Source organism: Apium graveolens, chromosome 5, assembly GCF_009905375.1.
Source record: "Apium graveolens cultivar Ventura chromosome 5, ASM990537v1, whole genome shotgun sequence".
Classification (NCBI taxonomy): domain Eukaryota; kingdom Viridiplantae; phylum Streptophyta; class Magnoliopsida; order Apiales; family Apiaceae; genus Apium; species Apium graveolens.
Window position 1 is genome coordinate 28165056 of NC_133651.1, and position 71849 is coordinate 28236904.

A 71849-nucleotide genomic window follows, 5' to 3' on the forward strand; every position below is an offset into this window, starting at 1 on the left:
AATCAAATCCTAACTATAATATTTTCAGCGGCTCTATTTTCAACATTTCTATTTTCAGCGGCTATATTTTCAACGGCTCTATTTTAACAGCTATTTTGCAACGGCTACATTTTCATATCATATATATATAACACAATTTGTAAAAATTGTAAATAAGATTCATTCCAAAGTATAATTCCTATATATCACTATGTTAAATATTATTCGATTGATGCGTGAAATGATGAGGGCGGAAGAAGAAGAAGCTGAAGAAATGTTAACCATAAACACTGCTGTTCAACAATATCGACAACATCAAAATGAAAGTTCAGTTTCACAACATGGTGGGTCTACAGTGAATCACCGTGTTATCAATCGCAATAGGGAAGAAGGTCACGCTCGACTTTATCGTGACTATTTTTCTGATACCCCTGTTTATCCAGAAATAATGTTTTGTAGAAGATTTCGGATGCGTCGCTTGATAAGTGGCATTTTATACCACTTAGAATGTCTTAAAATGGCTTAAAATGGTGTCTTGAAATCAAGTATTTTGTGTATTTGATGCGTTTTTCTAGTGTTTATGCATTTCAAGGTATAAGTTGCATTTCGGGGGAGGAATCATCAAGAATAAGCCTTGGCATGTGTTCACCATTGCGAGAGGAAAGGAATGGGCAGATTACGGCGAAGAAACGGAGCAAAACTGGATTTTTTCCAGTAGAGGCCTGCGCGCCCGCGCAGCAATGCTGAGCGGCCGCGCAGCAATCTGCGCGCCCGCGCAGCTATGCTGAGCGGCCGCGCAGGGTCGGGGGAAAAGATAAATTATTTTAGACTTCTACTTCTGTTCGGCTTCCAACTTCTATGTAATCTGAGTTTTATGGGACTATTATATAGGTAGATTTGAGACGTTTTCACAGAGAGTATCAAGGGGATTATGTTTTAGATTGTGTTTTACGCAAGAAGCGAAGGAGATAAGGAAGAAGACCGATTTAGCACACCGCAACGAAGAGGGAGCATATTTTCTCGTGATTCTTGTTTCGTTGTAATGTTGGATGCTAGTTTTCTTGCTTTGACTTATTTACTCTTGTGACGTACTCTGTTTTAATATAAGTAGTTTAGATATTATTTTCTTGTGTTTGTTTATCATGATTTCATATGAACCCATGATGGCGATAAGTTCTATTATGGGCTAATCGTGATCATGGGGTTGCAACGGATTTATTATGGAATTCTTTAGTTAATTGTTTAATACTTTAGTGTGTGATGATTGCTTGATATCTAGTATTGGTTGTGCGTATTCGTCTTATGTGCGTCGCGAACATATAAGATATGGTGTTAATCTCTTGTGAAGCGACGGTGGATCTTGAGATTTAGAACTTGCCATGCTAGCATAGGTTCATGTACGTTGAGCATGATTAGTGGGTAACTCTAACAGTTTTATTTGCCCTATATAATCAAAAGGAATAACTTGTGCTTAAATCGTTGTGTTGTCAATTTCTGTAGACATATAGGAACTCAACATAATTGATGACTATTCAACTTCTATCTTAATTGTGGATGCTTGGTAGAATGGTATTAGTACAATGAAAGTTGGCTTTTATCAGTTTTGTGTTATTCGATTAATATCATCACTGTCACATGCTAAAGGTAATAACAATGGCTATAGAAGGAAGTAATAATGAAGTTGTGATCTCATGAGTGTTTTATTATTGATAAATTGAAGTGTTAGTTAAGTGGTTAATTAAGTAGTTAATTATAGTTAATATTTAATCAACAATTTTAAGTGTTATTATCTTAACATTGAGAAGTAATCATACATTGGTGAGTGAGTCTAATTAGACAATAATTTAGTCTGAGTCTCTGAGGGAACGAACTAGAAAGTATTCTATATTACTTGCGAACGCGTATACTTGCGTGAATATTAGCGCGTGTTTTCGCCCTAAGAAGTTTTTGGCACCGCTGCCGGGGACTCGGCGTATTTGTTTAGTTTATGTACTTACCATCATTGGTCATTAGGACTCAGTGATTAGGACGTAGTAGTTATTTACTCTTTTCGGTTGTGTTTCAGGTACTTTAGCAAGCATTTATGCAAACTCGTTCTCGTGCTCGCAAGAGGACTTTAGATACAGCTGAGGAGACAGACGAAGTTCTTGATATTCCGTAGAAGTTAGATTTTGAGGATTCGGATTCAGGAACTGAGCAGAAAGAACCAGTAAACATGGGAGATCGTATTGTTCAAGCTGATCCAGCTCTTATGGATTTTTCTCAGCCTAAAATTGATGACATACAGTCAAGCATCCTTCATCCGGCTATTCAAGCTAACACCTTTGAAATCAAGCCGGGCACTATTCAGATGGTGCAGAATTCTGTTTCTTTTGGAGGAGCGGCAACTGAAGACCCCAACATGCACATAAGGAATTTTGTCGAGATCTGCAGCACTTTTAAGTATAATGGCGTGACTGATGAGGCTATCAAGTTGAGGCTTTTCCCATTCTCACTGAGGGATAAGGCTAAAGACTGGTTACATTCTGAACCAGCTGGGTCCATCACTACGTGGCAAGATCTTGCGCAAAAGTTTCTGGTAAAGTTTTATCCAATGGCAAAGACTGCTGCTATGAGGAGTGCTCTTACTTAGTTTGCGCAGCAACCTACAGAATCTATGTGCGAGGCTTGGGAACACTACAAGGAGATGTTGAGAAAATGTCCACATCATGGAATGCCGAATTGGATGGTGATCACTGGTTTCTATAATGGTTTGGGGGCCCAATCTCGGCCCATGCTCGATGCAGCAGCTGGAGGAGCCTTATGGGCTAAAAGCTATACTGAGGCGTATAATCTTATAGAGACGATGGCTGCAAATGAGCATCAAAACCCAACTCAGAGGATGACGTCAGGCAAGGTAGCAGGTATTCTGGAAGTTGATGCAGCCACCGCTATTGCAGCCCAGCTCCAAGCGCTATCAATGAAGGTTGATTCTCTGGCTACGTATGGAGTTAATCAAATAGCTATGGTTTGTGAGCTTTGTGCAGGTTCTCATGCTACGGATCAGTGTTCTCTTGTCAATGAATCTGTTCAGTATGTGAATAATTATCAGCGACAACAGCAGCCTGTGCCAGCGACCTATCATCCTAATAACAGAAATCATCCAAATTTCAGCTGGGGGAATAATCAGAATGCTATTCAGCCACCATATCAGCAAGGAGTGAGTAAACAGTTTAACCCACCTGGATTCCAGCAACCACAACAGTATGCTACAAGGAAATCATATCCTCAACAGGGAAGTGCAGCTGCACCTACTAGTGCGGATTTTGAGGAACTTAAGCTGTTGTGCAAGAGTCAGGCGGTTTCTATCAAGACCTTGGAAAATCAAATCGGTCAATTAGCCAATGCAGTGCTCAATCGTCAACCTGGCACTCTTCCCAGTGACACGGAAGTACCAGGCAGGAAGGAAGCTAAAGAGCAAGTCAAGGCTATTACCTTAATGTCTGGAAAAGTGGCTGATGCTGAAAAGGCAAAGGAAGTCGAAGCTGAAGTTAGAGATGAAGAATCTAAGCAAAAGGAGAAAGTGGCGGAACCAAGGAAGACTACTGTTGAACACACTCTGCCTGAGGCTAATACAGGGGAGAAACACCTCTATCCTCCACCACCTTTTCCTAAGAGATTGCAGCAACAAAAGCTGGATAGACAGTTCGGGAAGTTTCTGGAGGTGTTCAAGAAACTTCACATCAATATACCTTTCGCTGAGGCTCTGGAACAAATGCCTAGTTATGCGAAGTTTATGAAGACTATTCTTTCAAGGAAGGTGAAACTGGATGACCTTGAAACCGTTGCTCTCACGGAAGAATGCAGCGTTGTTCTGTAACAAAAGTTACCACCAAAACTGAAAGATCCAGGGAGCTTCACCATTCCTTGCACCATTGGCAATCTAACTTTTGACAAGTGCCTTTGCGATTTGAGAGCAAGCATTAATCTGATGCCGTTGTCGATCTTTAAAAAATTGGATCTGCCTGATCCAAAACCCACATACATGTCACTACAATTGGCTGACCGTTCCATTACTTACCCAAGGGGCATAGTTGAGGATGTCCTCGTCAAGGTGGATAAGCTCTTCTTTCCTGCAGATTTTGTTATTCTGGATTTTGAGGAAGATAAGAAGATTCCCATAATCTTGGGAAGGCCTTTCTTGGCTACTGGCCGTACCTTGATAGATGTGCAAAAAGGTGAACTTACTATGCGGGTCCAAGATCAGGATGTGACCTTCAACGTATTCAAGGCAATGAAATTCCCTACAGAAGATGAGGAGTGCTTAAAAGTGGATGTGATTGATTATGCGGTTACTTCGGAACTCGATCACATGCTAATGTCTGATGCATTGGAAAAGGCCTTAGTGGGGGATTTTGACAGCGATGATGAAGATAGCAACGAGCAATTACAATATCTGAACGCTTCTCCATGGAAGCGAAAGCTGGACATACCATTTGAATCTCTTGGTACTTCTGATCTCAAGAACGCTGAAGGGAAGCTCAAACCATCAATAGAGGAAGCACCTACCTTGGAGCTCAAACCATTACCTGAACACTTGAGGTATGCTTTTTTAGGTGATTCATCTACGTTACCTGTTATTATTTCATCTGACCTTTCAGGTAGTGAGGAAGACAAGCTCTTAAGGATTTTGAGAGAATTCAAATCGGCTATAGGATGGACCATAGCAGACATCAAGGGGATAAGTCCTTCATATTGTATGCATAAAATTCTGCTAGAGGGAGGTAGTAAGCCAGCTGTGGAACAGCAGCGAAGACTGAATCCCATCATGAAGGAGGTGGTGAAGAAAGAAATTCTGAAATGGCTAGATGCAGGCATCATTTATCCTATTTCTGACAGCTCGTGGGTGAGCCCCGTACAATGTGTACCTAAAAAGGGAGGTATCACTGTGGTCGCAAATGAAAAGAATGAGCTCATCCCTACTCGAACAGTTACAGGATGGAGAGTATGCATGGATTATAGAAAATTGAACAAAGCCACAAGGAAGGATTACTTCCCTCTTCCATTTATTGATCAAATACTTGACAGATTGGCGGGTCATGAGTATTTTTGTCTTCTGGATGGTTATTCCGGGTATAATCAGATTTGTATTGCACCAGAGGATCAGGAAAAGACTACCTTCACTTGTCTATTTGGCACATTTGCTTTTCGCAGAGTTTCATTTGGGTTATGTGGCGCCCCGGCCACTTTTCAGAGATGTATGATGGCTATATTCTCTGACATGATTGGAAATAACGTCGAAGTGTTCATGGATGACTTCTCCGTCTTTGGACACTCATTTGATGAATGTTTGAATAATCTGCGCGCCGTACTCAAAAGATGCGTGGAAACTAATTTGGTGCTTAATTGGGAGAAATGTCATTTTATGGTGCGTGAAGGCATTATCCTTGGGCATAAGGTCTCTAGCAAGGGTCTGGAGGTGGACAAGGCCAAGGTGGGAGTCATTGAAAATCTTCCCCCACCTAATTCTGTGAAAGGAATCCGTAGTTTTCTTAGTCATGCGGGTTTTTATCGGCGATTCATCAAGGACTTTTCAAAGATATCTAAGCCGTTGTGCAATTTGCTTGAGAAAGATGTGCATTTCAAATTTGATGATGAATGTTTGGCAGCATTCGAGACTCTCAAGGAGAGTTTGATCACGACACCAGTCATTACAGCACCAGATTGGACAGAACCATTTGAGATGATGTGTGATGCGAGTGATTATGCGGTAGGTGCAGTTCTGGGACAGCGCAAGAAAAATCTCTTCCATGTGGTCTACTATGCGAGTAAGACTTTAAATGGTGCCCAATTGAACTACACCACTACTGAGAAGGAGCTTTTGGCTATAGTCTTTGGCTTTGAGAAATTTCGATCTTATCTGCTTGGTACGAAAGTAACGGTATTCACTGATCATGCAGCTATTCGCTATCTGGTTTCTAAGAAGGATTCGAAGCCGAGACTCATTCGTTGGGTGCTTTTACTTCAGGAATTTGAGTTAGAGATCAAAGATAGAAAAGGTACTGAGAATCAAGTAGCTGACCATCTCTCTAGGTTGGAGAATCCCGATTCTACTTCACAAGATAGGACGTTAATCAATGAATCTTTTCCGGATGAGCAGTTGTTTGCAATTCAGGAGGAAGAACCATGGTTTGCAGATATTGTAAACTATCTCGTCAGCAACATAATGCCTCCTAATTTAACATCCGCCCAAAAGAAGAAGTTTCTGCATGAGGTAAGGTGGTATATGTGGGATGAACTATATTTGTTTAGACAGGGAGCTGACCAGATCATCAGGAGATGTATCCCGTTCTGTGAGACGGAGGGGATATTACGAGACTGCCATTCCACGGTTTATGGTGGACACTATGGAGGTGAGAAGACGGCAGCTCGTATTCTGCAAGCAGGTTTTTTCTGGCCTACTTTGTTCAAGGATGCTCATCAGTTTGTTTTAAGGTGTGATCGTTGCCAAAGAGTGGGAAATTTGTCAAGGAAGGATGAGATGCCATTAAATGTGATGCTTGAAGTCGAGGTCTTTGATGTATGGGGAATCGATTTCATGGGGCCTTTTATCGCGTCTTGCAATAATCAGTACATCTTGTTGGCAGTCGATTATATCTCAAAATGGGTCGAAGTTAAAGCTTTACCGACAAATGATGCAAAGGCAGTGCTAAATTTTCTTCATAAGCAAATTTTCACAAGGTTTGGAACACCTCGGGTAATCATAAGTGATGAAGGATCGCATTTTTGCAACCGTAAGTTCACTTCTATGATGCAGCGTTATAATGTGAATCATCGAGTAGCTACTGCCTATCATCCGCAAACAAATGGTCAAGCGGAAGTGTCTAACAGAGAGATAAAGCGTATTCTAGAGAAGGTTGTTTGTCCGTCAAGGAAGGATTGGTCTTTAAAGCTCGATGAAGCTGTTTGGGCTTACAGAACAGCATACAAAACTCAACTTGGGATCTCACCGTTTCAGTTGGTGTACGGTAAGGGATGTCATCTACCGGCGGAGCTTGAGCATAAGGCCTACTGGGCATTGAAGAAATTGAACCTGGATTTAGATGCAACTGGTAAGAAAAGAATGCTTCAGCTTAATGAACTTGATGAATTTCGACTTCAAGCGTACGAGAATAACAAAATGTATAAGAAAAAGGTGAAGAGGTGGCACGATAGGAAGCTACATCCTAAGTTATTTGTGCCAGGGCAACGAGTTCTTTTATTCAACTCTCGGCTCCGACTTTTTCCTGGGAAGTTGAAATCAAGGTGGTCTGGACCTTTTATTGTCAAAACTGTGTTTCCACATGGAGCGGTGGAAATTTTTGAGAATGATTCGGACCAAGCATTCAAGGTTAACGGTCAGCGGTTGAAGCACTACTATGGGGACATGGCAAACCGAGAGGTGGTTAGTGTCATTTTGTTGACTACTTGAGAAAGGTACGGAACGTCAAGCTAATGACGAAAAAGAAGCGCTGCGTGGGAGGCAACCCATGATTTGTTGTTACAGGAATCCTTGGAAGTTAATAACCTATCCAAAAACACAAAAAAATCAGAAAACAGGGGCTGAATTTTTTTTTTTCCAGAGACCCTCTGCGCGCCCGCGCAGCTATGCTGAGCGGCCGCGCAGGGGTCGAGTTCCAGAAATTTTTTTACAGTTCAGAAAAAAAAACAACAAACAAAAACACAAAAACAGTTTTAGCCCATAAACCCATGAATTGTTCCCACTACCCCATCATTTTATCCCTTAATTCCCAAACCCTAATCTAATCCACACCCTATATATACATACACCTATCCTACATATCTCCCACAAAACTTCCTACACTTAAACCCTCTCACAAACATCAAATATCAGTTCTTACACACTTTTATTCACGAATCAATGGCACCCAAGAGAGCACGCACTATTGACAGCAGCAGCACAGTTCCTACTGCTGATTCATCGAGGGATACTGCTGCAAGGCCTCGGTTAACTGACAGAGCTGCGGAGGAGGAGTACACTAGGCTGTTGGGGAAGCCGATTCTGAAGGAGAGGGGGTTTTTACCATCAGGGAGGGATGGTGAGTTGTTGCCCATGATTGCAGAGAAGGGGTGGATAGCTTTTTGTGAGTCACCCGAAGCAGTACCGATGAACGTTGTTCGCGAGTTCTACGCGAACGCGAAGGCTGAAAAGAATGGGTTTTCTGTAGTCCGTGGGCTAACAGTTGATTATCATCCTGCGGCGATTCGCCGTGTGATTGGACAGCGAGAGAGGAAGCCCGAGGAGGAGAACTGGAATGAAAAGACTGCTGAGGATTTTGACTTGGATTTGATTTGTGCGACTCTCTGTCGACCAGGCACAGTTTGGAACCGCAGTCCAGCCAATAATGAGTATCGTCACTTTCCGACAATCGCCATGAACAGGTATGCCCGTGCATGGAATGCATTTATATGTGCTAATATTTTGCCTTCTTCACATGCACACGAGGTCACAGTTGAGAGAGCACAGTTGTTGTGGGGAATTCTGCATGATGAGTATTATGTGGACCTTGGTGAGTTTATCTACCAAGGAATTCTGAAGTTTTTGAGGGGAGCAAAACATATGAACATCCCTTATGCATCCACGGTTACGAAGCTATGCCGAGCAGTGGGAGTGAACTGGCCGGCTCATGAGCAGTTACAGTTGCCAGCAGCTCCGATTGATTCTGGCACTCTGAATGGGATGCAGGAGTGGACCGGTGGTGAGCCTGAAGAGCATGGGCTGGGTTATCGTCTTCCAGGAGGGTGTCCAGCACGAGGTGCTACTATGGCTAGGCCAGGGCATGGTGAGGATGGTTCTTCGAGAGCTCAGGAGGGTGCTGGGATGGGTGATGCCCAGTATAGGAGGCTTTCACGGCGGATGGATGCCATATATGAGACGCAGGACAGGTTTGCTCAGGAGCTCACCCTTGCGTTAGGGACTGCTTTTCGAGGCCTTGAAGCTGATATCCAGTGGCCAGTTTTTGGTGAGGACTCTGCATACCCACCGCCTGATACTCCACCCACTGAGGGTGATGATGATGATGACTCCGAGTAGGTATACCCTGTGTTCCTTTCTACTACTTTTACTGAGGACAGTGAAGATTTTTAGTTTGGGGGTGGTAGTTAAGGAATATTGTATGTGTGTCATTTAGTTGCATATTCATGATAGTTTAGTTCATATAGTTGCATAATTTATGCCATATAGTCTTTTTTATGAATGTCATGTAGCTCATGCATTTACCATGATCCCTTTTGCAATGATTTATCGACTGAATTGTGATATTGATGCGAGTGTAGTGATAGCATTAAAGTGATATTAAGTTGTGTAGGTTGATATGCATGCTAGAAACAATTGTAAGTCCACTAAGTCTTAAAGAATGCATAAGGGCTAGATTGTTGTTATGATTTGGTTGTTTTCAAGGTCAATCTACTTATTATGCTTAGAATTCGATTATAGGTTCTTAGTGATAAAGACATGAAAAAAGAAAAAAAAATTGGAGAAAAAAGTATGGAAGTTGTTGCTAGTTGTGGCTAGGCGTCAAATGGCTAGTAGCCGGCTCGCATATGTTGCGAGTAGTCTAGGGTTGAGCAAGATGGAGCGAAACACACTTGCTCAGAAGTTATTAAAAAAAAAAAAAAAAACAAAATTTGCATAATTGATCAAGAGTGGGCTCTTTGGTATTCGAGTTATTAAGTTCTTAGGGGACTTTGTGCCTAGTGACCTAAGGCTTTTAGAGTCTGGGATCCGCTAACCTAACGCTCGTTACATGGATACCATTGTATAAGTCTTTTGTGGACCTCACTCATTGCACGGTCAAATAAGCATTTGAGTTGTAAATAAAAAGCACGATTGCGTAGTAAGCTCCAGAGTTCTTGTAGTGTTGTATATCACTTTGTGCCTAGAATTTTTATTCTTTGTATAATTGTAGGATTGCCTTGAGGATAGTCTAGTCATAGTAATTGGTCTAGTTCCGAAGCATATCTGTTAAGCATTTGCACACACCACGTTTCTGGCTGTATGTCCGTTTGCATGAGTTTATTGATCTTTAGTTGTCTAACTGCATTCGTTGAGATGTGACAATTTGGTTGGTTAATTGTAGTAAGGGGGATCGTTGCATTTTCATATAGATTACATTCATGCATATTTTTATTTGTGTTTTAGTCTGTGACGCTTGAGGACAAGCATCGATTTAAGTTTGGGGGTGTGATAAGTGGCATTTTATACCACTTAGAACGTCTTAAAATGGCTTAAATTGGTGTCTTGAAATCAAGTATTTTGTGTATTTGATGTGTTTTTCTAGTGTTTATGCATTTCAGGGTATTAGTTGCATTTCGGGGGAGGAATCATCAAGAATAAGCCTTGGCATGTGTTCACCATTGCGAGAGGAAAGGAATGGGCAGATTACGGCGAAGAAACGGAGCAAAACTGGATTTTTTCCAGTAGAGGCCTGCGCGCCCGCGCAGCAATGCTGAGCGGCCGCGCAGCAATCTGCGCGCCCGCGCAGCTATGCTGAGCGGCCGCGCAGGGTCGGGGGAAAAGATAAATTATTTTAGACTTCTACTTCTGTTTGGCTTCCAACTTCTATGTAATCTGAGTTTTATGGGACTATTATATAGGTAGATTTGAGACGTTTTCACAGAGAGTATTAAGGGGATTATGTTTTAGATTGTGTTTTACGCAAGAAGCGAAGGAGATAAGGAAGAAGACCGATTTAGCACACCGCAACGAAGAGGGAGCATATTTTCTCGTGATTCTTGTTTCGTTGTAACGTTGGATGCTAGTTTTCTTGCTTTGACTTATTTACTCTTGTGACGTACTCTGTTTTAATATAAGTAGTTTATATATTATTTTCTTGTATTTGGTTATCATGATTTCATATGAACCCATGATGGCGATAAGTTCTATTATGGGCTAATCGTGATCATGGGGTTGCAACGGATTTATTATGGAATTCTTTAGTTAATTGTTTAATACTTTAGTGTGTGATGATTGCTTGATATCTAGTATTGGTTGTGCGTATTCATCTTATGTGCGTCGCGAACATATAAGATAGGGTGTTAATCTCTTGTGAAGCGAAGGTGGATCTTGAGATTTAGAACTTGCCATGCTAGCATAGGTTCATGTACGTTGAGCATGATTAGTGGGTAACTCTAACAGTTTTATTTGCCCTATGTAATCAAAAGGAATAACTTGTGCTTAAATCGTTGTGTTGTCAATTTCTGTAGACATATAGGAACTCAACATAATTGATGACTATTCAACTTCTATCTTAATTGTGGATACTTGGTAGAATGGTATTAGTACAATGAAAGTTGGCTTTTATCAGTTTTGTGTTATTCGATTAATATCATCACTGTCACATGCTAAAGGTAATAACAATGGCTATAGAAGGAAGTAATAATGAAGTTGTGATCTCATGAGTATTTTATTATTGATAAATTGAAGTGTTAGTTAAGTGGTTAATTAAGTAGTTAATTATAGTTAATATTTAATCAACAATTTTAAGTGTTATTATCTTAACATTGAGAAGTAATCATACATTGGTGAGTGAGTTTAATTAGACAATAATTTAGTCTGAGTCTCTGAGGGAACGAACTAGAAAGTATTCTATATTACTTGTGAACGCGTATACTTGCGTGAATATTAGCGCGTGTTTTCGCCCTAACATCGCTCACTATTCCTAAGGATTGAAGGAGCAATTACAGCTCATGATAATTATTTTACTCAAAAAGTTGATGCGTCGTCGATGGTATATATCCTTCTTGGCCAACATTTGTTAAAACTATTTCAGCTCCTCAAGGTAACAAAAGAAAGTATTTTGCTGCTACACAAGAAGCTGTTAGGAAAGATGTTGAGCGAGCATTTGGAGTGTTGCAATCTCGATTTGCAATAATACGTGGACCTTCACGTTTTTGGGATATCGACACAATGAAATATATAATGACGTCTTGTATAATTTTGCACAACATGATTGTTGAACACGAAAGGGAATTACATATAATAGATTATAATTATGACATGGATACCGACACACCAAGCATTTCTATGAATATTGGTTGTAGAAGAGACATCAAAGAATTTATTGAGATACATCGACAAATTCGAGATAAGCAGGCTCATATTCAGCTACAGAATGATCTTATCGAGCATCTTTGGCAAATTCACGGAGGTGATATATAATAATGTCGTATTCTTATTATATTTTTCTTTCAATATATATTTTAAATGTTGCATCCGTGTTATATTATAATTATGATAATGGAGGTGGTTGCGAACTCATTTCGTCATTATCATTATATACACCATCATTTAGCAATTGAGTGAAAAATGATTTCATTTTCTACAACAAAATCAAAGTGTTTAAGAAAGGCAGCAAGCAAACATAGGGGAAGCAACCTTTTATACAAATCAAACACTACACCATCCTTGCAGGTAGCATTATGACACATCATTCGTTTTTTGTTACGAAGTACAATTACAACTTCTGGACATATCAAATGGTACTACTTACAGCCAACAAACAAATCAAAACTTAATGTTCAACAAGTAAGATTAAAACAAGAATTCAACAATTACATATCCAATTGCAGGAATAAAAAAAGAAAATCAAAACAAGGAATATCCCTATTTTCCCTTTTTTATGCACAAACATTGAATTAATTTGTAGTAGACATACCATGATGTTAAATTTCTAAACCAAATAAGAACTGATGTGAATTGGTAAAAAGATATTGGTCTTCAAGAAGGGACAGGAAGTTTTGCCGGGAATTGGGAAAAATCAGAGGGCGGGAGTTTAGAAAAGGCGGGAGTCTACGTGGAGAGATTATAGAGAATGAGTTTGACTAGTGAATTTGGAGAAGCCATATACAGAATTGTAAAAATTTAGAGAAGGGGGGAGCAGCGTTAGAGTGACCTAATTTTGTATATATACATGGCCACGTCAATTATACAAAAGGGGTGAGTGCCCTTGGAGATGCTCTAACTATATAAATGAAGTGCGTTTCTATTTCATCCTCTACTTGGTGCAGATTTCTCACCACCAAACTGTATTCCAGACTGTATGTAGCTTCTGCGTAATCTGTGGGGCATTAGGATTCTTGCGCTATACATGAGATCCGGATTGATGCCAAAGGAAACAGTTTACTTGACACAAAAGGATGCCAAAACATGAACACGAGTATGGAAAGACACAGGTAATGTGTAGCTCATTGAAAAAATCAACCTTAGAGGTACCGCTAGGCTATGTTTGTCTTTTTACTGATTTAGTGTGTCCCTTTTGAGTCCCCATACCAGTTGAATAATCCGTATCTCAGTGGTTTATACGATGTTCAATCCCCCTCTTATAAAAGGAGGGTAAAACCTATGTTATTCGGACTCTTCATTTTACCTTCGAGTACCCGTGTCGGACACTCGACACTTGGACATAAACACCTGGACTTGGACGCTTATTTTAGGCAAAAAACATGTATATTTTTCAAGAACTTGCCGAGTCCGATACTTGGACACGTATCCATGTCGGACCCTTCTAACTGAGTCCGAGTAACATAGGGTAAAACATGAAAAACGAGTAGATAGAAAAGACTTGGGCATGTATTACCTCGTAACAAAATCAACCTTTTTTAGTTTGAGTATCTATTTGAGTCTGGATAGATCTGTCTTACTTGTTGCAAGTTCTGCACCAGTGGCATAAATTTATTGCAATCTGCATATTCAGTACAAACATTACACTACTGAATTTGTTCGCTAATTGACCTATTTAGTTTTTTGTTTCTTCTCTTTTTTCTCAGACATTTCTGCATATTTGTACTCATGCAGTGTACCGGTGTCTCATCACATTATTAGATAAAATGGATAGGTTTTATAAGCAAGTTCTTTCTAGTTTGTGGAGAGAAGTAATTATTTTCCTTGATATAACTACTAATTGCCTAGTTAGCATAGATTCATGTTATTTGCAGCCGAGGCATCTGGTATCATGTATATCTTCTTTGTAGATTGGAATTAAGTTGCCTGCTTTTGTCGATCATCTGTTGCAGACACTTTTTGAGTTCATAAATTTTCCAAGATGAGTGACATTTTCTATGTTTTATTTACTGATCATGCTTTATATTTAGATTTATAATCTGAATCATCTTAAAAGATATGATGGCAGTAGAATTTATCATGCACTTTTGTGCTACTCTGTTCATATAATTTCACACATCTAATGATTTACTGCGAGTACAGATGTTGTCTAGCTAAGCACCGTCCATAACTAGTATCTAGATGTTGCATGGGGATGATTTAATGACCGAGTAGAGGCAGTATTATTTACAATTTTCCTAAACTATAGCTGGTTTAGGTAAAATTATAGTAATTTTTATGTATATTCTGCAGTGATCTCATGTTAATTGTGCATTGTACCTAGAGCAAACTGAGATTTATAACATAGTGTCATTGTGTTATATAACTCATATATATATAACAAATACTATTTTTTGGATTTGAATTGATTAAAAATCTCCAATAATATAATATGCCAGGCAATAAAATTCAAATATCATGATAGATTCACATTTTTAAATTAATTTTTCTTGTGAGAGTTCGAATGTGATACTTGTGTGCTTAACCTAACTCCGGCCTTGCTGTAAGTACAACCCTGGTCATAAACACCACATGTCATTTTCTAAAATTTTTTTTATGCATTATACAATTATAATGTTTTTAGTTATTTTCTTATTTGTAAATGTTGTACAGTATGTAACGTATATCAAATACAATCAAATATCAAATATAAGTTGATTGTTTATCAATATTTATTATTTTCATATAAGACATTACCAAATTACACAACGTTTCTAATATAGCTCTTTAAGCGACATATATATATATATGTATATATATATTCTTATTTGTATTGTATAATTTGTATTTAATGAATCAATATAAAAATGATAGTCAGTGTACGTTTAAAAGAAACGATTAAACTTAATCTGTAGAATATCGTTAGTATGTTTACAAAAAAAATTAACATATACGTTGAATACAGAGTTGATCAAAAAATTTAAATTTTATTTAAATAAACTATATGTATTGGTCTATATTATTACCGAGTTCACTACTAACTTACAATTAACTTACACAATTTAAAAAGATAAAAAATACATAATTGAAGTCATAATGACTTGCAATTATAATATGCAATAATATAAATTTTACACTATTGTTAATATAAAAGTTGATTTTAATGAAAAATGTTAGTTTTTGAAATTCAATGTATGTATGTATGTATGGAAAAATGTTAGTTTTTTATTTACATTAATGTTAACAAAGTAAGATTAGGTTGTATGTTAAGTTGTATATGTGTGTGTCAGCATGTAAATTAATTATTGTATGTTACATTTCTTAGTAAATTACGATTCAATTTTTTATATGCTAAATATTTGATATATTTGATTTATGTACATGTATAATCATTATTAACATCTAATAAGACAATTAATTACTTAAATAACATGCATCTATAATTATTCAAAAATTAAAATATGTAATAAATAAATTGCGATAATTTATATATGGTATTCACATTATCACTAACAAACAATTCATATTTATTTTTTACACAATCGGTTATCAATCATGGTTGTAAAATAAAAATAAATTATATATTGTAAAGACTTATTATTGATATTCTTGTTTTTTTTCAATAATTCGAAGAAAAAATTGTAATTATATCATTATTTAAACCACGTTTAAATTTCTTTCATTACGACTCTAATATTTCTTCATATAATAATTTGATAACACTGTATACTATTCTTCTAAAATTAAATATTTTTCAATTCGATAAAGTTTTATAAATACCTGGATAATTTCTTCAAATTATTGAATAATATATATATTTTTTCAAATAATATAAAATGTATTGAATCAAATGCTAGATTATAGTATAGATATAACTTTTATTTGAATAATTCAAAATATTAAAATAATTCAAAATATTTGTACAATATTATATTGATCAATGAATATTACTTATCTCGAATAATTCTTTTGAAAAGCTAGTTTTTTAAAGTGAAAAATAAAAAATAAATCGATTTAATATATCATCGTAGTTTTAACAAATCTCGTGAGATCTCGTATTAACTTTAGAATATTTTTAAAATCGGGACAAATCCCAAAAACAATAATGCACTACCAGTGAAATTAGTAATTTTAATATAAATAATTAATCGACTTGATCCTATAAAGATCTCAAACACATTAATTTATATTAACATAAGATATTAAAAAATTTCACATTATTGGTAATATATTCTCGCCGAACTTTTAATTTAAATTTACTAAACGTAGAATGTGACGATATTTTTTTGAGTATTTTTGAATAATGAGCCAAGTTCTAATTTCAAATTCGAAATAAACTAAAATGAATTGACTTATTATAATTCGAACTTATCTAAATATGTAATATCAATATAGATTATTTATATATAAGTGATTCTATTTTCAATATTTTCTTTAAAAATTATATATGTACATTTTAATTATTTTTTATAATAAAAAATATGTTAAAAATATATGAGATATATTTTCAAACTAAAAAATGATTAATAAATAAGATAATAATCCATTTATATACTATGCCTAACTTTATATCTAAAATTCAATTATTTAAAATTAACTATACAAATATTCAAGTAACTATCTTTTTGTAACTATCTTGAAAGTTAAATAAAATATTAATTTAGCACACGTAATGTATGATAAAAAACACATGGTGTAGCGGTACGAGGTTGTACATGTGAAATATTTCAAGTTCGATTATCTTGTTCTCCTATTATATATAAAATAGATTATATCTTCATTTTAATCACTACAATGACTCTATTAGCTAAAATTATATCTTTCAAATTTATTGATCATCTCCCTTTACCAATATCAATTTCACGTATCTCCAGTGCTTTAGAGTTTTAGAGTTAAAATGGCCACCATAGCTTGTCTGTGTGTATATGTATTTATTATTTTTAATAATTATTTTTAAAAATTTTTATTTACTTAATTTTAGGTAATGTTTACTGTAAAAATATTTATCAAAAAATTATAAAAACCGAATTTATAAATTACTTAAATAATTATTTTAATATAACACAATATAAAATACTAATAAAATAATATGATGAATAAAATTTAGTTAAATGTTTTATAAAATATAAAATTAATATTTTTAACCAACTTTTATCAGGTTTAAAGTATTACAATAACATCATTAATATGTTTTTATTAAATATATTTTTTATTTTCACTTAAATTAAATAAAAAAATATTTAACTTTTCTTAGAATTTCTTTCCTAACTTTTTCACTAAAAATAACCGTTGAAATTTAAAAATAATAGTTTTTTTAAATATAGTTAATCATTATAGTTAATACAAAAGTACAATTCCTTACAAGTTTTGTAAATTAAGTTTTGTAAATTTTAGATAATATCTATTTTGTAACCAGCTACTTCCCGAGATAAGGTTTTTATTAGGGCTTAGAGCATCTCTAGTGTAGTGTTAGCTAAAATATGATTAGGTTAAATTTTGTTGAAACTTGTATTAGCTATAATTATTAGTTATATTTAAAATCTCATTTTTAATTAATTTAATATATATATATATATATATATTAGAGAAAATAAAATAATAAAATTTAATAATAATGTTATAACATTTTTATATTTATATCTATATTTTAAATTAAACATTATAAAAATAAAAATAAATAATTTTTATGATTACTGAAAGTATGATAACATATTTAAAAATAAATGAAATAAATAGATTTACAAACATTACTTACATATTAAATAATATATATAACTAAAAACATATCTTATATTAAAATTTTTATAAATTTAGCTAACAATAAAATAATATTTTTACACTTACCATTATATTAAATATTTTAAGTTAAATATTGAAAAAAAATAATTTAATGTAATAAGTTCATGTTATAATTAAATAATATAATTAAGAATGGGCTAAAATTAGGTTAATTATAGAGATTTCAAAAAAAAAAGTATATAATTATAGATGATGGTAAATAATTCCTCTAAAATTATACCTAACAAATATATTTAGTAATACATATTTTACCTATTTTTGCTTGATATGCTTTAGTCGGTCAATTTTTGTTGATATTAAACTAGAGATATAATGATATCATGTGACCTTAGACATGACTCCTACTATTACTATTGCTTAACAAAAAAAGGTTCTCGCAAAAAAAAACAAAAAAACCAAAAAAAAGTAATATAAAAACATTGATATTTAAGTAACTAATTATTTAAAATAATGAAATAGTAATATATTAAATATGATATTTAAGTAAAGGTTAAACATGTCACTTAAAAATGTGAAATAATAAAATTAACTATAATTAACTCAAAAAAGTCAAAAAAATTGAAAATGATACATATGGGCATGGTTGTAAAAATCGATAATCGGACTAATCGGTTTAGCTACCGATTAGGGATTAATCGGCAAATCGGAGATTAATCGGAGGGATTAATCGGACAAAAATCGGATATATTTAAATATTTTAATAATATTTAATATATTTACCTTATTTATTATGAAATATATAATTCAAAAATAATTTATAAATATTAATCGGATTTCAAAAAATAGATCGGCCAAATATTTTTTAAGAATTAATCGGGGATTATTTTTAAAATCGAGAATTTTTAGAACACTACATATGGGTTTTTAAACTAGGACATATTTATAAAAAATTCTTAAACAAAATTAAATCAAATTAAATATAATTAGTTGGATTTTATTAGTATAATGGGTCTTGAGATAAAAAAATTAAAATAAATGTGATTTGTATATTATTAAACCGGGATAAAAAATATCGTTTAAATTAAAAAAAAATATATATTTTGTCAACACACATAAAAATAACAATAATAATATATATTTCAATTTAATATTATTTTTTTAAATTTAAATATCTCTAAATAGAAAAATCAAATTATATCCTTATTATATAATATAAGAGTATCTCCATCTCCAGCTTGTTGGCTAAAATGATTGCCTAAATAGTATAAAATATTGATTATCTAAAATTTACTCTAAGAAATTTTGTGGAATTGACTACAATGATTAGTTATAGTTTAAAAATAGTATATTATCATTATTTGAAATTGTTATAAATATAATATTTTATTTTGATATGGTAATGTTTAACCTTCAATAACCAATATGAAGAGTTTGACTATATTTTTAACTAAGTGGAATATCCTATTGAAGTGCCTACTTTTTTACATAATTTCTCTTATTTATAGTTATGTTATGTCAACTATACTTTTAGCTAAAGGTTTTTTTGCATTGAAAATGTTCTAATGGAATTTTATTCAAATTTTTGATAGTTATGCTTCATGTATTATTAATTTAATATGAACCGTCAAGATCCTTTTTACACATTTATGTGTATATATGTATAATAATTATCAAATTATATCTTATAAAAATTTTGAATAAACAAATTAAATTATAAAATTTATATATAATAATTGCAATTAAATTTATATATAAAAATTTATAGAATATTAAAAAAAATCTGTAAATCACACAAATTTTAAGCTATTAATCGTCTACCTATATACTTCAGACCCGGATACGTACGTAGGAGAACTTCAGTATTAACGTTCCAGGGGCTCAGATGTCTCAATTTTGACATGGATAAACAATCTTTGATTCCACTCAGTACCTTATCCTTTGAGTGTAACAAATTGAAGCTGCATTGCATATTTGTCAATGTGGAACTTGTCTCTCAAATTCTCAAGTGATTACTGTGGTCTTTTGTTATCACTATTCACTCTGCCTTCAAATCTCTCTCCAAAAGATACAGCAGCTAGTTCAATTTCATGTATAAATAATCGGATAAAATTTATTTTTGGATAAAGCGTTTTATAAAAGAAACGACTATTTTTCAAAAACAGAGAAAATATATAAATTATTATTTATCTATAAATTTTAACATTAAAAAATTACATAAAGAAATGTAATGGAAAACAATAAGCTATTTTCCCAAATATTTTTCAAAATGTAGTATTTTTGCAAAAAATAAAATAAAAAAGATAAGTTTTTTTGCAAAAATGTTTCGATGCATGAATATTTTTTAAAAAGGCCCCGGCCCTTTTTTTATGTACACTTAAATAAAATAAAAAACGTGTGTGTAATTATAAGAAAAAATTATCAGGCTCTGTTTCGGTCACATGAAATCAGGGAAAGGCCTGAGCAGGCCAGGATTTATAAAGTACCCCTATTTAAAACCTGCATCCTGCTTAGGGTTTATGAATAGAAAGCACTAAGCAGTAAAACCCTCAACAGTTTATTTAGAGTTTACACCAATGAGGAGGTCTGGACGAAGCAGAAACAGTAGCAGCAGAAATACGAAACGTACTCGAAGTCGCCTGAGCGTCGAGATTGAAGAGTTATACAAGAAAAAGAATATGCTTGATGTGGATGAGATTGTGGATCATCTCAGATCAAATTTTCATGACTATAAACGCCAGAAACTTCAACCCTTCACTCAATGTGTTGGCCAAATTTTATCTCATATTGTTTCTAAATCCGAGTCTGTGGATTCAGGTTGTGATGATGATGATCTTGATAATGGTGATGATGCATTTGAGCTGTGTCAGGATAAGAAGAGGTTGAAGAGGGGTGATCAGAGGAATTATTCGTCTGCTGTTACTGATTCGGATGGAGACGAAGAACAAGAAGATAATGTAGCATCCGTGCAGCTGCTAGACGTAATGAAAAATAGCGAGGAGGAGGATATGAAAATAATTCATGGACCGAGGTTGAGTGATTTTGGTGGAATGGATGAAGTGGTGAAGGACTTGAAGAGGAAGGTGGTTCTTCCGATGATACGTCCAGAATTGGATGAATGGCTTGGAGAGTGGCCAATATCTGGAATTTTATTACATGGTCCACCAGGGTGTGGGAAGACTACGCTTGCTCATGCTATTGCAAATGAGGCAGGGGTTCCGTTTTATTGTACTGGCGCCAAGGAATTGGACTCTGGTGTATTAGGTATTATTATCTCGAGTTTTGATCATTTTGCCACTTATTTTTTGTTACTTGTTATAATTCATAATTGCATGACAGTGACAATGACTGTTTATTCTATCTTCTTGTCCTGTTTTCATCATTTTTTAACTTTCTTAGTAAACTTGTTTTTATATCAGGTGAAGGGAGTATCCGGGAGTTGTTCTCGAAAGCTTACAGGACTGCACCATCCATTGTTTTTATTGATGAAATTGATACCATTGCCTCTAAAAGGGATAATCTAAATAGGGAAACAGATCGCCGTACTGTGACACAACTGCTGTTATGTATGGAAAAACAATCACATAGAGTGGTACCACAACATGAGGATGTCGGTTCAAAAGATTATGCTTGCAGACGTGGCCACGTTTTGGTGATTGGTGCCACAAATAGGCCTGATGCTCTTGATCCTGCATTAAGGAGGTCAGGACGCTTTGATCTTGAGATTGTACTAGGTGTACCAGATGAAAGTGCAAGGGTGAAGATCCTTTCAAAGCTCACGAATAAGCTTAGAGTTAAATGTGATTATGATCTCGTAAAACTAGCTAGGTGCACTCCAGGGTTTGTCGGAGCTGATCTGGTTGGACTGGTTAAAGAAGCTCTCAATCTTGCCAAGAAGAGAATTATATGTCAAAAAGAGTCGGAATTGTCAATAGAACCTTTAAATGAAGAATATACTGCAGTATGGTTGAAAAACCCATGGTCCCCTGCAGAGATGGAGAAGCTTTACATCACTATGGGTGATTTTGAGGTGATGTGAACACAATCCTTTCTTTTTTACCTTAAGAAACGATTTTTTTAAGCACACCACACAATTAGATGCTCATACTGATAGTTTCTTCAATTCTTATCTGTTTTTACTATAAAAATGCCTATTGTATCTTTGGCTGCCATTTACCTCATCTTATTAGTGATTTTCTGCCTTTACATGCGTCTTTATATCCATCTTCCAGCGAAACTGTATTAGCTCTCAACATAATCTAGCTCCCTATTTTTCGTCTGTTCTTGTATAATCTCCTGTATGTAACTTGATTTTCTGTCGTTTGGGCTAATCTTTTCATGTCAGTATTTATGTAATTATTCCTATGAGTGTAGGTTAGTTTTTTTTATTATTTTGGAGCGTTGACAGCAACAAGTCTATGTCATCTTAAACGAAAAGGGTGCTAACTTTGCCAAATCACTACAAATATTAAAATTATATTTTCCCTTTGGTTAACATCACTTTTGGCTCTTTTGTTTTCCAAAAATTATGTTAATGGTTGGCATTCTTATGGCCCAATAGATGGCCTAATAGAGTGTCATGTCATACTGCATAGCAGGTGACATTTTTTGATTGTTGAGTTGCTCCTAAAGCATTCCTGTTTATGCCATCTTCTAGTTTAACCCGTGTCTAGAGCCATATGTCTGGCTTTCCCTTACAATGTTAATTTCTTGCTTGAACTAGTTTCTCAGAGGGAAACTATATTAAGTCGTCTACTAATTTGCCCGGTGTCTAGAACTGCTAGTCTGGTTTGCCCTTAAATTTTTAAATTTTGACTTCAAAAATAAGTTCAATATCTAAGAAGAAATGCAATTTCGTGGTTGGCTAAACTATCTAATTTTTTAGTATTATAATATTTTATAATCATTATTAGATATCGCAATAGTGTTCAATAAAGACTATGTAAATGAACCTACTTTAGTGATTGGGAGCTGGATCACATCTGAGGGTAAAACTATATCAATGTTGGTAAATTCTTCCATCTTCCCCAAACGAGCTCCTGGTAAAGAGACTGTTGCCTTTTCATTACTGACTTATTCTTTTGTTATATGGCTGTACTGCAGGAAGCGGCTAAGATGGTTCAAGCTTCTACCAAAAGAAAGGGATTCAGTAAAATTCCCAGTGTGAAATGGGAAGATGTTGGAGGGCTTGAATCGTTGCGGAAGAATTTTGAACGATCTATAATTAGGCCAATAAAAAATCCAGAATATTACCAGGTATTGGCTACATCTTTTTGCAAGAGAAACAAACTTTGATATCTAATTTTGAAGGCCTGTTTCACTTGCTACCTTAAATATTTATACAAAAAGAGAGTACATTGTTTTTGTTCCTGTGTGTGGTCTATTGCTGACTAGGGAATTGTCATCAAGATTTGTGATACATTTTTGCTTTGTAGAAACTTGGAAGGCGCTCTGGAAAAGGATTTTTGTTACACGGGCCTCCGGGTTGTGGTAAAACTCTAATAGCTAAGGCTGTTGCTGGTGAAGCAGGAGCAAATTTTATATACATAAAGGTCCATCATCAACATCATGACTCATAGCTGCCTTTAAATGTAATTTCATTTCCAGGCCTGCTAAATTTTAAGTGTCCCTAATCCCTTTCTCCTCTCCCTCTCTCTTTGTAGGGAGCTGAACTCTTGAGTAAATATGTTGGTGAAAGTGAGTTGGCTGTCCGAGAATTATTCTCTCGTGCAAGGATATGTTCTCCCTGCATAATTTTCTTTGATGAGGTGATATGTCTTTCTAGATATTTTTTGTAGTTACATACTTACATATCTAGTTTGCAGAAGATTTTTTTTTTATAATAACATTATACAGTAAGCATGTTACATTTTTTTACAGATTATACAGTAAATCATTTTACAGAAAATGTTTTAACAATTTACAGAAAATGTTTTAAGAAATTGTACTAAAGATGATTTATAATTGCAGGTGGACGCTTTGACAACAAAGCGAGGAACAGAAGGGGGAGAAGGTGGAGGGGTCATGGCACGCATTGTGAATCAGGTCAAGAGGAAAAGAAAATTTTGTTCAAAGAGTTGATAAACTGGTTGTGGTTCCTTTATCATGTCTATTATTGATTAGTTATCTAAGCAGATGTGTATACAATGTTGCAGTTACTGCTAGAGCTGGATGGTGCAGAAGAGCGACCTGGTGTGTACGTTATTGGCGCCACAAACAGGTGCATATTTGACTACTTGAATCATTTATTGATTATAATGATAGTTACATTAGTTGCAAGTTGCAACATGACCATCCCCTAATCTTTTAAACACATTTCAGGCGTGATGTGATAGATCCTGCTTTTTTGCGGTCAGGAAGATTGGATACACAAATTTTTGTCCCTCCACCAAGTGCAGATGAGAGAGGGTTAATATTAAAAGCTCTAGCTAAGAACAGACCAATTGATGCCACAGTAGACTTGGTTGCTTTGGGGAAGCATGATTCTTGCAATAAGTTGACTGGAGCTGACCTCGCTGCACTGGTATGTTTTAAGTGTGTTTTTTTACTTCCCTTTCATGTTGGTTTCCTTTGGTCACACATATTAATTAAATGCATTTGCGGCTAGATGGAGGAAGCTGAAGACCTTGCACTTGATGACAAAGATTGGGATTCAAGAATTTCAGATGGCACGCCTTTGATTATAGAAGCAAAACATCTGGAGCGGGCACTAAAATATATCCGGTAAGATTTATGCCCAAGTGGTCGTGAAATATTTTTTATTTATTTTTTATGCATCTTGCACCCTTCCCAGGACGCTGTCCTACATCCACTTAGAACATGCATGGACACGATTCTGATATCACTCAATAAGATACAAATTTGTTTCTTAAAAAAATATTCAGATTTAATGTTATTTCTACGATTGAAATATTTTTTGTGCAGGAAAACTAGATTTACAGATGTTGGACACAAGGCCGCTCGGAACGCCTTCAGCCCGGCCTAACCAGGCACTTGATCAACCAGGTATGGGTGTGTCACTATCTATCTTGCTTGCTGCAGTTTCTATTAATTAGTATAAAATTCATATCAGAACCATTTGTGTCACTATCTATCCTGCTTCCTACAGTTATTATTGATTTGTATAAATTACATATCGACAAGCAGGTGTTTTCACGCAGGAATACAAAAGCTTCTAAATGCTTTCTTTATTCTTGCAAAATTTTGGATCTTATATTGATTCAGACAATGCTATACTCTCGTGCTTTCTAGAATTTTAGCCGGTTCTTTGTTGCTTAGTCTGTTTCCTTGTCTTTATTGGATTAATCTTAATTAACATCAGTTTCTGGTGTTTATAAGTAACAGGTTTTCCGTTTGCATGTTTTACAAATAATTCATGATAGCCTATAAAAGACAGGTGTGTGCGCGTTTTATCTGCAAGTCTTTGGTTTATCAAATTACTACTCGGTTTTGTTCAAGTAAAATATTACAGAAGAAGAAAGAGTTATGCTATATTGTGAGGGCCATGATATATTAAATTCCAAAATTATTTATGCCTAGCTAGTTTGATATTAACTAATACAATAATTTAAACTTTTTAGATCATATAAATATAAGTTTAACTAAGAGCTTTGTACATTAAAATGTCATTTTACTGATACAGTAGAGATGCCAGGGGTTCAACTTGCAGCAATCAGAGGAATGAAGGCGAGTGGTCAGTCAGAGACGACGAGTGCTTCTGGACCAGCCAGGGTATAGTTAACGCGGATACTGTTGATTTTAGAGCACAACCATTTCCTTTTCGGTGTTGGTTATACGGCAAACTTTTTAAATCTATCCTGAAAATGACCTGGCCTTAAAATTTATGAACCGAGGAAGGGATGTAAAGCGAACCTTAGCTTGAATTTTGTTTTATGACATGCGCAAAAGAAAAAATTGTGTGTACAAATATCAATGTAAAATTTATCTATAATTTGAATGGCAGAACTCTTTTAACGAATTTTTGATTTGTAGTTTGGATATTAAAATCCCACATACATTATGCCCCCTTTTCTCAGTTTTAACTGATCATTAAAGTTAAATGTAGCTGGCTAAGGTAAGCAACTCCAGTTCTTGCTAAAATCAATTTCTATAAGATTGCTATGAATATTCCTGTTTTAAGTCGACTGAATGGATTGCAATGTATGAGAGGGTTAGTTATGCTGATCTGGGAGAAACAGATGCACTTCACAATGTAGCACTGTATTTTTCATTAGTATTCTGAACTAGCTTCAGCCAATAAAATGTTCTGTAGTTGCTGCCACAAACCACCACCAGAGAATAATTTCATGTTTCAGATGCTGGATAAGAAGGTACCTCGTCATAAACAGGGAATTTTAGCCATTTACCGACCGATTTCTTTTGTTTGATCAATTTGATTTCTTGTATATTGGAGGAGAAATAAATTTGGAGGAGGACGTAGATCTTGTGAAGAATTCCTTTTTAATCTCTAAACTACCATGATTGAAATCTTTTAAGGCTACATAATTACAAGTTGTGTAATGCACATTGTTCCGGTTCAGCGTAGAGTTACTAGAAACAAAGATTTAGGGTGTAAAGGGCGATTAACTTTGAAAGCATCCTATCTTCTGTGAGTAAGATTTATCCTCTGTATAAATCAACTAAACGAGACCACACTTCTTTACTTAAGCGATTTCTTATCTGAACTAACGAATAATGTAGTCTGGTTCCCTTGGGCTTAACGAATTTTAGCTAAACTCATTGGAGATGGTGGTAGGGAAATGATTAAGCTGCTGCTAAGTTACTTAAGAAACATAGGGTTTATATTCCGTTGTTTTAATTGGGTTGATCGCCTTCCAGGACTAAAGGGAAAGGTTGAGAAAGTAGCGGGCGAGGTTGATACCAGGGTAGTACAAACATCGCATAATAAGTATGCAAACAAAGATTTTGTATTCATTTTGCTTGAGATTCAGGAACAGAACACGGATACAGGATATTATATTGATAAAGAATGGCAGAATGCATTAGATCTGAAATCTTGGTACTCATGTTTTGGTATCCATTTGTCAAGTACTCTTGTTTTTATTGGCATCAACCCGCATCTAAATGTAAGTGAACGAGTAATGGTCCATAGATGCCAAAAAGCTACAGTCTGCTATACAATTTGGGAGATATCAGAAATAAGTTTCAGAATAAAATTCCCCCGAGTTCTTCAACAACTCCGGCGACCCTAAACCAAGGGTGCATGTCAGAGCGGCACGGGCATGCCAAAATGGGCATGCCATGACGTCATTTAGCCAGATATGTTTTTTCATGATTCGGCATGCCTTTTTACTAATTTTTTTTTATTTTTTATTTTAATATTAGAAATATTCAGAAATAACAAATATAATTTTAAAATATTTACATCTATACTATACTATAATAGTCGGAATGGAGTATAATTTATAGTTTGGTTAACCCCTCATTTTGGTTATTCTTTTCCATCACGACCGTTGGATATTCTTCATCAAATATTTAGAGCCGTTAAATCCAAATACTAAAAAAAATACATTCCACAAGTTTTCAGGTTCGAATCCTGTCAACAACAAACATTTATATTATTATTTATAAAGATACATATAAGTTCTCAGGTTCGAATCCTGTTAACAACAAACATTTATATTATTTATAAAAATATATATATATATATAAGTTTTCAGATTCGAATTTTACTCACTAACAACAAACATCTACATTATTATTTATGAATAAGATCTCATCAATCATATACTAATACTATTTGTACTATTTGAACCTAACTTGAAATTATAATTATATAATCATTATTTAGTATTTAATTATTTATATAGAATTTTAATAAAATTATTTTATATTTAATTATATTTAATTGATAAATGGCATGCCATTTGGACATGCCTTTCATGCCTATAGGCATGTCTTCCGGGAGTCTCGTGACAGGTAACATACCTAAACCCTCACCCTTTGATCTATTTTTCCTAAACCAAGTTTTTGTTTATTCATTTTTTTATAAATCAAAATTCAATTTTATTCCAAAAAATATACATTTTAAGTTAAAAATGTATTTCGTTAATTATTTTAAATAATTAAATAATTTCTCTCAATTCCTTGAAAACTATTTTCTGTATTATTTTCAAAATACAAATTTGATTTAATTATTTATAATTTATTTTAATTAATTAATTATTATTTAATTGATCGATTAATTCTTTTAATCGATTAATTTTACTTATAAATAGTTAAATGAAATGTAGTTATTTATAATTGAGCCAAATAATATTTTAAAATTATTTTAAAATTTTAAAAATATAGGAAGGTATTGAATAATCAATTAATATTATTATTAATTGAATTATTCTTATTTTATACATAATAAATAGACCGTTTGTCCGTTTAATACAAAACGAACGCGTCTAGACTCAGAAAAATATTGTGCTTCCATTAAAAATACTTTCGAGACATAAATTCTTTTGTATTGAAAGGTCGCTTATTTTGCGAGTCGTTCTGATTTGAATATTTTAAAAGTATCGAACCATATCTTTTGACGAATCAAGTTATGTGTTATATGAATTATGTGATACGTGAATTATGTGCTTACGTGTGTGAATTATGTGTATAAATGACTTGAGATTTATGTTTTTAATTGTTCTATTATTTATGTGTGGGCTATTGTATGAGTAGATGATAAAGTTTTTGACGAGGAGTTCGTCGAATAATTATTGTTTAGACGATTAAAGTAGTATCTTTTAATTATAGATGTGAGGTTTAACCGCGTTGTTTGAAAGAAAAGAGAATTATTTGAATAGAAGAAAATGGTAATGTTATGAAGTGAAATGAGACAAGAGAACGAGATAATGGTGTTGGTTTAAGCGTGCATAATTACTTAAAATCAAAGGCAAGTATTTCTCCACTGTTCTACTTCCAGATAGTTAAATGTTTTACATATCAAAATATTTAATTCTGATTATGCAAGTACTATTTTACTATTCTACGTTTAGAATAGTTAGATGTTTTTACATATCCGTATGTGCAGAATTTTAAATTATACAAGTGTTCGTTATTCTAAATTCAGAATAGATAAATGTTATATGTTTTAAAAGAACTCAAGATGTTTTTTAATTATTCATGAGGGAACTGAATTATTAAGTATGTCGATTGATTTGGCTCATTTCTTAAAATATTTTAAGATTGGATGATTGTGTAAGAGACCGTGGCGACATTCTAGTGTGAGCTATGTATTATATTTAATTATAGAGTTAATTTCATATTGCACCCCAACGCTTTCAGGTAAATGCAGATTTGGCACAGAACTTATGAAATATACAATCAACATCCCTCTACTATTAGACCCCCAACATAAAACAACCTTTAGGCAGATCCCCGTTATTGTTGACCGTGAAGTAACAGTCAACCGGGGTTAATAAGGGAAATAGACCATGTAACGGTCATTTCTGCTTGTATATAAACATGTAAGTATTTTTCTGAGTGAAATTCAATTGTTCTCATCTAATTTCTGAAACAGAAGTGTTGGTTATGGCTGGAAGATGTGTATGCGGCAGTTGGATCATCGAACAAACAGCATGGACGGAAGCAAATCCAGGGAGGCGATTCATCACCTGTTCCGATCGAAGGTGCTACAGAACATTCCGGTGGTTGGATGCTCCAGTTTCCGATCAAGCTCAAGTGATTATTCCGGGCTTGATTAGAAGGATTAATCATTTGGAAGCTGATAATAAAGCTTTGGAAATGGCTTTGGGATCACAAAGAGAGGAAAAAATAGCTGCTTGTTTTAATTATTCATGGAGCATGGCCATGTTGATTTTAACCTGGGTTGTAATTTTTACAATTGTAATGTTTAAGAAAGAGGATGATGGAGAGATGTAATATTTATGAATTTGTTCACATGTATTTTTATCTATGATCAATGACAAGTACTGGTGTGTTTTTAAATTTTTTAAGCATCAAATATAAACTACAGAAAGATAACAATGTCAAATATCTTAGCAAAAGTCATTGAGATTAACGTATTAAGCATCCACAGTCATGTTACACAATATGAAATGATCCAAAATAGCAGATTTAGTAGCAGATAGACAAACAAAAAATGGTCCAAACAAAATATGGTCCAAACGAACTTAGAATGCAGTGAAATAAGAGTCCTAATCAACTACTTCTTCTCAAGTAGTTTTCTTCTTCTCGCGGCAGCAACTTCCAATTTTTTTAAGGTAGTGACTGATACTTCAAGCCCCTCAATAGCTTCACACTGAACATTCATTGCTCCCAACTTAGAAGGATGTTTAAATGGCTTCATAATACCACCATGTGAAATGGTCTTCTTAGTCTCCGGGCTTTTCTTCTTACTCTCCGGGCTTTTCTTCTTACTATCCGGGCTTTTCTCTTCTTCTTTATCCTTTTTCTTTTCTTTTAACTCTTCTTCTGACTTCTTCAGAGATTCTTCAAGGGCTGCTTTCATGATCTCATCTTCTTGTTATTTTTTCAGGCGTGCATCCCTTTTTTTAATTTCCAAATTGACTTTCTAAAATAACAATGTCAGTTTTTAATACATTTGTTAGTGAGGTAAATGTAATAGTTAGTAGTGATTGTACAAACATTTGATTTGCAGGTCCTGGTGTTGTGGCCCTCTTCTTTGCAGTAAAAACACCTGGCAATCTTCTTAACAAGCCCTACTTCTTCAGCCTCCTAGCCTTCTTCAAGCTCCCTCTCAGGGTCCAATTCCTAGTACAATAATAATACAACATAGAATAATAATGCAACATACAATAATAATGCAACATACAAGATTTAAGTTAAAGGTTACCTGTTTTTTGCATGTCCTAGAGTTATGACCAAATTGTTGACAGTTTTCACATCTGAGAGAAGTTTGTTTTCTTTTGAGCATTGTAGGGTTATTATGCCTTGCCTCAACAACCATATCCTTATTCTTCTTTCTGTTCTTTTTTGGCTTTCCAGGTGTAATTTTGACCAATGGAGGTAAAGGGAGGTCCACGCTTTCATCCACCTTCTCCCAATATTGCTCTCCATTAATTGGCTCCAAGACATGGTTGTATACATTAAGATATGTGGATCTTTTGTACACTCATGAATGTAATCACATGGGTTATCTTTTTTAAATAAAATGCAGGCACATGCATGAAAACATGGAATGCCTGTCAACTGCCATTTACGACAAGCACAAACATGCTTCTTCAGGTCTACTACCATTTCATGTCCTCCTGCACTCATGGTCACATGATATTTATCTCCCCCATTCCACACTGGTGTTGCTCTAGTTGCAACTTTCATAGCTCTACAGGACAGAAAAATAATTTTTTTAAATAACTTTGATCTACTTGCAACTGTCATAGTACAGTTTAAAGAGAAGAGTGCAAGAGAAAAGTAAACATCACTTACTTGTCTATTTTTTTTAAAGCCTGTGTACAAAAAATGGTGTTCCTCCTCTCAAACTTGGTCTTTCTTCTTTGAATCCTTTGCATACAAGACAGGTGAATAGACTTGAACATTGTTAGAATACCCATTTCCCTAAATGGATTGATTGCATTGTTGAAGATCTCGCAATTGTTATTGACAAAAGTATCACACTTACAAATATCTCTAAAAGCACATCTACTCCATTGGGAGCTAGGTTTCTGAGCTAACCATGTGTATGCTTTTAAGTGCAACTGTTAACAATATAGTAAAATAAAATCAATACAAGTACAACAATTATATGCTGAGAACTTTTAAATGCAAGTGTGAGGAAATACCTTTTTCAGATTTTCCATGTGCTTATTAAAAAAGTATTCACTGGTTGACTTGGCAGCTGCCCAAAGTGCTCCTCTAATCCCAACCCCATTGTACACATTAGAGAGGTTATTGTATAAGTGCATCACACAAAACCTTTTCTCTGCTGCTGGGAAGTACTTTTCCAATGCATTTACTAAACCCTAAATAGAAATGTGCAGCGAAGAAGTTAATATACAACTACTTGACCAAGTGCATTAAAAAGACTCAACAACTTAAGAATACTCATTACCTTCTGCCTATCTGAGATGAATGTATAGCCCCCATCATTTTCAATCCTAAGGTCTTCTTTAAGCAAGCTTAAAAACCAATCCCAGCTTTGTCCATTTTCTGCTTCTACCTGGGCCCATGCCACAGGATACATCCCATCATTGGGATCTGTGGCCACATCACTCAACAGAATCCCCTTGAAGGGTCCTTTTAAGTGACACCTATCTAACCCAATTAAGGGTCTACAACCTGACAAGAATCCAGCTTTTAGAGGGCCAAGACATACATAAAACCTTTTAAATCTTCTACCTTCTACTCCAGCTTCAGCAGGCTCTGTCATGAGTTTGACAGTTGTATCTGGCATGGTCTTCATAAGTTCATTTCCATAACTGTACAACTTTTTAAATTCTTGCTCATGATTACCCAGAATTTTCTCTTTTGCTTTCCTCATGGCCCTGTAAATCATAGAATAAGCAACTGAACACTTTAAGTCATTCACTACTTGTTTATGGAATGATGATAATTTCCATGTTGGATTTAGTCTGATCTGATCTTCATAAGCATTTATGATCTTCATAAAACATATGTTCTACTTAATTACTAACATGCATGCTTATAAACACCTCTCAAAGTATATATACGATCATAAATTAACATCAAAAGCAGAGAAAGCAGAGAATCGAGTAAGAATAGTCACCATATTTGTTGTTTGTATGACCGTAATGGGGCATTACATCATCATCAGGAGCTCCGTCTTTCAGGGGTCTTAGTATGCCCCTCATTGCTGTTTAGATTTAGGGTTTATGCTGAGAGTTAATTAGGTTAAATTATGGGTTTTAATTAGATAGAAAACTGATTTGGGTTCATGTTGTTTTAATTCAGTATACAATACACACACTTATTTGACCGTTAATTCACGGTCAAACATAACGTCAAAATCCCCAAATTGGATGACAGGGTGTTTAATGCCAGGTATCACATAGTTTATGGGTGCAGATTGTATAAATTTAAAGTTTTGTACTAATTTTGCACTTACCTGAAACCTATGGGGTGCAATATGAAATTAACTCTTAATTATAATACCTTGTTATGCCAATGTGTGTCTTGGGTACCCCTTTATTTTATAAATGCATATGAAATTATAATACTGAACATCCTTATCACGAATACGTACATTATACCCAGATTCTGCTTTATGCAGTATTATACGCAGGTAACACGCATGTCAGTTAAATTAGTGGATGCTATGAGCAGGATGCTAAAGTCTGAGATTTATAATGCTGCTGTGAAATGCGGTTTACTAGATATTGGGATGAAATTAATCGATTACAAGAAAATCGTAGAAGGGTTCAGAAAAAACCGATAGTTCTTCTCCAAGTTATTATTCATAATGACCAATACAAAATCAGAAATCCAATTTTTTTATTATATTTGAAAGCACATTTTTAATGTCGCTGCGAAGTGTGCCCTAATAAATTAGTTATTATAAAAAATAACCCAAAATTTTATAATTATAACTTTTGATATCTTATCATTTTTTAAATTTGTGCTGGAAGGTAAAAACATATAAGAAAAAAAAATTCAGTTTTGCTTTGAAAAAATATATTGTAATTTGTTATGTTATTAGTTTGTAAAAATTATAGATGAGATATTAGAGTTCTAAATTACAAATAACAAATTATTACTAATCACTTGAATATTTCTATAATATTTTTTTTATTTTTTATTAATATTTTAATTATTTTAATTATTTTAATTATTTTAGATATATTGTGTTTATTTTTCTAAATTTAAATCTTAATTTTTTGGTAAGAAAACTATCAAACAATGTTATCATGATCTATTCATCTTCAATTCTTTAAATTTTCATAAACACCGTTAAATAACTTGTAATTTATATAAACCAAATTTAAGTAAAATATCAAAAGATAATAAAATTTTGACATCGACGAATTAAAAATTAATGTACAATTTCCAAAGTTACGAATATATCAATAACTGTTAGGTATGAAGTGCAACACGGGGGGTGAATGTGTTTTCTTTATTTTACTTCTTAAAAATTAGATAGTGTTTCGTCTTTGGAACTCAACAACTAGATATTAGTTTTTAGTGATAAATAACTAAATGTAAGAGACACAAGTAATTTATCAAAATTCACTTGATTTATATTTAAATCAAATTTGTTGTTCCACAAATTTGTGTTCTTGAATGATAAAAATTCACTACTTCTCTTGAGAGAATACAAAATTTCTAGATTAGTTTTGTTAATTCTAAACAAAGGAACCGTGACATGTTTTATAGAGCAACATGCACAACTTACAAAAATTGCACTAACATGGACTAACCCGTATTTTAAAGTCTATTTGTTCATTTTCACTTTAAGTGTAACAAATCTTCATACAATTTAACAGGTCTGTGACCCTCCTTTGTCCAATTCATCTTGACCCTTGATATTGCATTCTTCAAGCTGCATTTGTAGACTTTCCAATTCAATGATAGAATTGTATGTTGACTAATAATCTTGGATCTTCAAGTTGTATGTATTCTAAATTTTGAAACTGTTGTCGAGATCTATTTTACTGCACAGAGAAGTCACATATCGATATGTAGAATGACTACTTCTCTATAAGTATTATGACTTGTTGATATTTTCAGTTTTCTACAAGTGGATTTTAACTTGTCGATATCTCCAGTTCTATACATGCAGATTTTGACTTGTCGATAAAATAAAATGGTATATTCTTAAAACTCGTCTTGAAAAATAAAATGATATAGATTAAGAAACAACCGTAGATTGTGAATGTGCGTATATAATTGTAAGATAAGATAAGATTTGATCTCGATACAATTTGTAAAATTATAAATTATACTTTAAGGTTGGCCGAGTAAAAAATATATGCAATTATTGGTAGATAATTCGACTATGTTCAAACTCGGCTCAAGTTTGACTCAGTTTAGTTGTTCGTGAACAAATTCATGTCCGACTAAACTCGACTTATTAAGAACAATTAAACTCAATTTAATTTGGATAGAACCCGACTCGACTCTATTCATCGACGGTCTCCACCAAATTAATACATATTCTTGATGCAGCCAACACCATGTCACACCAAAAATCACACGGAAAAGATTCTTAAAATGTGAGTCACCTTTTCTACCGTTTGTTACTCATATATATGTACAATGGACCCACACGTGTTATTATTCGTTCCACTAATTTAAACATATCATTTTATTTCAAGAATTTTTTTGATATCTCTAGATTCTAGCATTGCTCTTTTAAGTTAGAGATTAATTCACGTGTCCCAAATTTTTTTTTCCAAATCTAAAACACGAGTTCAATTAAAAAAAAATAAGTTAAGTAATAGCCCGTTACAAGGTACGGATTTAAGACTTATAAATTATTAGATTATCCTTATAAAATGGTCAATATTTTAACAAGAAAGCGTGAAAGATCAACTCAACTACGAAAAAAATATTGATTTGATCTATTTTTTGTATTTTTGATTAATTGTAAAGTATTTTTATAGATGTATAACTAATTATGAATGAATTGTTTTGATGTTTTAAATAAATAGTATCCCAAGAGTACACAAAATTCTAATTACAAGATATTGTTGGATTAATTATGAAAAAGAAAGATATTGTCCGATTTTGAAAAGATTCAAATTAATATTTACACAGTGACCACAATTCGAAAGCCAGAAGAAACCCAAGAAATGGCTATGGTTTTAGAGCTATACCCCTGTTTTGTAGCATTCTTTGTCTTGTTTTTTGTCACATTTTTTGTCTACGGAGGGCTAATTTTCAAGAAAGAGGTGCAGCCACCTTCTCCCCCAAAGTTTCCAATAATTGGAAACCTTCGTCAACTTGCCCAAAACAAACACATTACACTTAGATCATGGGCTCACAAATACGGGCCAATGATGCTAATTCACATGGGAAGTAAACCTACTCTGGTTGTCTCATCAGTTGCTGGAGCTAGAGAGATTTTGAAAACCCAGGATCTGGTTTTTTCGAATAAATTTAAAACAAGCATTGCCAGAAAAATCTTCTACAATGGCAAGGACGTGGCGTTAGCTTCTTACAGTGAGTATTGGAGACAGGTCAAAAGTTTGTGTGTTCTTCAGCTGTTAAATAATAAGAGGATTCAGTCATTTCGGAACGTTAGAGATGAGGAAGTAGCGCTCTTGATCCAAGATATCAAATATTCATCTTCCAAAGTAGTCAATTTGAAAAAATTATTCGCAACTCTTACTTTTAATATAGTGTGTCGCGTTACAGTAGGGAAAAAATACCAAGGGGGTAAAGAGGCTGCGTTCAAGAAATTGCTTGGGCAATTGTCTGGGCTGTTGAGTTATTCTGGTGTTGGTATTTATGTACCATGGTTGCATTGGGTTGAGAATTTCAGTGGTTTTAGCAGAAGAGTGGAAAAAGTAGCTAAAGAACTTGATGATTTTCTAGAAGGTGTTGTGGAAGATCACATTATTGCAATGGAAAATGAAGGTGCGGTAAACCAAGATTTCGTGTCCATCTTGCTTGAGAACTGGAAACAGAACAAAGATAATGGCTTTTCAATTGATAGAGAGGGCATCAAAGCAGTTACCTTGGTAAGTATAGCAGCTCTCTCCCTGCTCCCAGCATTCGGAACAATTATTATATCTGATTCAGTAATGTGACATTTCATATCTATAGATTAAAATGTAGCATCTGTTATAAAGTCTGATTTTATTAATTTGACATTTGGTACATATATTGCAATGTAGGATATGTTTATTGCTGGGACTAATACGACAGCATCAACTTTAGAGTGGACAATGGCCATGCTAATGAAAAATCCAGACATCATGAGCAAATTGCAGAATGAGGTGAGGACAATAGGCAAAGGCAAGACAAAAATCTCTGAGGATGATCAAGAAAAAATGCAATATTTGAAAGCAGTGTTTAAAGAAAGTATGAGAATCAACACTCCAACTCCACTGCTTTATAGAGAAGCCAGGGATGATGTGAAGGTGATGGGATATGATATAAAATCCAGGACTCGAGTATTTATAAATGTGTGGGCAATTGCTAGAGACCCTGCTCTGTGGGATAATCCAGAGGAGTTCCGGCCAGAGAGATTCGTAGATAATCCGATCAATTATAATGGCCTTCACTTTGAGTATCTTCCGTTTGGAGCTGGCAGGAGGATTTGCCCTGGTATGCGGTTTGGCATGGCAGTTGACGAGCTGGCATTAGCAAATCTGGTGAACATGTTTGATTTTGCAATGCCTGATGGAAAAACAACGGAGGATCTAGACTTGGATGGCGCAACTGGAATCTCTGTTGGTAAAAAATCTCCTCTGATGGTGGTTGCTAATCCACATTTCTATTAAGTAATTATATTCTCCATGAACTCTTTTCATCTCATTATGTGAAAATAGTGTAACAGGATTGAGTGGATTTGTTACGCTTATTATTGTCGAATAAAAATTTGTTTCCTGGGATCTTTTTCATAAAAAAATTATGTACTATTTTTGCATCAAAGATTACAAGATTTACTATTAAAGGTTCTTAAAGCTAATCGAGTGCCCGGCTCTGCAACAGATTAACACTCAAATCTTCTCCCAATTCAACCAGGTCACCGTGAGTACGCTGTAAAGTGCAGCTGAATATTAGTATAGTCACCCTTGATCTGGATTCTGGTTTTCTCAGCCAGCCCATTACAAACATACCGATAAAATATTCTATAAAAACAGGGACATCGAAATTTCATGTTAAAGTGAGTTGAGGATATAATGACCATTGTCAGAATAAGGCATTAGTGAAAAATGAAACACAACCCCCAGCAGATTAAGCCAGTAATTAACCAATAACACGACAACCTACTAAGTTACCAATTAAAGTGAAGTTTTCTTTGAAGAAATATTTTGAACATTTGGTAATAGTTGGTTGCTTGTGAGTTTTAGCCTTTTAGGCACACTTATTTTCCTAAAAATATTTATTCTGTTCAGGTCAAAATAAACAGAGCTGTCCATCTTCTCTCCTGAAGGCCTTTGTGCCTTCAAACAGTCCCTGCTTATAAATTTTACATAAGATATATGATTTTATATGTGATACCACGCTATCCTCTGCTCATACAAATTAAGACATTCATTTCATGACAAGATCACTTGCCTGACCATAATTCAAAACACCAGCAGCAGCCTCAACTCAACGTTTCCATAACAACTAAGACGTCCTTGTGTGAAATTCTCACCTTCCAAACATTTCATCACATAAATATAATCCGCTGGCTTTAACTCAAATCCAAGATTGTCCCAATTAAAGTTAACATTTTACTGCAGTAAACAAGCACTCAGTTTTTTAAGTAGTAAAAATAACACGAGACTAATGATATGTTATTGAGAAGATGTTAATTAAATTACCTTTGATGAGATGGCTCATAATCTTTTAAAGACGCTGCAACCCCAGATGTATGGTAGCTAGATCTAGCCCCTATTTCACAGAACACACACATGTCAGAATGTAGGAGAACATGGTCCAGTTGCGATTTCTATTGCAACTGTAACAACAGCTTTTGGCCTTAAAAACATGCAACAGTTTTTAGTTCACAAAAGATTTGCAGTGAAAAATAAACTTCCTAATTTTGTAATTGGATGAAATTATAGCTGAAGAAAAGACTTAAAGTTGTGCGATGAAACGCCCTGATTCTTTGAATCATGATGATATTATTAGTGTTTTTTTGTTCCTAATGTTCTGAAGAAAACTAAGGGAAAAAGAGCTTATGTATGCAGAAGTTAAATAAAACATACAACATAGAAAATGAATTGACTATAAGTTATGCACCCTGATGATGTTTATAATACTACAAAGGAGACTTTTTGCATATATTTATGGAGAATTGGAAATCTCCATCAACTTGGCCAAGAGAGACAAGTTTCACTTGGATCCTTGGCTCAGAAATACAGTCCATTGATGCTAATTCACTTGGGAAGTACGCCCGTACCGGTAGTCTCTTTGGCTAGCGAAGCTGAAGAAATTTTTAAAACCCATCGTCCCGTTCCTACCGTTGAATAGTATAAGATCAAGTTCTGGACTCTTGTGGAAGAGTAGAAGATATAGTAGTCCGGGTCTTCTCACACCTCTGGTTTAAATAAATTAATTGCTCATTTGGGATATTTTTCTAACACCTTAAATTTTCAATTTAACATAATGTCATAGCTCAATGACTACTTAAGAGCTACCAATGTATAAAATTGTACCAATAACTTTTAATATCCATATTTTAATATGTTCGCTGTTAGAACCCGTAAGAACAACAAAAATTTTAGAACCAACAATAGCCACACTTACGAGAAATCCGGGCATATGTGTAAATTACAGAGTTACAAGGCACTTTTCTTTACCTAGATTCACCAACATTCAAAAAAATTGTGGCCTATGCTCTGAACATCTTGTGCTATCATAAGTTTTGGACATAAATTATAATTTCTTGAACTCTAAGAAAATATTTTTGACCTTGTATGCTGTAGCTTCCAAGTAGAGTTGGCCAAATGGGCGGGTTTGAACCGCTCATTCGGGACCGGTTCGTACCGAAACCGTAAAAAATTCGGACCGAACCGGGCCGGTTCAAATCCGCACAGCTCGGTAATTCAGGTGAACCGAACACGAATACCAATTTTAGAACCCGGGACCGCACGAGCCCGCACGAGCCCGCACGAGCCGCACGACAAGCCAGCCCGCACAGCCCGAGCCGGCCCGCACAGCATCTTCTTTCTTCTTTCATTCTGATAATTTATCAAACACTTGGTGCTCATAGTTGAACTTGACAACAAATCTCTGTAACTTCCATCTTCCTCCAATTCACTAAATCCACAGTACACTAAATCTACCAGGTATATAAGCTACAACTAATTCATTTATGATTTTCTACTATGGATACAGTAAAACAACTAAATCTACTGGAAACGAGCTAAGTGCAACTAGAATTCACTTAACAGTCACTTCAACAACTTCAGGAACCGCACGGCCCGGTTCGTGATTCAACCCGCACGGCCCGGTTCGTGAATTCTTACGGTCCGGTTACGAATCCTGTAATCACGGTTCAAACCCGGCCCGAGCCCGATTCGTAATTCAGCGGTCCGGTTCAGTGTTCACTTACCGAGTGTTCAACCCGTGTGCGGCCCGGCCCGGCACGCACGGACCACACACTTGGCCAGCTCTACTTCCAAGATACACTATACATTAACCACCTTCCTTTCAGTTTGGGCCAGCCTTCCATATAAACAACCCAGCCCAACAGACTACACTACCAGGCCATATATATAAATAAAAACCCTCTTTCCTAATCCCTGAGCCCAAACAGTGTTTATACCAGGAAACATAACTGCGCAGCCTTAAACCCTAAACCCCCTTTGTCTCCTCATCTTATTACCAACAACAATGAGCTCATCACAATGTAATAACAACAACAACAACAAGTTCACTGATGATCTCTTAAGCAAGATTCTAATACGCTTACCAGTCAAATCACTTCTCATTTGCAGGGCTGTTTCGAAACCCTGGTGCTCTCTCATTTCTAGTCCAACATTCATTAAATCTCACTTTTGTCATGCCATTACAACACCTGGAGCTGATGACACTCTCATTGTCCAGGACTTCGATGGATTCTTCCAACGTAACCACATTATCTCATTTCTTAATCTCCGTGCTCCACAGCCTCAGACTACTCTTGCCCATCCATTCTCCAAACAAGGTCAGTCTCGTATTAAGCTTGTTGGTTGTTGTAGAGGCATTGCTTGTGTTTCGGTAGCTAATTATGACCCGAATGAGCTTAGCTTAAAAAGTTATGATGAGCGTCGTCCTGTTATGTATCTTTGGAACCCTGCTACTAGAAGGATTAAATGTGTGCCTATGCATAATGTACATTTTGATGATATGAGTGAGGTTGTTCAGGGGTTTGGGTATGATTGCGTAAATGATGATTTTAAGATTGTTAGGGTTGTGACGTATCCGTATAGAGTTGAGTTTAAGGAGGATGTTGATGAGGTTGAGGAGGTTGATGATGAGGTTAGGGTGGATGTTGAGGTGTATTCGGTTAAATTGGATGCTTGGCGGAAGCTTGGGGAGGATTGTATGCCGGAGGAGATTGTGGAGTGTCAGACTGCTAATTATGATATTTGTGTTGATGGTGTTTTGTGTTGTATTGCTGAGGGATTTCGTGGTGTTATGGCGTTTGATTTGAATAATGAGGTGTTTAATTGTGATGTTGAGTTCCCTGTTGACTCTATGATTTCGAGGATTATTAGTATAGGTGATTCGGCTGTTGGTTTCATTACCCTTGAGGAATTAGGTGGTCAGATTAAGTTTTGGAAATTGGATGATGTGGAATGTCTTCGTGGTGGTGGAGCTGAAGCATCTTGGTCTCTGATGGTAAGTATTGATGTGGATTTTGGGTGTATGCCTCTTGGCTACTATGGTTGTGGTGATTTTGTACTGCTAATTGATGGTCCTGTTTGGGTCTTGTATAATGCTGACAAAAAAGAGGCAACAAATCTCCCAATTAGGAAGTTTTGGCGTCAAAACTTTAGGTATACGGAGAGCCTAGTTACAATTCCAGGATCCAAAGAAGTGAGGTTGAATGGTATTGACGCTGAAGGTCAAGGTGAAAATAAAGATGAAAGTGAAAGTGAAGATGAATGTGAGAGTGAAAGTGAAGATGAATGTGAGAGTGAAAGCGAAGATGGAGATGGAGATCAAGTGAAAGATGAAGTTCAAGTGGAACACGAAGATGAACAGTAGATAAGTGAGAGGGGTAGTAATTTTGTTATTCAAGTGTTTGTTCATGGTTTTACTATCTGGCTTCAAGTATTTAAATCTGATAAGTGGCTACATCTATTTGTGATATTACTTCTGTTTAATGCCTGGACATAGTTTATTGCATGATTTATTATGCCTATACCAGCATCTGTTTATCTATTTCCTTTCCAGTTTAAAGGAATTTGACCTTTAGTAATTTTCTATTCTATTCTTCCTGTCTAGTTCCATGCTATTGCAGTGTATTATCTGAACTTAAACAGAACTGAAACATAAGTAAAGTCTCGACAATCCTGCCCAAGCACACTTGGAGCAATGTCTTGCGAAATATATAGAAATTGCCTCTTCCAAGGGTAGTGGCTGCAATTTGTAGAAAATTGAGTTCAATTAGAACTCATTACATTTCTGATTACAGCAAGAAGCTAACAAACCTAGGCTGCCTTAGTTTGTGTAAATACAGATCAAACTCTCTACTCTGCTCTTAATAACTTAACAAGTAAGTATATGGTGTTGAGGTCTAATGATAAAATATCTTAAGCTGATTACCAAAATTGATCGCAAGCTGTGTTATTATTGTGTTGTGTCTCTTGTTGGCTTGTTATATTTGGCACTTTAGTGTGTCACATGTACTTCTGGTAAGTTAGAGGATCAAATCTTCACCATTTCCTATCCCAGAATTAGAGGATCAAATCTTCACCATTTCCTATCCCAGAAATAGTGAAGTGCAGGGCATGTATTATTTTTTTTGGTAAATACTAGAATCAAATCTCAGCATTCCCTATCCCAGAAATAATCACTTTGTGGCTAGAGCACGTCGACGCAATCCGAACCCGATCCATTGACAGGCCTAGCTTGGAGAGTGATTGAGCTTTTTGGCAATACTTATTCTCCATTGTTTGAAAGGGTTTATTGTCACTTTTATGTTCTAGTAACAAGTATGACATATTTTGAGAAACCATTATGAGTTTCCTAAGTCTGATGTTGTATCTTGACAATAAAACGATGATGTTAAGCTTTCTTGTAAGTTGATACTTGATAGATCAGTAGTGTGAGTGTCATGGAAAATATCTTTTGTGCTGATACAGTTTAGGTGAGGAACATTAAGCAAGTCAAGAATAAGTAACTGAGGATGATAATCAACATTCCAGTTCCATCAAGGTGAAAGACACTAAACATTGATAAAAAAGTGTCAATCATATTTTTTTGGAAAAGAGATGTATTTTCTTATAAATGACAACAAAAATCAAGGAAAATGATCACAATTTCATATATAATAGTAATAATGAAGGGTGTGACAAAAAAATAACAAAAGCAGGTTCAATTTTAAGTTAAAAACAAAAGCTGACAAATTCTACTCTGCCTCTAAATATTTAATTATATTTTATATGTTCAATGTGAGAGACATCTGAGGTATGATTAATTTAATCAATTTTTTTTAAGCCCTAACAATCTTTAGTCAAAATCTTACAACTACAAGAATACTTAATATTTACTTTCTAATTTAGAGCAGTTGAATTTTAATTTTGATTAAGTTAATGACAACGAGAACCCAGTAATCTGTCTGTCCCCAGTTTCCTGGGTCACAATCTGTGTGTGAGCTACACACAGTTACACAACTACATAACATTCATAATGATATTAAAATGACACGTTTACCGGGAAATAGTAAAAATATACAGACATACAGTGACCATTTTGTATAAAAATTGTGCACTAGATAAAATTCTTATTATTGAATTGATATGAAAGAACTATCTATTTAAACACAAAGATTTGCACAGCTTGCAACAACTAAAACACATACAAAAAGCACAAAAGAAAGAAATATGATGAGGTTTTTGCAGTTACTGCAGCAAGAAGATGCAAGAATGTTGTTGCAAGACCTCATGTTTGCTCTTTTGCCCTTAATACTCTGCATCTTTCTTATCAAATGGCTATTCTTCAATGGTCCAGTAAGGAATAAAAACCTGCCACCTTCACCTTCAAGACTCCCTGTAATTGGAAACTTCCATCAATTAGGACAGCTTCCTCATCGGAATCTTCGAGATTTGGCACAAAAATATGGTCCTATCATGCATCTTTACTTTGGCAGTGTGCCTACTGTTGTGCTCTCCTCTGCTGATGCAGCCCGTGAAGTCATGAAAATTCAGGACTTGAGCTTCTGTGACAGGCCTGATTCGAATCTTGTCAGGAAATTGCTCTATGACATGAAGGATATATCTGCATCGTGTTATGGAGAGTACTGGAGGCAGCTCAAAAGTATTTTTATTCTCCAGATAGCAAGCAATAAAAGGGTGCAGTCTTTTCGTAACCTTAGAGAAGAAGAAACATTGGCTATGGTGAACAAGATTAAAGACTTGTCTGCTTCCTCATTACCGGTGGATCTAACTGAGTTGTTAATGACACTAACCAATGATATATCCTGTAGGTCTGCGTTTGGAAGGAAGTATAGTGAGGAGGGGAACGGCAGGGAATTTAAAATTTTATTGAGGGAGTTTTTGGAGTTACTAGGTGCTCACAGTTTTAGGGATTTTATTCCATGGCTTGGATGGGTTGATCGAATCAGTGGTTTGGATACTAGACTCGACAGGGTTTCTAAGCAAATTGATGAGTTCCTCCAAGGCGTTGTTCAAGAACACATCGGTGATCAAGAAATACAACTTGATGAAAACAACAATCACATCAAACACAAAGAAGACTTTGTCGATATCTTGCTCAGGGTTCAAAAGGAAACTACACATGGAATATCAATCAACAATGACAGTGTCAAGGCTATCCTCTTGGTAAGGACTAAACATGTCTTCCTTTTTTCTTTAGAGTAAACATGTTTGTGATCCCTAATATTGTACCATACTGGATATCTTTTTACTACTGATATCAATGTTAGGGTGTGTCATGTTTAAGTGTGTAACATTCTGCAATTGACCATTTCTTTAACTAAAGTATATGTGCATCTTGATAATAAATTATTATTTATGCTCTAGGATATCTATGCTGCTGGAACTGATACAATAGCTACATCCCTAGAATGGGTAATGGCAGAACTCTTGAGACATCCGAATGTTATGGAAACTGTGCAGAAAGAGGTCAGAGAAATTGTTGGTTGCAAACAAAATATAACAGACACGGATTTGGAGAAGATGCAGTATCTGAAAGCAGTGATAAAAGAAACTCTTCGTCTGCATCCACCAATACCCTTGTTGATTCCAAGATCAGCGCGCGAAGATGTGAAAGTAAACGGCTATGACATTCCTACTGGAACAATGGTTTTCATTAATGCCTGGGCTATAGGAAGAAACCCTGCAACATGGAATGAACCCGAGGAATTTCGGCCAGAGAGGTTCTTAAATTCCTCTATTGATTTTAAAGGACATGATTTCCAACTGATTCCCTTTGGAGCTGGAAGAAGAGGCTGCCCTGGAATCGCTTTCGCCATGGCCACCAATGAATTTGTGTTGGCTAATCTTCTGCATAAGTTTGACTGGAAACTGCCAAATGGAACAACAGAGGAGAATTTGGACATGAGTGAAACTGCTGGTTCTACAACTCACAGAAAACTTCCTCTTCTTGCTGTTGCAACGTCATGTTGATACTAGTGTACTTGGAACAAGAACAGGAGTCTCCGATAATAGTGTTGAATTTTGTATAATAAAAATATGATAGAGAGAACTGTTCAGACCTTTCTTTTCTACATAGGCTGATAGGCGATATATAGCACATTTGCCGACCAAATCTGCACATCTCTCAGCTCATTGTAGCTTTTTTAAGTCATTGTGCTCGGATGATATGTTAAATTGTTTGTTGATGCTCCAAGTATTTCTCCTGATAAGCTCTGTTGTCAGAAACATTAGTTTGTAGGATTTGAAATCCATAATATCAAATAAAGTTCATAACTTCAGTATGATTATGATAGTATCCACTAATACCACAAATGAATTGTGCTTTGTCTAACTTAAAAACATTGTTAAATCTGTTTCTGAGGATTTTCAAGGAAGTAATGAAGTTCATATCTTATAGAAGAGGACCGGAAAAACCTCTCATTATGGTTAAAGCCCAGAACATAAAAAGGTTCACTGTAATAAAATTTGTGGGTTATTTAAGTCGATCAAGGTTGTTTGACTAATCACTAATCAGTAATACTAAACTACCATTGACAGCTTCCCAACAATCGAAGATTATTTCTGTTACAATCCTAAAGATTTATATGTTACATCAATTAGTCTCAAAATTTAAAAGAGTGTTTTTCCTGGTTCTGATCCGATATATTGTCTCTTGACTTGGATGTTTGTGGTGATAGTTCTAAGTTCTAACTATTAGGACGTGCTGCAGTCTATGGTACCACTTGTTTTTTCCTGCGACAAGTGACAGGAGCCATTCTAATGCAATCGACAGTTTAAGGTGGTTAAGCATTTCATATCTCATCTTATGATAATTCCATCAAGTAGGAGAAGAGTAGGCATCTAACTGGAAAAGGAAAATTCATGCCAAACAAAAAATTAGGCACAAGTTTATCCTGTACACCAGTAGTTAAAGAAAGTTCAGCAAATAAGAACATATACACAACAAATTAACTGAGGATTAGGCATGCAAAATTTAAATATGAAGAAGAAGCTGGAGTCATTGATTAATCATTTAACATACTTTCAAACCGACAATTAGATGATGTTACAGAAATGCTCTTCAGCCTGTTAACTTTTTCTACTCTTCACTGTAAAGAAAACCTGATTAAGGGAATCTTGTTTTAGTCACCTTCCTGCAATTTTTTAGCCAGATTTTAGCCTCCGCCGCATTTTATAGCTGAAACTACATTAGGCTTATCTAATCTCCAAGATTCATTACACCTATCAGGACAGTTGGCTCAAAATCTGCTCGAGTACGATTAGGGCTGTGCAACCTAAACGTATACAGATATCCAATTTTTCCAAGCCAATTGTATCTTCGTGCATGTAAATATATATAGTGACCATGCGTTCTTCAGAGTTCTAATCCTAGGCAGAGTAACAGCAAAGAAGATGCTGGAGCAATATTCCCTAGACCTATCTTTCTTTGCATTGATTTCTGTCACAATTTTTCTCTATAAATGGTTAACTAGAAAAACAGCCTTAAAAAATTTTCCACCTTCTCCACCAAAATTTCCTATAATAGGTAACCTTCATCAAATTGGTCCAGACCTGCACATTTCACTTCGGGCCTTGGCTCAAAACTACGGTCCATTAATGCTACTTAAATTTGGAAGTGTGCCTGTCCTAGTTGTTTCCTCCGCTTCTGCAGCTCGGGAAATTATAAAAACCCATGATCTGGTTTTCTCGGACAGGCCTATTACACAAATCACCAATAGGATATTCTATAAAAGTAGGGATGTTGCGTTTTCTCGTTATAGTGAGTATTGGAGACAGGTAAAGAGTACTCTTGTTACTCAGCTCCTGAGTAGGAAAAAGGTCCATTCATTTAGCAATGTCATAGAAGAAGAAATTGCCCTTTTGATTCAAAATATCAAATATTCTGACTCAAAAATAGTAAATTTAAGCGATTTGTTTATTGAACTAACCAGTAATGTAGTCTGCAGGGCAGCACTAGGAAAGAAATATGCAAGTGATAAAGGGAATTCTTGTAGTAACTTCCTCTGGGAAATTACTGAGCTTTTAGGTTATTTTAGCAGCATGGGGGATTACATTCCATTGATGTATTTGGTTGATTGGCTTAAAGGTTTTAAAAGGAAGGTGGAGAGAGTAGCAAACGAGGCTGATGCTTTTCTGGAACATGTAATTAAAGATCATCAAAATTCTATTGCATCAGATAATAGTTATACAGACAAAGACTTTGTATCCTTTTTGCTTAAGATTCAGACAGAGAACACCGATAATGGCTTTTCTATCGATAAAGACTGCACTAAAGCTCTTATCATGGTAACAAACGAAATTTCTCCCTTTCAAAATATTGATCATCTTTTAGTCTTCACACTCACACATAACATTGTCTTCAGGGATTGATATGAATTAATATTGTAACAAATAATAACTGGATCCACTCTATTGTTGCATACTTCCCGCAGGATATTCTTTTTGCTGGAATTGAAACACCAGCAACAACTTTAGAGTGGACAATGGCAGCCCTGATAAAAAATCCGGACATTATGTTTAAATTGAAGAATGAGGTGAGAGAAGTAGGCCAAGGCAAATCAAAAATAGATGAGGGTGATTTAGACAAGATGAACTATCTGAAAGCAGTATTGAAAGAGAGCATGCGATTGTATATGCCAGCTCCACTGCTACTTCCTAAAGAGTCAAGGCAGGACGTAAACGTAATGGGGTATGACATCGAAGCTAGGACACAAATACTCATAAATGCCTGGGCAATTGCAAGAGATCCATCTCTATGGGACAATCCAGAAGAGTTTTGGCCTGAGAGGTTCTTAAATAATCCTATCGATTACAAAGGCCTTCACTATGAATATCTTCCCTTTGGAGGCGGGAGGCGGATTTGTCCAGGGATTCATTTTGCAACTGCCATTATAGAGCATGCAATAGCGAATATAGTTCACAATTTTGATTTTGAATTGCCTGATGGAGAAAGATTGGAGGACTTGGACATGACTGGTGTCATGGGCATCAATGTTCGAAAAAAATCTCCCCTCTTGGTAATTGCAACACCACATGTTTAATTACTAAGGCTGCATCTATAGTTGATTAATTAGCCTGGAGCCCAAACTGGTAATATGTCAGTACTTGTCCTAATAATAGGTGGATCAGGCTATAAATACATATATTTATCTATTGTTTTCCAAATCAGGGCTGAACTTTCAGATACTTCTTCTTACGGCTAGATGTATCTTTAACTCGCAAATATGTTATCAGCAACTATTGTTTGCCGAGTCATGAACCAAGGTCCCAGGGTACAACCATACAAGTACTCTATAGGCGCATCAATGCGTCATCTTCATGATTAAATCACTGAGTACTTTGTCTTGATCGAAATCCATTCTAAATCTTCAGAGCTCAATCATGGGCTCCAGAGTGCATGATTAAAATAGGAATCCAGAATTATGAGAAGTTTCTCTCTGTTTTAGGCTTGTTGCTCAAAACATAGACAAACATGTATATTCTTGGCAAACTAAATAAAGGCATCTAAATTACTCGACTTTTTTCATAAACGCCTGAGGTACTATGATTTCCATATGCATTATCCAGCATGGTGGAAGTTGAAATGTGCCACAAATCACAGACTTCACAGAGTAATTGGTACGCTGTTATATAACGGAACTCAGTTTAAAGATTTCAATTTTAAAAAGTCTTTTGACAAATTCAAATGGCAAGGCAAAACATGTCCTTTTCACTTTTTCCCTTCATTTTCAACGAGTTCATGGTGGATTTAAAATACTCCGTATCTTCTTTCTGCAGCCCAGTTTAACAGTCAATGAAGTCTAATTAATAGCAAAATTATTGTTAATTAATAGCAAAGCAAACAGGGTAGGCAAAGAAAGTGTTATAACTGAAGCAAAAAAGATTATAATAAACGTAAAGAAAGAACACCGGTATTGGTGTATTGTAGTTGTAGCTAATAATGCTGAAAAATTAATAATATAACATGTTTAAATACCACCATTGATCAATATTAGAGTAATGGATTAATTAATAGGCCTTAAGAACTAATTGTAACTACACAAGAATATTAAAACATTATCAAATTTGACTAAACCAAAGAAGAGGTTCGAAGGAGTTTTAGCCAGAGAGGTTCTTACATTCCTCTATTGATTTCAAAGGACATGATTCCCATCTGATTCATTTCGGAGCTAGCAGAAGAGGCTGCCCTGGAATCGCTTGTGCCAAATGGAACAACTGCGGAGAATTTGGATATGAGTGAAAGCACTGGTGTCGCAATTCTCAGAAAAGTTCCTCTCCTTGCGGTTGCAGCTTTATGTTGTTTTTAGTGTACTTGCAATAAAAAAAAAAGAAGAAGAACCATTTGATATTCAGACCATTCAAATCTGTAACACCATCAACTCACTCTACTGTAGCTTGTGGAGTTGTGCTTATATGACATGTTTGATGCTGATAAGGGATAGGATTGTTTCGTCTAAGCGGAAGTCAGTGTTGGATAAAAAATTCATAATATTTGATATAATTTCAAATCTAATGTACACTGTTAAATTTTACTTTTTTCAGACTTAGAAACTATAAAATTCAAAAGATCAAAATCATATCAAACATGCACAATAAAATATTAGAAAAGTGGTTGAAATAATAGATGAGTATTCACTCATTTCATCTATTTAAACACAAGGTATCTAGACTTGCAGTGCATAGAAACTAACACAAAAGAAAAATATATAATGGCTTTCATACAAGGAGACATAAGTTTGTTGTTCCAAGACCTTGCGGTTGCTGTTCCACCTTTCATCATCTTGCTCTTCTTCATGAAATGGTTATTTTTCAATGGCCCATTGAGCAAAAAAAACTTGCCACCTTCACCATCAAGACTCCCTGTACTAGGAAACTTCCATCAGCTAGGACTGCTTCCTCATCGCAGTCTCGGATCTTTGGCTCAGAAACATGGTCCTATGATGCTGCTTCACCTTGGCAGTGTGCCTACTCTTGTACTCTCCTCCGCGGACGCAGCCCGCGAAGTCATGAAAATTCAGGACTTATTGTTTTGTGACAGGCCTGATTCAACTATTTCCAGGCGTCTGCTCTATGACGGGAAGGATATATCTGTGGCACCTTATGGAGAGTACTGGAGGCAGCTAAAAAGCATCAGTGTTCTGCAGCTTTTAAGCAACAAAAGGGTCCAGTCTTTTCGTGAACTAAGAGAAGAAGAAACGGCCCTTATGGTGAACAAGATTAGAGACTTGTCCTCTTCTTCGGTACCTGTGGATTTAAGCGAGCTGTTTGTGACACTAACCAATGATGTGTCTTGTAGGTCTGCGTTTGGGAAGAAGTACAGCGAAGAGGGAAGTGGGAGGGAATTTAAGAAGCTTATAAAGGAGTTTCTTGAGTTACTGGGTAGTTATAGTTTTGCGGATTTTGTTCCATGGCTAGGATGGATTGATCAAATCAGCGGTTTGGATGCTAAAGTGGACAGAGTCTCTAAGAAACTAGATGAGTTCCTCCAAGGAGTTGTTCAAGAACACATGGACAAAGAAAAAATAAATCTTGGAGCAAAAGATATTCATTTAGAACATAAGGAAGACTTTGTTGATATCTTGCTCAGAATACAGAAGGAAACTACTCATGGGATATCAATCCAAGATGATAGTGTCAAGGCTATCCTCGCGGTAAACACTTATCGTGGACACTTCTTTATTTCTTTTCTATATTACATGTATGTTCTGCTAAATTTTTTTTGATCAATGTTGTAGGATATATATGCCGCTGGAACTGATACCACGGCTACAGTCCTAGAATGGGCAATGTCAGAACTCTTGAGACACCCATATGTTATGAATGCTGTGCAATCAGAGATAAGAGAAATTCTTGGTTGTAAACCTGACATAACAGACGACGATTTGGAGAAAATGCAGTATCTGAGAGCTGTGATCAAAGAAACTCTTCGTGTGCATCCACCAATACCGTTGTTGGTTCCAAGATCAGCACGCGAAGATGTGAAAGTAAACGGCTATGACATTGCTGCTGGAACAATGGTTATAACTAATGCATGGGCTATAGGAAGAGACCCTGCAACATGGAACGCACCAGAGGAGTTTCAGCCAGAGAGATTCTTGAATTCCTCTATCGATTTTAAAGGACAAGATTTTGAATTAATTCCCTTTGGAGCTGGCAGAAGAGGCTGCCCGGGAATTGCTTTCGCGATGGCCACCAATGAATTTGTGCTGGCAAATCTTCTGCATAAGTTTGATTGGAAGCTTCCGAATGGAACAAGTGCGGAGAATTTGGACATGAGTGAAAGGCCTAGTTTAACAATTCAAAAAAAAGTTCCTCTCCTTGCTGTTGCAGCTAGTGTATTTACAAGAAACCAAGAATCTCTTTGGCTCCAGCACTCTCAAGGTAGCTTGATGTTGTGAAAGTTGTTTCTGTTTGTTGAATAAAATATGATCCATTTGGCGATCCATCTAGTGCCAGTCTTACTAGACCAAGTGTCAGGTTTAATGTTACCAGAGTGTTGAACATGCTATAATTTATTTGAAATAGTGCTCTGTTGTAAAAGTTATTTATGTAATTATGTTTGTTAAATAAAAGCCAGACCTACCTTTGTTTTAGGGATTTCACTAATAGTTGACTCACCGACTCACTGTACAAGTGTCAAGTAGTGTGTGTTAAGCATGTGATTTTATGTAGGCAACAACCCATTAGAAGGATAGAGTATGCAATAGTTTTGCGAAATCCGAGACTCATTATATTTCCTACTTGAAAGTTGGGACACTGGAAATCTAGCAAGGAATCTGACTTGAATCCCGACGTGATTAAGTTGATGGAATCTCAAATAAACTTGGACACCAAATTACCATTAATAACCTTTATTAATAAACAAAATCCCTTTTTAAATAATCTATATCTATACTATATATTATAATAACCGGAATAGAGATAATTTGGTTCAAACATTTTGTTCAACCGTTTGGTTCAACGATAATTCCCTAGTTTTGATTATTACAAAAATAGATAAATAGTGTTATATATCTAATAAACTACTAAATTATTAAACTACTACTAAATATAGTATACTTATCCTACTAAACTACAAATACAACTTATCATATTATTAAAAGATATAAATAATAGTGTTACATATCTGCTAAACTACTAAATTGTTAAACTACTAGAAATAGTCTATTTATTCAACTAAATTACGACCACATGTTATTCTATTATTTTGGTTTCACTTATTCATATAACTTATTTTCTACTTTTGTATGCCTTTTAATTCTACTAAATTTTTGATTATACCATTTATTCCTGTTATACTTCTACATATATTATGATTTTATTAAATTTATTAAATTTGGTTTTATTTTTGTTATCTTATACTTCTACATGTCGTATGATTTTATCAAGTTTAGTTTTTTTTCCCTAATACTTCTATTTATTAAGTTTGGGTTTATTTTTGTTTCAGCCTTTTGGCTTTAAGCTTTGTGTTCTTTATTCTCTTATGTATTGTTAATTCAATATATTATACGTGTTTGGTTTCATCAACTTTTGATTTACCCTTTTTGAATTTCATTATAACTCTATAATTTTTATTCTTTTTTTTTAAAAATTTGTATGACATATAATATTATATGTATTATTTAAGCCTTTTTAATTGCAATTCTTATATTGATTTCAACTCAGTAATCCTATTTATCATAGGACTAAATAGTATATATTGTTAGGTATGAATACAACACAGAGGGGGGTGAATGTGTTTTGGCTTAAATGTTTGATTTTTGATCGACTTTGGCTTTAGCAGTTGGTTGTTGTCAATGATTTAGTAGAATAGATGTTAAACATAAATAACTATGCAAATATGTAAAACAAAGATCTTCAAAACTCACTTAATTTTATATTAAAAATCAAGCAGTGTTTCGCTACAAAATCTCTAAGTTCTTGTTTTAGAACTTAGCTTCTTTCTTGAGAGAGAATACTAGATTTTCTTTCTTGATTGTTACATCTGACTAAGGACCAGTGTTAACTTTATAACTCAGTTAACTGCTGGTTTACACAGTGTGTAATAAACATGCTATTAGCTTTTCTAAACTGTCACTTGTCATTTCTATTTGCAAATCTTCCATTTCTGGCTTAACATATCTTTAGCATCCCGTGTTTACTTTAATCTCCTCTGTCAATTAATCTTTGTCATTGATCTTGCACATCTCTCAAGCTGCTTTTTGTAGACTTGTCAATCCAGCTGTGTGAATTTGTTTGTTGATTTGCAACCTTGGATATTGAACTATTCTGCAATTCTGTACTTAGAGAAATTTCTTCACTTCGAGATCTCTAATTAAGCTGTAGAGAACTCGACATCTCGATAGGCATGTTGGCTTGTCGATATCTCTGAAACTTCATTGTTGACTTGACTTATCGACAACTCTGAGTTCTCTAGTGAATTTTAGTTTATCGATAACTCAGAGTTCTCTAATGGACTTTGGCTTATCGATAACTCAGAGTTCTCTAAGGAATGTATACTTGTCGATATCTCTGAGTTCTCGAATGGGTATCTGACTTATCGATATCTCCAATAGCATTTCCTGAGTTCTCGATAGACAATTCCTGAGTTCTCGATAGGCAATTCCCGAGTTCTCGATAGGCAATTCCTGAGTTCTCGAATGACTTCTATATAACACTAATTCTGTGACTTGTAGAGATCTTGACTTATAATGTTTTTCACCAAACAGAATTATTCAACTCCAAGCTTCTTCATAATTTTTCTGAGGCATGACCTTCTTGATCTTCTTCCAGATAGAATTCTTAGGCTTGATACTGACACTGTTTAGAGAAAAATGCTTCAGTCTGCTCCATTTACATTTTACAGACATTAAGTGTTACAAGTATAAATTACAGATTAAGGTTACAGTACAACTTACTTAGGGTTGGCCCCAAGCTTAACTGATTGCTAATGACATTGTCAGCATCAGTAATCTTTGACATCAGATCATTGAAGATTAATGACATTGATAGCTCCAGTAATCTTTGACATCATCTATCATATATTACAATCTCCCCCAACTTGTTCATTATGAAATTATGCACAAGTTCTAATTGATGATGTCAAAACTTTAACTAAATGCAGAAACCAAAACCAATCTTCCCATCAGGTCTTCTTTTGTTGAGTTGCATTTAGATTTATTCAACATCCATTAGCTGTTTTGGCATTTAGATATATTCTCCCCCTTTTTGACATTATCTCCAGGAAGAAAGATCCAGCTAAATGCACATTGTTCAAGCTGCTGTCATTGTCCATTTGGAACACTGTCTGCAGCTTCAAGCTTCATTGAGATTCATGGTGATGAGTTTATCAAAAAATAGAAGTTTCACTTAGATCTGCAGAAAAAGTCTGTTAGTGATAAAAGTCCTAAGCTCTCTGTTCTTTTGAATAAGTTGTCTCACCAATTCTCACTGCACTAGTCTCATGACTTTTGAGAGTCAGAGTTCCCTCACAAGGATTACTAAATCCATACATTCATCTACCTCTCCTTTTGCCAGGAAGGATCCTGCCTCTCTTATTCTTTGTTTTTCACTCAATATTTTCTCTTATCCTCACATGAAAGGCTCAAATGTTGTTTGACCTACATAAATAAGAGGTGGCTGAGAAGAGGTAATCTGTGATCAGATGATTAGAGGAAGACCATATAGGGCTAATCATACTCATTTCACCAGAAAAATGAGTGCATAAGCATCTATGACTGGGGTCACAGTTTGACTCACAGATTGCTCTGTGGTTGTGACTGTGTGTTGTCCTCCACTTGTAGTGGGAACCTTCATTGGAATTGGAGAGGATTTGACTGGGTTACTGTCATGTACACCAGCCTCAAACCTTTGTGCACCTTACAGAGCATTGTCACATAAATGTGACAAGATTTCCCTTCTTATGACATTGTCATAGGCAATTGTTCTTCTAGCTTTGACTGCTAAAACAGCTTCTGCTAGAGTTATGAGGGGAGTTGTTCCTTATTGAGGAACCTCCAATTGAATTGGAGAGGATTTAGATAGCTCCCCTTCAGGAGTACTACCCTCAAACCTTTCCGTCTGTGAAGACTGTTTGTGCACATGAAGTTGCAAGAGAAACACTCATGAAATATTCAGTAAACTGATAAACTTTCATGTTTGGTGGATTCTTTTCTCAAACAACAGAACAATCTGAAGATCATCATAAAATTGCTGTCCTTTTGTAAAACATGTGGCTCTTGAGAGTCACCTGAGTGGGATTGTGTTTGAGTTTGTGTTTGTGTTGTTGTGCCTGGGTAAACCACAGTTTGGTTTTGAAGTGTTTTAGCTGCAGTTTTAACATTAATACATGTGAATTGATTATTTGAATTCCCTGTTGATGTCTTGTATTAGACCTGTAATGCATTGAACAACTGTATATCTTTAGAGTTTCATTAGACAAATACATTATAAGATATTTTAGTTGCAAGCATTATTGCAGAGAAGACAAAATTTAATATAGATATAAGCACATAATAATTATTACACAAACAAGAGATTTCAAGACAAGAATCAGAACTTTCATTAAAAATGAAAACATAGTACATTAAGACATAGATTTAACAAGTAAATCCTAATCCTAACTACTCTAATTCAGACTCCTTCTTCTTGGCCTCCAACCTCCTTGCCCTGCGCTGGTAAGCTCTGGACATGGAGTGTGCAAGAGAGATGATCCTCTCCTGTAACTCCAAAGCAGCAAGGCGTTGCTGCTCAGCCACCCTGGCTCGTCTCTCCTGCTCGAAAGAGGCTTCCATCTCAAAGAAAAGAATGCTGATTTAATCATTCCACGAGAGTTCGTAAAAGACCTCAAGTGGAATATCAAAGGGGCTGTAAACAACCCCCTTGAGATGGTCATGAAGTCTGATATGATCAAAATACACTAGATCATCATCCAAATGATGAACCGGATGGTAAGCTCCATGAATAAGTCTGTTGAATACTGGGGCATCCATTTGAGTGAGAAAGAGAGAGATGAACAGGAGGTGAGTTTGAAATTTGATATTTGTTGAGAGTAGGAGAGTGATGAGTGATAAAGAGTGAAGCGTTTTAATTTATAGAGGGAGTAAAGATAGAAACCAAAAGACTCTTGAGTTGCCTGGATAAAAAGAGTAATAATCACATAAGCATACTTGACAGCTAGAAATGACTTGTAACTATTCCCCATGCAAGTACTCAAGAATATTGGTTTATTTTAAAAAGTAACTGTTCCCCATGCAAATAAGCACGTACTCCCTACACAAAAAGTAACTACTTCTATCAGAATATAGTCAAATAATTTAACCACTATCAGCGTACTCAAAACAACACAGATAATGTACTAGTCTATTAACATTGTACTAACTAATTTTCACGTAACCAAGAAATCATATAAGCATGTAAATGTGTCAATAAGTCAGAAAAGTTAGAGACAAAGTATGTCAAAAGTATTTTTATGAACATAATTTATGAATTAAATTTGTTCAGTTTTTCATACTTTTTGCTTCTCTTGATCTCTCATTTATTAAGTTCATATATTGAAGATATGAAGTAATAAATATTCAGTTTACTTAAAATTTTGAAAAATTCCAAGTTCAAATTAATCGAGAAGTCTGGGTATTTATGGAAAAAGGTAAAATACTTATCAAGAAGTCAAATAAACGCTTGATATTAAACTTATCGAGAAGTAATTTTGAATTTTGAAAAAGGTACATTCGATAAGTCATTTTATTAATTCTTTTCGAGAACTAAGAAATGATTTATCGAGAACTCTGATAAATGCCCAGTTTGTCCAAAAAGGACTGAAATAATTCTAATTTATTTGAATTGAATCAAATTGAAATCTGAATAAATTTTCCAAAAGTATTTGTCTAAAATAATTCATTGAATTAAATTATTTTAGTTCTGAGTTATTAATAAGTCTCAAAATATCCTTGTCGAGAACTCTGTGAATTAACACTATTAGAGAACTCTACATGGTCTTATCGATAAGTCATAATAGAGCTTATCGAGAAGTCATTCGAGAAGACTGTAAATAGACTTATCGAGGACTCACTCGAGAACTCTGAAATGACTTGTCGATAAGTCATTTTGACTTATCGAGAACTCAGTTCTCTATAACTTTGAGTACTGTTATTCTGCCTTGTGTTAAATTTACACATTTAAGATGTAAATTAACAACTAAGCAGTTTACTTAGAATTTTGAAATATTCTAAATTATTTTTGAATTTTTAAGAGAAATAAATATACAGAGATTCTGAAATATTTATAATTCATATTTCAGTTAATTTCCAATTAAATCAAACTAGGTTGATTTATTAGAAATTAATCTGCTGCAATACATTAGCTGAGTTCTTGCCTTAGGATGAAGAATTGAGCATCCCAATTTCACTCACAAGTCTAGTGAAGGTTGCTTCATCCAAAGGTTTAGTAAAAATGTCAGCTAATTGTTTCTCCGTTGGAACAAAAATGAGCTCAATGGTACCATTTGTAGCAAGTTCCCTGATAAAATGGTACCTAACATCAATGTGCTTTGTTCTAGAATGATTAACTGGATTAACTACTATAGATATGGCACTAGTATTGTCACACATAATAGGAATTTTGTGTAACACTAGACCATAGTCCATTAGCTGATTTCTAATCCAAAGCACCTGAGCACAACAACTTCCAGCAGCTATATATTCAGTCTCAGCTGTGGAAGTTGACACATATTGTTGTTTCTTACTATACCAAGATATAAGTCTTTGACCAAGAAATTGACAGCTTCCACTAGTTTTTTCCTATCAACCCTGCATCCAGCAAAATCTGCATCTGTGTATCCAACAGCTTCAAAACCAGTTCCCTTAGGATACCATAATCCCAAGTTTGGAGTTCCCTTTAAGTATCTGAAAATCCTTTTTACAGCCACCAAATGTGATTTCTTTGGATTGGCTTGAAATCTGGCACATAGACAAGTAGCAAACATGATGTCTGGTCTACTAGTAGTCAAATACAATAATGATCCAATCATCCCTCTATAGCTTGAAATATCCACACTCTTGCCTTTCTTGTCTTCATCTAACTTGGTTGCAGTAGACATTGGTGTAGATGCTGGTGAGCTATCCACCATACCAAATTTCTTCAATAAGTCATTCACATATTTGGTTTGGCTGATGAAAATACCATCACTTCTTTGACTAACTTGAAGGCCAAGGAAGTAACTCAATTCTCCAATCATGCTCATTTCATACTCACTCTGCATTAGCCTAGAGAATTTTTGACAAAGCTTTTCATTTATAGATCCAAAGATGATATCATCCACATAGATTTGAACTAGGTATGAATACAACACAGAGGGGGGGGGGGTGAATGTGTTTTGGCTTAAATGTTTGATTTTTGATCGACTTTGGCTTTAGCAGTTGGTTGTTGTCAATGATTTAGTTGAATAGATGTTAAACATAAATAACTATGCAAATATGTAAAACAAAGATCTTCAAAACTCACTTAATTTTATATTAAAAATCAAGCAGTGTTTTGCCATAAAATCTCTAAGTTCTTATTTTAGAACTTAGCTTCTTTCTTGAGAGAGAATACTATATTTTCTTTCTTGATTGTTACATCTGACTAAGGACCAGTGTTAACTTTATAACTCAGTTAACTGCTGGTTTACACAGTGTGTAATAAACATGCTATTAGCTTTTCTAAACTGTCACTTGTCATTTCTATTTATAGAAAAGCAAATCTTTCATTTCTGGCTTAGCATATCTTTAGCATCCCGTGTTTACTTTAATCTCCTCTGTCAGTTAATCTTTGTCATTTATCTTGCACATCTCTCAAGCTGCTTTTTGTAGACTTGTCAATGCAGCTGTGTGAATTTGTTTGTTGATTTGCAACCTTGGATATTGAACTGTTCTGTAATTCTTTACTTAGAGAAATTTCTTCACTTCGAGATCTCCAATTAAGCTGTAGAGAACTCGACATCTCGATAGGAATGTTGGCTTGTCGATATCTCTGAAACTTCATTGTTGACTTGACTTATCGACAACTCTGAGTTCTCTAGTGAATTTTGGTTTATCGATAACTCAGAGTTCTCTAATGGACTTTGGCTTATCAATAACTCAGAGTTCTCTAATAAATGTATACTTGTCGATATCTCTGAGTTCTCGAATGGCTATCTGACTTATCGATATCTCCAATAGCATTTCCTGAGTTCTCGATAGACAATTCCTGAGTTCTTGATAGGCAATTCTTGAGTTCTCGAATGACTTCTCTATAACACTAATTCTGTGACTTGTAGAGATCTTGACTTAGAATGTTTTTCACCAAACAGAATTATTCAACTCCAAGCTTCTTCATAATTCTTTTGAGGCATGACCTCTTGATCTTCTTCCAGATAGAATTCTTAGGCTTGATACTGTTTAGAGAAAAATGCTCCAGTCTGCTCCATTTACATTTTACAGACATTAAGTGTTACAAGTATAAATTACAGATTAAGGTTACAGTACAACTTACTTAGGGTTGACCCCAAGCTTAACTGATTGCTAATGACATTGTCAGCATCAGTAATCTTTGACATCAGATCATTGAAGATTAATGACATTGATAGCTCCAGTATCTTTGACATCATCTATTATATATTACATATATTAATGAAATAATAAAAATTTTGAAATCATATAATAATTATAATATTTTTATTATAATCATAACACCAATATCGTACTCAATAATTTGGATTAAATTTTTTGAGTAAAAATTACAATCTTTAATATAACACTTATATTATTATGATTTTTAAAAATTATTTAAATAGATTAACTAAGCACGTGCTTGACACGGATTATTAACTAGTGTTTCCTAAAACCAAAACAATCCGAATCTGGGACTCATGTTTACTAACACGTATTCTATCCAAATTCAAAACTGTTACTTAAAGCCAAGGCTTCCTATCCGAAGCAAGAATTTTTACAAACTAAGGGTAATTCTTCCTCGCAGATAGCTAACCATCTCATCATTAGGCAGAAAAACAATCACATCATCTCGTGTCTTCGTTTCAACTTGGCGTATTTTTACTCAATCTATGAAGGGCTGAAACTGATTCTAGAAATAAGTTGCATAATTACAATTTTATATGAACTGAACTATCATAGCAATAGCCTGGTACTTAACCTGTTAAAATTCAAAATATATTAGTTTTGAAGAGACTAGGAGATCCATTACCGATTAATTAAGACATTTAATTACTCCCTCTGTCCTTTTGATTTGTTATCAAAATGATTGGGTATGGAGATTAAGAAATATGTATAAAATAGTGAAAAAGAGAATGAAAAGTGGGTGAAGTGGCGAGATCCATTGATTTTTAATGTATAAAAGAGAGATAGTGGGGTAAAAGTAGTGTGAAAAGGAAGAAAAAATGAGAAAATAAGGAGACTTATTAACTATTTTTGGTAAGTTTTAAAATGTAAAAAAATGAATGGGACATCCAAAAAAGGAAAGTGTAAAGAAATGAAAAAGACAGAGGGAATGAACTAACACTTGTTAGATTTATCGGATGCTCTTCTGAAACATAACCGTTCACCCATTTTAGTAAACTGTACTTGGTAGAATAATGTCACTTTTACAATTTCAATGGCGCTATGTAATTTTCATAATGTAACTTGATTATTACTCATTTTGCATCTTGTTTAGCAACTTGCTATCTTTTTATTATTAATTAGCTATAGGTACACGTGAAGAAACTATTTATTAACAAATTCTATCCTAGAAAGACTAACAAATGTCTAAAGAAAGCCTAGATCCACCACCATCTATGATAAAAATAGACCATGGTGAGGATACTGGGAGACAAGTTGAATTAAAGTGAAGTTGGGATTGATGGCTTTTTTAGACCTGTGAAAAATAATTGTTCTGGACAAGTACATCAGAATCATACTCATTCTTGAAAGCCTAACAACAAATTTCTTCATCTCCATATTTGTTTAAAATGACTAATGATTCAATTAACCACTCCATTCAAAAGTTCTAGATTTTATTAGAAAAGCCTCTAACTAAACAGTAATACGTGCTTTGCATGCTCTTTCAAGTGCTTCTTTATCATACAGAGGCCCTATATATGATTTATATATCTGTGTGTCTTCCCTTTTTAGGTTATCAGATATAGTAAACGATTCACAATCAATCTGATATCAGAGCTAGAAAATAGGCCGAACCTGAAGATAAACAGCAAAAACATAATTCATAATCATAGCAAATAGTAGAAAGTATGAAAAATAGTAAAACTTACTGTAGCAAATAGTAGGGAGCATTAAAAGTTGAGTGGAGCAAAGTTCAAAATTTAGGAATGAATAGTAACCAATGAATATTAACCAATGAATAGTGAAAATTGAATAGTAATTATGAATATGAATAGTAAAAAACGAAATCTTAATATTAAAATTTGAAAATTAAATGAGACCCCCAACAAAATTACTAAGAGATAATAATAAAAGTTATAAATCTAAAATAATAGCAAATCTATTAATTTATTTTATAATAGAAAATAAAGAAACAAAACAAATGTGTAAGAAAAATCTATATAAACAGCTAATATATTTATATAAATAAAATAAATAAATATTTGATTAATGGAAGATTATAAGTTAGAAAGTATTAAAATGATAGCAGATAAAAACTTTACTTTTAATAAAGATATAAATCAACATATTGAAAGTTGTAAAATAAGCATGCAAATAATAAATAAAAAATTAGATATTATAGCTAGGTTAGGAATAATGATGGAAGAAAGAGATGAAAAAATTAGAAGACTTGAAGAAGAAAATCTTTTAATAAAACGAGAAAAATTTATTAAAGAAACTAATTTAGAAATTCAAGTAAAAGACCTAAAAGAAGTATTAACTGAATAATATAAATTAATAAATGATTTAAGGCAAAAAATTAAAAAACGAATTGGATAGATCCAAATGCAATAACTAGAAATAATAGAAAAAATAAAAGAATTAATAAAAAATAAAGAAAAACTAGAAATAGAACTAGATAAATTGCAAGAAAGAAAAAATGAAATTGGATGGACAAAAGAAAATAGGGATGAAATAATAAGATGTTATCAACAACTTGAAAATATGATAATAACATTTAGAAATAATAAACTAAGAATACAAGGACTTAAAAGAATAATTTTATCAAGTAATATAATTGGATAATAATACAGTTTGAAAAAATGTCATTAGAAAAATCAAGTAAAAACAAGATGTATATTATCAAATGGATGAATACGAAGAAGGAACATCACAAACTCTAAGTTTTAAACCGGAAATATATAATCAAATCCAAAGTGAAACAGAAGAACTAAGAATAAAAAAAGATATTCAAAACATCATATTTTGAAAGAAATAAAGAAGTTAGATATATAGCTCAAAAACATGAAAATGTAATAGACATAGATACTATAAATGGAAAAACAAAAATAAATTTAATAACAGATAGTTTGATATAAAGAGAACTATCTAAATTAAAACAAAAAGAAGCAAATAAACTAAAAAATATTTATTTTGGAGCAATAGAATTTACAATAAAAACATATTTTCAGAAAAATATTGATACTCGTATACAGATATATGTACTAGACGATAGAATAATAGGAAATATATAAGATTCATTAATAGCAGTAGTAAAAGGAAACTTAATATATCAGAAATTAAAATTTATAATACAGCCTGATTTTAGCATATCATTAAGAGATGAAAATAAAGAAAGATCTTTAACATTATATTATAAATTAGATGGAATAAAAATGCAAAAGGGAAGTAAAGTAATTAGTATAGAAACTAAAATAGTATATGCTATGACTGGAAACCATCATGTAAAGAAACAAACGGAATTATGAATAATAGTACCAAAATTATATAATGATATATTAGAAAAAATTGAACATAAAGAAGAATCTCAAATAACAATCCCAGAAGAATTTACAATAGACTTTAGTAATAGACAAATAATTCCAACACAAAGAATTAAACCAATATTGGAAGGATCTAGATTAAATTTTAGAAGAGAACAAAACCCTATAAAATTAGTTAGATCAATGAGTATGACCAGTAGAAAATTAGATTTAATAAAATTACCGTGTTATGAATCAGATAAATTAAGAATAAAAACAATAATATTTAATGGAATATTTGCCAAAGAAGTCATAACAGAAATAAATACTGGAGCAACAAAAAGTCAAATACATATAACTGAAGTTGACTCAAACAAATGTGAGGAAATAGAACCTCAAATAATAACTGAACCAAATAGTTCGAGAGAAATAATAATAACAAAAGGTATAAAATTAAGATTAAAAATTTTAGACTTAGAATATAATATAAGTCTAGGAGTGATAGAAAATGACGTTAGTTATCAACTATTATTAGGAATGGATTTCTTAAATGAAATAAAATATAATATAACGAATGAAGGAATAGAAATAAATGATCAGAATAAATTAAGATTTATAGACAGAATATGAACCCTGAAAAGGAGATAAACGAGAAGAAAGATGAAATAGAAACTATTAATAAGATAATAAAAGAAACATTAATTATGTCTCAAGAAAAAAAACTACAATACTTAAAAGAAAAAGAAAAACTAGAGGAAGAAGTAAAAGAATTAGAGAAAATAAAAGGTAAGAAAAGAAAAACATGGATAATTGAAGGAGAATGTAGAAAACGAGTTTATAAATATGAATAATACTGAAAACCAAATAAAAGATATTTGGAACGAAATATTTATAAAAGAAAGTTTAAACGCTATATTAAAAAAGATGGAAGAAAATCAAGAAATTAATAGAAAAATAATTAAGGAAGAAATAACAGCGTTATGGAATATGTCAGAAATCCTAATCTTTAAACAAATATTAGATAAGTTAACCATTATACAAAATAGTTTAGAACAAAATAAAGAAAAGAAAATAATTAAAGACGAAATAGAAGAACCAGAAATAGTACCTATAACAGTAATAGGAAGAAATAAAGAACCTATATTAATGGATATAAGCAAATCGAAACCGAAAATGACTATAGGGGTTAAAAGAGCAATAAATGGTTTAGCAGAACTTCATAAATCAGGAAAATTCTAGAAAAATATCTATAACAGAACATAGTGCGATAACATTCCTTAAAAAACATGGAAAAGTGTTAATGGAAAAAGAAAGACAAAAATATGAACCTATAAAACAAGAAATGAGAAAAGATGAATTAGAAGAATTAAGAAAAGAAAATGCTAAATTAAAAACTAAAACCAATATAGAATGGTTAGATTAATATAAATTTTATAAAAGAAAATATAAAACCCAAAAGAAAGAATTAAAAGAAACAAAGTTAGAAGTAATAAATGTATTAAAAGAAATAGATAATTTAAAAAATGAGATAAATCAATTAAAGATAGAATTAAAAGGAAATAAAATTATTAAGTCTGACGATAGTGATCCAGAAACAAATAAAGAACAAGGTGAGAGTAGTAATACAAGTGAATTAGATAGTAATCTAGGAGAAGAAGGATTAAATAATTTAGAAGAATCAGATAATGAGGAAAAGGAAATAATAATAAAAGAAAATAAAGAAATATTAGAAGCCCTTGGAAAAACCGTAAATGCAATTATAACAAATGAAGAAAAAAGCGATGAAAGTGATATAGAAGAAAGAGAAACTTCGCATAAACAAATAAATTATGAAACTGAATCAGATACTATAATAGATGAAGATGCATACCCAGAAGAAGAAATAGAAGATCATATAATAACTAAAAATAATATTAAGATGCCAGGAAATATACCTATAGGACAACAAAATGAAGTACAAGATTTCATAGGATCGATAAATCAAGGAATAAATATAAATGGATATTTTTTAGATTTAGACAATGTCTATGATGATCAAGAAATAAGTAGAAGAATAAAAGATTGGAATTTAGGTATGTATATAGCCTTAATGAATTCAAAAAATATAGAAGATCTGGATTATGTTTTTGAACTAATATCAAAAACAATTGTAGGAAAAGCAGCATTTTGGTTAGAAAATATTATTTATGAATTAAAAGGACAAGTAAGAACGTATGCTAGAAGCTGGAAAGATACGTTAAACGCATTTGATATATTACTAAAAAGAGAATTTCTAGGAGAAAGATGGTTTGTAGCTCAAGAAAATATAACAGTAGAAAGAAAATTAGAGATAACAATGTATCTAAATAATATGAAATGTTGTAGGATTAGTAAATTACCAGAATATACCATAAGTTTTACTAAATTCTTTTATGAAGCTAAGTTTTTACCTAATGAAAGCTTAGTATATCAACAACTGTATTATGATCATTTACCTTCACCTTATAATACCGAAATAACTAAAGAATATAATAATCTAGAACCTAAGAAAAATACATTAGGAGAAAGAATTAGATTATTAAGAGCATATTTAACTCGAAAATGTGAGGAATATAGAATTCAACAGAGAATTAAAAAGGATAAAAAACAAGAATTAAGAGATATCTGTAATTTCACAGAGAAAAAATTAATATTTGGATGTAATAATCAAAATTATAAAACTAGAAAGAAATATAGGAAATATAGAAAATCAGATTATAATAATCAAAATGAATATTATAAAAAACAAAATAAAACCTATAGACCTTATAAACCATTTAATCGAAGATTTAAAAGAAGAAAATTTAAAAAATATAGAAATACTCCTGAAAATAGAAAGAGATTTATATATAAGAGAAAGTTTAGAAAAAGAAATAAAACAAAAATAGCAGATTGTAAATGTTGGAACTGTAATGAAAAAGGACATTATGCAATTAAGTGTCCTAAATTACAACAAAAAGGAGTAAAATACATAGATACTACCGAATTAATAATGAAATTAGAATACATAAGAGAAGATAATAATAACTGGTATGATGAAGAAGTATTCTATATAAGTGAAACAGAACCAGAAGAAATAAATTATATAAATGAAAATGATAGTAATGATGAAAGTTTAACTACTGAATAGAATAAAATGGTAGCTATATATATTGAAGCACAGGTAGAATATAAACCTACTAAACATATAAAACAAAAGATATTTATAGATAGTGGAGCAGATATTTGTTTAGCTAAAGAAGAAGTATTTACTCAACACAAATGGAAACGTACTAAAAATAGAATAGTAGTAACAGGATTCAATAACCATAAAAAGAGATAGATATAATAGCAGAAAATATAAGATTTATATTAGGGAAAACAAGGTTTAGGTTACCTATAATATACCAAGAAAATAATATGAAACAACAAATGCTACTAAGATATAACTTTTTAGATTCTTTTAAAACTCAAATAATAAAACAAGATAGGATAAGTTTGTTAACACCTTGCGAAAAATGGATAGTATTAAAAAGAATAGTACCTGTAAAATCAATAGAAATAAGTAATATTAAAGCAGAAAGAAAAACTAATTTAGAACTATTAAAACAAAAATATTTAAAAGCCTTAAAAATAAATTGTGGAGAACATCCAATGAAGCTATGGGAAAAAGAAAAAAATTGTTATACCCAGTGGACTAATAATGAGATTTACAGAAGGGGGGTTGAATGTAAATCTCAAAACTTTTTCAAGTTTTGAGCAGTTTCTAAGGCTAAGTGTTTGAGTGATCAAATGTGTGTGAATTGCTTGAAGCTGATGCAGACAGATATATATTCAAACACAAATGTAATGAGCACAAAGAACTTAAAAACTTTTCTGGTGGATTTGTTGTTCCACCAGAGATGTGTTATTTTAGAAAATCTGTGATTCAAATAATTAAATCACAGCTGCTTCCTAGTACAAACTAGATGATTTTCTCTCTTGATATTTCTAAACAGCACAGGAAAATTCATGTCTAATTACTAGCTGCTACTTGGTTTATATATCACCAAGTTTACAAGTGAAGACAAACTGTAAAATACAATTGAAAAGATTCTTCACATGTTTCTTCTTCATTTCTCTATCCAATGCAATCTAGGATAAGCTGTAAATCTTTGAATACTTCCTTGTTTGCATCAGAATGGAAATGCTGCATTTTCTTGATTCCTCTTAGAGGCTTCCACATTCCAGTATGTCTCTGTCAACCCATGTGCCTCTGTCAGCTTGTGAATTGTCACTATCAACTGCTAATGAACTAAGCATCCGTTGAAGCTTTCATCCGTTGATGCCTTATCCATTGAGGCTTTATCCGTTGAAGCTTTATCCATTGATGCATTATCAGTTGAAGTCTTTATCCGTTGAAGCACTTATCCGTTGATGGATATTATCCGTTGAAGCATTAGAGACATCCGTTGAAGCTTTGTTTCTTATCCGTTGAAGGTCTTCAATATCCGTTGACACTTCTTCACTTATACAAAATTACAAGGCATGAAATATTTACAATTAGCCCTCCTATTTGTACATCCATCAGTAGTCAACATGACTGATTATTTCCTAACAACATCTAAGAATTACAGCTTGAAACCAGAGAGTGAAATGTGCTACAATACTAAACTTATTGCTAAGTAAAGCTACTCCTTCAACTGATAGCCAAGATGGTCTTATCCGTTGAGGTTACAAACACTAAATTTCTACTTAAGTGTTTTGCTTAACTTATCATCAAACTAATACACATATTCCTAACAATCTCCCCCTATTTATGTCTACTAGAACTGTAGGCATAAATTTGGGTTTAGCTTGATGATAACAAAACACTTAACAAATATATAAACTGTAATAAAGCAGATTTTCAAAAGTGCTACAAAAATATATATGCTGAGATGGAATTGAAGAATTACATTATTTCCAAGGGTGCTCCTTTAGCCTGAGCAAATTACTTTCTTTTCCTTTGATCCCTGGTTTTCTTTCCTAGCCTCCTGTCATTCTCCTCTATTTGAAGTTGAAGTTGTCTGTAGAATTCAGCTTCATCTTCTTCATTGATATCTAACTTAGATTGCATATCCTTGAGAGTTTCATTACTGGCAATCTTTAGCTGATCTTCAATTCTGAAAAATCTTCTGACTCCTTTGTTGTCTCTGAACTCCATCAACCAATGAGGTGATTTGTGAATTGTAGTTCCTCTTTCTTGAATGAGTAAAGTTCTAGGCAAAGCATTGGGCTCCCTCCAAGTTTTCCTTATGTTGGCAATCTTGTTGAGAATCTCAGTCTTGGCAGTCCTGGTAAAGCCAGAATCCCTTTGTATGGCTGAGTAGACTCTAATCAAGGTAGAGTAGCCTTCATTCAGAATTCTGTGAAGAGGCCATGTTCTTTCCCCAGCTCCTTTGTATTTGAACACTAGTCTTTCTGGTAGCTGTCTGTAGGCAGCTATTCCCCTTACTTCCTCCAGCTCATCCAGATAGAGTTCAATGTCTGAAAATTCTTTTATGTCACAGATGTGAACATAATCATCTTTAGAGGTTTGAGTTTTAGGTTTAGGCTTCTGTGTGAATTTGATTGAGGCTTTAGAGGGTGTTGATTTGATTCTTCTTTTCTTTCTTCGGAATTCTTACTGAACGGGTCGATCCCCCCCTTTGTTTTAGCAACTTCTCCTAAGGTCCCCCCTCGCCAAGAGCTCCCCGGCGACGACAGAGGAAGCAACCCGCCTGCTGTGGCGGGGCGGCTTTTTTCTTTCACAATAAGACCTGGACGATTATCCCTACCCTCGGCAGCTTACGAGTTTACGTCCATCCCTGGTCGGGTACAGTTTCCTTTCTTCTTTGATGGTGGAGAAGAGGTTAGGAAGGTGGGCAATTTGATGGTGTCCCAATCAATTGATTCCTCCTTGGGAATGATTGTTTCACCATGAATATTCATGAAGGGGTCAGGTACAATGGGTTCAGGAATAGAGGGTAGTGGTTTGGATATTGATTGGGTTTCTTCAGTCTTATCTACCTTCTTTCTCTTTGCATTGACCTTCTTTCTTTTCCCTTTCTGCCATTCTTCCTTACTTCTTTCCTCCATCTCAGTACCAACCATGTCCCCCATAGCTTCATCTTCACCTTTGTCTTCAATTTCTTTCTGTTCTTCAGCCTGACTTGACTTTTGCTGTTTTTCAAGCTTTGCTTGTGCTCTTTTGTCAGCCTTTAGCTGTTTGGCTTCTTCCTTCAACCTTTTGGTTTCTTCACTCTTGGCTATTGAGAATTTGGGATGTCCTTGCATCACACATATGCTCTTTCCCTCTCTGAAGATAATAGCCATATTTCTCCTTACAGCCTCATCCATGGTCTCTTTGAGATATGCAATACTCCTACCTAAAAGCTTGTCCTCATCAGCTTTTGGAAGAGGAAAATCCACCTCTTTTAGAGGATTCTTTGTAGAGTCCTTATTGGATCTGTTGTTGGGCTTGAGAACCATAAGTTGCAGATCTTTGGAAGAAGTTTCTCCATCCTTATGCCTCCCTACTGGCTTGAGTTCCATAATAATTGATTCCACTTTTGTGCTATGCTTCACAGATTGTGATTGAGAAGTTGTAGAACCAAATATTAGTTCCATCTTTTCATCAATCTTCTACCTTTGCTCTTTGACTTGCAATTCAGCTGCTGCTATCTGGATTAGATCAATTCCATCTAGCTTTCCTTTGACTTGAATAGTTGGAGAAGTTGTGATGACAGGAACTAGCACTTGAGAAATCTGAACTATTGTAGATGGCTCTCCTGCCCCTTCCCCTTTATTCTCCCCCTTTTTGTTATCATCAAGGGTAGGGGTCAAGCCTTGTGCTTGTGCCAGCTGCATGAGTAGATTTGTTTGAGTTTGTTGATTCTGAAGAATGGTGACCATAGAGTCTTCAATGATTTGAACCCTATCTTCCAATCTGGCCAGCCTCTTGTCAGCATCAGATGCTTTCCTCAGTCTCCCCAACAAATCTTGCATAGTACCATAGGGTATAACTGAATCCAATTTCTCAGCATTGTAGGATTTCAGATCAGCAATTTCCTGCTTGAGCTCATCCACACTTAGATTTTGCTGGTAATGCTGCAACTACAAGAGATGCAGAGATTCCAGATGAGCTTGAAGAATTGTCTTGGTACTAGCATCTTGAGTCTCCTGAAGGGCCTTCTGAATTGTTATGACTTGTCTGACCAAAGTGACACCAAACTCTCCTGGTGTTGATGGTTTTGCCCATGCCCATTCAGGAAGATCAGGAACAGAACTTGGGCCTGCTACTCCCCCTAAGTTCATGCTCTCATTCAAAGAATTAGAGTCATCATCATTAGAATTTACTCCAAATTCTTCAGATGGCTCACCAGCTTGAGAAGGCAGCCTATTTACAGCAGCTTTGTCTCTGAGAAGAGATTCTGAAGTGTGTACAATGTGTAGTGTCTGTTCTGCCTCCACATTGCCCTGGGCAGCCAATAATTGATAGGCTGAAACAGGGTGAGTAAAAGTGTCAGCATCCAAGGAAATGTTATCAATGACAACTTTGTAATGTTACTGAAATTATCTTCCCTTTTCCGCATCATCCACTTTCATTAACTCACTAGCAATGGCTGGATCCACCCTTATAGCTTCTGTACCTGCCTTTCTCTCAATTTCTCTCTGTTCTTGCATCAGGGGCTCCCCCTGGCTCACACACACCCTCACACCCTCACCTTCACCTTCTAAGGTGGCACTCCTCTCACTCACTTTTGCCATGCTGGAAGAAATAGCATGCATTTGGTGACTCTCAACCTCTCCTTTTGCCTGGGAGCAACCCAGCCTCTCACTCAAAAGATCACTCCCTTCCCTCAATCCTAAAAGTGATTGTACAGTTGCCATATCCTCTACAGTTGGAATTGTTTCTGTTATGTGTGTAGAGGCCATCAACGGATAGGGAGTATCCGTTGAAGTAGAAACTGATGGTATCAATGGATAACTGCTGTTAAGCTTATCCGTTGAAGAACAACCACTTGTCAACGGATGAGAGATATCCGTTGAAGAAGAAAAAGATGTAGATATAGAAAGTGACATAATTATTGAATCTGTGTGGATTGATTTTAAGTGAGGTAACACAGATTCTTCAACTACATCTGAAAGAATTGGATGATGATCCAACAAATCATCTAAAAGATGATGATCACCAGGTTTTGAGTGGGGCTCCTCCCTGAGTTTTAATGAGGGAGAATCAGGAATTGATGTGAATATCATATCCACATCCAGAGAGGGTGTTGGAGAGTTTGATGAATGGTGTGTTTCTATATTGAGAGAGTGGGGCTGTGATTCCACATTTGCTGGAATCACATCAAGCTGAATTTGGGAAGGCACAGATACTGGTAGATGTATCTGTGCTGTGTGTGTCCCTTGTGTGGAAACTAGGGTTTTGGCCTTCTTCTTCCTTGAAAAGGCTTTAAATGGTGAATGTGTGGCTTCAGTGTCCCTCCCTCTTTTGTTCTGTGTCCCTGGTTGGGGACTATTTTCAATAGTTACATCCTTTTGGGAGGATGCAACTAGGGATGTGTTGGACTCCTTTTGAACCACCACAGTCTTTTGAGAGACTGTGGCTTGGCTGGTTTGGGAACCACTCACCTCTCCCACCTTATCCTGGGGGGCTTTTTGATGTTCACCCCTCCCCTCACCATTCACACCCTGTTCACTCCCTTCAGGGTTTATGGTAGTTGTTACAACTGTTGTCTTTTGAGAAACAACAGAGGTAGGTTTCTTTGAC

General features: G+C 34.3%; 7 protein-coding genes and 1 non-coding gene across 8 annotated transcripts; 6 read left to right on the forward strand and 2 right to left on the reverse strand.

Moving 5' to 3' along the window:
- Positions 1-2587: 2587 nt before the first annotated feature.
- On the reverse strand, positions 2588-2694 carry LOC141662835 (small nucleolar RNA R71). The gene has a single exon (XR_012550935.1). It is a non-coding gene; the product is annotated as a small nucleolar RNA R71 (small nucleolar RNA).
- Positions 2695-20261: 17567 nt separating this feature from the next.
- LOC141659941 (cell division control protein 48 homolog C-like) lies at positions 20262-25751 on the forward strand. Its single transcript, XM_074466883.1, has 11 exons — positions 20262-21058; positions 21214-21824; positions 22898-23050; positions 23230-23346; positions 23458-23562; positions 23765-23839; positions 23950-24014; positions 24116-24317; positions 24402-24517; positions 24719-24799; positions 25449-25751. The coding sequence occupies exons 1-10, from the start codon at positions 20371-20373 to the stop codon at positions 24777-24779; spliced, it is 2193 nt and encodes a 730-aa protein (XP_074322984.1). The 5' UTR covers positions 20262-20370; the 3' UTR covers positions 24780-24799; positions 25449-25751.
- Positions 25752-30493: 4742 nt separating this feature from the next.
- Positions 30494-32255, reverse strand: LOC141659942 (uncharacterized). The gene is made up of 5 exons (XM_074466884.1): positions 31827-32255; positions 31558-31737; positions 31205-31473; positions 30992-31100; positions 30494-30529 (listed from the first exon to the last, which is right to left on the reverse strand). Exons 1-5 carry the CDS (start codon positions 32253-32255, stop codon positions 30494-30496), a joined length of 1023 nt encoding a protein of 340 aa, XP_074322985.1.
- A 3215-nt stretch (positions 32256-35470) lies between these two features.
- LOC141723757 (angelicin synthase-like) lies at positions 35471-37316 on the forward strand. The gene is made up of 2 exons (XM_074525644.1): positions 35471-36414; positions 36571-37316. The coding sequence occupies exons 1-2, from the start codon at positions 35524-35526 to the stop codon at positions 37177-37179; spliced, it is 1500 nt and encodes a 499-aa protein (XP_074381745.1). The 5' UTR covers positions 35471-35523; the 3' UTR covers positions 37180-37316.
- Positions 37317-40228: 2912 nt separating this feature from the next.
- LOC141659943 (F-box protein At4g22390-like) lies at positions 40229-41587 on the forward strand. The gene has a single exon (XM_074466885.1). The coding sequence runs from the start codon at positions 40229-40231 to the stop codon at positions 41585-41587; it is 1359 nt and encodes a 452-aa protein (XP_074322986.1).
- Positions 41588-43399: 1812 nt separating this feature from the next.
- Positions 43400-45420, forward strand: LOC141661484 (cytochrome P450 736A117-like). The gene is made up of 2 exons (XM_074468499.1): positions 43400-44385; positions 44587-45420. Exons 1-2 carry the CDS (start codon positions 43429-43431, stop codon positions 45190-45192), a joined length of 1563 nt encoding a protein of 520 aa, XP_074324600.1. The 5' UTR covers positions 43400-43428; the 3' UTR covers positions 45193-45420.
- A 1194-nt stretch (positions 45421-46614) lies between these two features.
- Positions 46615-48373, forward strand: LOC141661459 (angelicin synthase-like). Its single transcript, XM_074468474.1, has 2 exons — positions 46615-47508; positions 47655-48373. Exons 1-2 carry the CDS (start codon positions 46615-46617, stop codon positions 48261-48263), a joined length of 1503 nt encoding a protein of 500 aa, XP_074324575.1. The 3' UTR covers positions 48264-48373.
- Positions 48374-49891: 1518 nt separating this feature from the next.
- LOC141661386 (cytochrome P450 736A117-like) lies at positions 49892-51777 on the forward strand. Its single transcript, XM_074468390.1, has 2 exons — positions 49892-50873; positions 50958-51777. Exons 1-2 carry the CDS (start codon positions 49932-49934, stop codon positions 51618-51620), a joined length of 1605 nt encoding a protein of 534 aa, XP_074324491.1. The 5' UTR covers positions 49892-49931; the 3' UTR covers positions 51621-51777.
- The last annotated feature ends 20072 nt before the right edge of the window (positions 51778-71849 follow it).

What these genes read in the sequence shown, in the direction of transcription:
- LOC141659941 (XM_074466883.1), top strand. Translation starts at nt 20,371, where the DNA reads ATGAGGAGGTCTGGACGAAGCAGAAACAGTAGCAGCAGAAATACGAAA. An exon ending in ATTGGACTCTGGTGTATTAG is followed by an intron (nt 21,059 to 21,213) that starts GTATTATTATCT and finishes TTTTTATATCAG; the next exon opens with GTGAAGGGAGTATCCGGGAG. An exon ending in GTTATTGGCGCCACAAACAG is followed by an intron (nt 24,015 to 24,115) that starts GTGCATATTTGA and finishes AACACATTTCAG; the next exon opens with GCGTGATGTGATAGATCCTG.
- LOC141659942 (XM_074466884.1), bottom strand. Translation starts at nt 32,255, where the DNA reads ATGAGGAAAGCAAAAGAGAAAATTCTGGGTAATCATGAGCAAGAATTT. An exon ending in GCTTTAAAAAAAATAGACAA is followed by an intron (nt 31,101 to 31,204) that starts GTAAGTGATGTT and finishes TCTGTCCTGTAG; the next exon opens with AGCTATGAAAGTTGCAACTA. An exon ending in TAGTAGACCTGAAGAAGCAT is followed by an intron (nt 30,530 to 30,991) that starts GTTTGTGCTTGT and finishes TTATTGTACTAG; the next exon opens with GAATTGGACCCTGAGAGGGA.
- LOC141723757 (XM_074525644.1), top strand. Translation starts at nt 35,524, where the DNA reads ATGGCTATGGTTTTAGAGCTATACCCCTGTTTTGTAGCATTCTTTGTC. An exon ending in GCATCAAAGCAGTTACCTTG is followed by an intron (nt 36,415 to 36,570) that starts GTAAGTATAGCA and finishes ATTGCAATGTAG; the next exon opens with GATATGTTTATTGCTGGGAC.
- LOC141659943 (XM_074466885.1), top strand. Translation starts at nt 40,229, where the DNA reads ATGAGCTCATCACAATGTAATAACAACAACAACAACAAGTTCACTGAT.
- LOC141661484 (XM_074468499.1), top strand. Translation starts at nt 43,429, where the DNA reads ATGATGAGGTTTTTGCAGTTACTGCAGCAAGAAGATGCAAGAATGTTG. An exon ending in GTGTCAAGGCTATCCTCTTG is followed by an intron (nt 44,386 to 44,586) that starts GTAAGGACTAAA and finishes TTTATGCTCTAG; the next exon opens with GATATCTATGCTGCTGGAAC.
- LOC141661459 (XM_074468474.1), top strand. Translation starts at nt 46,615, where the DNA reads ATGCTGGAGCAATATTCCCTAGACCTATCTTTCTTTGCATTGATTTCT. An exon ending in GCACTAAAGCTCTTATCATG is followed by an intron (nt 47,509 to 47,654) that starts GTAACAAACGAA and finishes TACTTCCCGCAG; the next exon opens with GATATTCTTTTTGCTGGAAT.
- LOC141661386 (XM_074468390.1), top strand. Translation starts at nt 49,932, where the DNA reads ATGGCTTTCATACAAGGAGACATAAGTTTGTTGTTCCAAGACCTTGCG. An exon ending in GTGTCAAGGCTATCCTCGCG is followed by an intron (nt 50,874 to 50,957) that starts GTAAACACTTAT and finishes TCAATGTTGTAG; the next exon opens with GATATATATGCCGCTGGAAC.